The sequence below is a fragment of the Lolium perenne genome, chromosome 3 (genome assembly GCF_019359855.2).
Source record: "Lolium perenne isolate Kyuss_39 chromosome 3, Kyuss_2.0, whole genome shotgun sequence".
Taxonomy (NCBI): Eukaryota; Viridiplantae; Streptophyta; class Magnoliopsida; order Poales; family Poaceae; genus Lolium; species Lolium perenne.
In genome coordinates, this window is record NC_067246.2 from 112,111,810 (window position 1) to 112,183,898 (window position 72,089).

Below are 72,089 nucleotides of genomic sequence, written 5' to 3' on the forward strand. Positions count from 1 at the left end.
CATTAAGATGGGCTCAGCAGTTTTAATGATGCACTCGCAAGAAATAGTATTTGAAGCAAAAGAGAGCATCAAGAGGCAAATTGAAAACATATTTAAGCCTAACATGCTTCCTATGAAAGGGAATCTTGTAAATAAACAAGTTCAAGAAGCATAATGCAACAAGCATAGAAAGATAAAACAAGTATAGCTTCAAAAATTTCAGCACATAGAGAGGCGTTTTAGTAACATGAAAATTTCTACAACCATATTTTACTCTCTCATAATAACTTTCAGTAGCAACATGAGCAAACTCAACAATATAACCATCACATAAAGCATTCTTATCATGAGTCTCATGCATAAAATTATTACTCTCCACATAAGCATAATCAATTTTATTAGTACTAGTGGGAGCAAATTCAACAAAGTAGCTATCATTATTATTCTCATCAAGTGTAAGAGGCATAGTATAATCACAACAAAATTTACTCTCCATAGTAGGTGGCACCAAAAGACCACTATCATTATAATCATCATAAATAGGAGGCAAAGTATCATCAAAGAAAATTTTCTCCTCAATGCTTGGGGGACTAAAAAGATCATGAAAACCAGCTTCCCCAAGCTTAGAACTTTCTATATTATTATCAACAATGGTGTTCAAAGCGTTCATACTAATATTACTACCAGCATGCAAATAAGATTCCATAGGTTTTTTAATTTTCGCATCAAACAATCCATGTTTTAAATCAGGAAATAGAATAAGAAGATCATTCTTGTCCATTATGCCAAACTAGTGTAAACAAGAAACAAAAAGATGCAATTGCAGGATCTAAAGGAAATAGCTTTGAGTACTTACAATGCGGAAAATAGCTTGGTAGCCGAGATCCGGAGTGTGAGTACCTTTTTACCTTTCCTCCCCGGCAACGGCGCCAGAAAATAGCTTGATGTCTACGTTCCCCCTCCTTTCCTGTAGACAGTGTTGGGCCTCCAAGAGCAGAGGTTTGTAGAACAGCAGCAAGTTTTCCCTTAAGTGGATCACCCAAGGTTTATCGAACTCAGGGAGGAAGAGGTCAAAGATATCCCTCTCATGCAACCCTGCAACCACAAAGCAAGAAGTCTCTTGTGTCCCCAACACACCTAATAGGTGCACTAGTTCGGCGAAGAGATAGTGAAATACAGGTGGTATGAATAAGTATGAGCAGTAGCAACGGTGCCAGAAAATAGCTTGCTGGCGTGTAGTTGATGGTGGTAGTATTGTAGCAGTAGTAACGCAGTAAAACAGTAAACAAGCAGCGATAGCAGTATTTAGGAACAAGGCCTAGGGATTACACTTTCACTAGTGGACACTCTCAACATTGATCACATAACAGGATAGATAAATGCATACTCTACACTCTTGTTGGATGATGAACACATTGCGTAGGATTACACGAACCCTCAATGCCGGAGTTAACAAGCTCCACAATAATGTTCATGTTTTAGTAACCTTATAGTGTAAGATAGATCAAAAGACTAAACCAAGTACTAACATAGCATGCACACTGTCACCTTCATGCATATGTAGGAGGAATAGATCACATCAATATTATCATAGCAATAGTTAACTTCGCAATCTACAAGAGATCATGATCATAGCATAAACCAAGTACTAACACGGTGCACACACTGTCACCTTTACACACGTGCAGGAGGAATAAAACTACTTTAATAACTTTGCTAGAGTAGCACATAGATAGTAGTGATACAAAACTCATATGAATCTCAATCATGTAAAGCAGCTCATGAGATTATTGTATTGAGGTACATGGGAGAGAGATGAACCACATAGCTACAGCGAAGCCCTCAGCCTCGATGGAGAACTACTCCCTCCTCATGGGAGCAGCAGCGGTGATGAAGATGGCGGTGGAGATGGCAGCGGTGCCGATGGAGAAGCCTTCCGGGGGCACTTCCCCGCTCCGGCAGCGTGCCAGAACAGAGACTCCTGTCCCCCAGATCTTGGCCTCGCGATGGCGGCGGCTCTGGAAGGTTTCTGTGGTTTTCGTCAATCGTCTCAGGGTTTTCACGACGGAGGCTTTAAATAGGCGAAGAGGCGGCGCAGGAGGGCTGAAGGGGCGACGACACTATAGGGCGGCGCGGCCAGGGCCTGGGACGCGCCGGCCTATGGTCTGGGGGCCCAGTGCCCCCCCTCTGGTCCTTCTCGTGTGTTCTGGATGCTTCCGGTGAAAATAGGAACCTGGGCGTTGATTTCGTCCGATTCCGAGAATATTTCGTTACTAGGATTTCTGAAACCAAAAACAGCAGAAAACAGGAACTGGCACTTCGGCATCTTGTTAATAGGTTAGTTCCAGAAAATGCACGAATATGACATAAAGTGTGCATAAAACATGTAGATAACATCAATAATATGGCATGGAACATAAGAAATTATCGATACGTCGGAGACGTATCAGTGATCCTCAGATATGTACGCAACTTTCATTCAATTTGAGCATTTTCATTTGAGCAAGTCTGGTGCCTCGATAAAATTCGTCAATACGAACTGTTCTGTTTTTGACAGATTCTGCCTTTTATTTCGCATTGCCAGTTTTGATATGTTCGATGGATTTTTCGATTCCATTGACTTTCAGTAGCTTTGTGCAATGTCCAGAAGTGTTAAGAATGATTATGTCACCTCTGAACATGTATATTTTGATTGTGCACTAACCCCCTAATGAGTTGTTCTAAGTTTGGTGTGGAGGAAGTTTTCAAGGATCAAGAGAGGGAGATGATACAACATGATCAAGGAGAGTGAAAGCTCTAAGCTTGGGGATGCCCCGGTGGTTCACCCCTGCATATATCAATAAGACTCAAGCATCTAAGCTTGGGGATGCCCAAGGCATCCCCTTCTTCATCGACAACATTATCAGGTTCCTCCCCTGAAACTATATTTTTATTCCATCACATCTTATGCACTTTGCTTGGAGCGTCGGTTTGTTTTTGTTTTTGTTTTGTTTGAATAAAATGGATCCTAGCATTCACTGTGTGGGAGAGAGACACGCTCCGCTGTAGCATATGGACAAGTATGTCCTTAGGCTCTACTCATAATATTCATGGCGAAGTTTCTTCTTCGTTAAATTGTTATATGGTTGGAAATTTGCTAAAATGTCTTGGGTAATGTGATACTTGGCAATTGTTGTGCTCATGTTTAAGCTCTTGCATCATATACTTTGCACCCATTAATGAAGAAATACATAGAGCATGCTAAAATTTGGTTTGCATATTTGGTCTCTCTAAGGTCTAGATAATTTCTAGTATTGAGTTTGAACAACAAGGAAGACAGTGTAGAGTCTTATAATGTTTTCAATATGTCTTTTATGTGAGTTTTGCTGCACCACTTCATCCTTGTGTTTGTTTCAAATAGCCTTGCTAGCCTAAACCTTGTATCGAGAGGGAATACTTCTCATGCATCCAAAATACTTGAGCCAACCACTATGCCATTTGTGTCCACCATACCTACCTACTACATGGTATTTCTCCACCATTCCAAAGTAAATTGCTTGAGTGCTACCTTTAAATTTCTATCCTCTACCTTTACAATATATAGCTCATGGGAGAAATAGCTTAAAAACTATTGTGGTATTGAATATGTACTTATGCACTTTATCTCTTATTAAGTTGCTTGTTGTGCGATAACCATGTTCACCGGGGACGCCATCAACTACTCTTTGTTGAATATCATGTGAGTTGCTATGCATGTTCGTCTTGTCTGAAGTAAGAGCGATCTACCACCTTATGGTTAGAGCATGCATTTTGTTAGAGAAGAACATTGGGCCGCTAACTAAAGCCATGATCCATGGTGGAAGTTTCAGTTTTGGACAATATCCTCAATCTCAAATGAGAAAATTAATTGTTGCTACATGCTTATGCATAAAAGAGGAGTCCAATATCTGTTGTCTATGTTGTCCCGGTATGGATGTCTAAGTTGAGAATAATCAATAGCGAGAAATCCGATGCGAGCTTTCTCCTTAGACCTTTGTACAGGCGGCATAGAGGTACCCCTTTGTGACACTTGGTTAAAACATGTGCATTGCGATGATCCCGGTAGTCCAAGCTAATTAGGACAAGGTGCGGGCACTATTAGTACACTATGCATGAGGCTTGCAACTTGTAAGATATAATTTACATGATACATATGCTTTATTACTACCGTTGACAAAATTGTTTCTTGTTTTCAAAATCAAAGCTCTAGCACAAATATAGCAATCGATGCTTTTCCTCTTTGAAGGACCATTCTTTTACTTTTATGTTGAGTCAGTTCACCTATTTCTCTCCATCTCAAGAAGCAAACACTTGTGTGAACTGTGCATTGATTCCTACATACTTGCATATTGCACTTATTATATTACTCTATGTTGACAATATCCATGAGATATACATGTTACAAGTTGAAAGCAACCGCTGAAACTTAATATTCCTATGTGTTGCTTCAATGCCTTTACTTTGAATTATTGCTTTACGAGTTAACTCTTATGCAAGACTTACTGATGCTTGTCTTGAAGTACTATTCATGAAAAGTCTTTGCTATATGATTCACTTGTTTACTCATGTCATTTACATTGTTTTGATCGCTGCATTCACTACATATGCTTACAAATAGTATGATCAAGGTTATGATGGCATGTCACTCCAGAAATTATCTTTGTTTATCGTTCACCTGCTCGGGACGAGCAAGAACTAAGCTTGGGGATGCTGATACGTCTCCGACGTATCGATAATTTCTTATGTTCCATGCCACATTATTGATGATATCTACATGTTTTATGCACACTTTATGTCATATTCGTGCATTTTCTGGAACTAACCTATTAACAAGATACCGAAGTGCCAGTTGTTGTTTTCTGCTGTTTTTGGTTTCAGAAATCCTAGTAAGGAAATATTCTCGGAATTGGACGAAATCAACGCCCAGGGTCCTATTTTGCCACGAAGCTTCCAGAAGACCGAAGAGGAGACGAAGTGGGGCCACGAGGTGGCCAGACTATAGGGCGGCGCGGCCCAAGCCCTGGCCGCGCCGACCTGTAGTGTGGGCCCCTCGTGACGCCCCTTGACCTGCCCTTCCGCCTACAAATAGCCTTCGTCGCGAAACCCCCAGTACCGAGAGCCACGATACGGAAAACCTTCTAGAGACGCCGCCGCCGCCAATCCCATCTCGGGGGATTCAGGAGATCGCCTCCGGCACCCTGCCGGGGAGGGGAATCATCTCCCGGAGGACTCTACGCCGCCATGGTCGCCTCCGGAGTGATGTGTGAGTAGTCTACCCCTGGACTATGGGTCCATAGCAGTAGCTAGATGGTTGTCTTCTCCCCATTGTGCTTAATTGTCGGGTCTTGTGAGCTGCCGAACATGATCAAGATCATCTATCTGTAATTCTATATGTTGCGTTTGTTGGGATCCGATGAATAGAGAATACTTGTTATGTTGATTATCAAAGTTATGTCTATGTGTTGTTTATGATCTTGCATGCTCTCCGTTACTAGTAGATGCTCTGGCCAAGTAGATGCTTGTAACTCCAAGAGGGAGTATTTATGCTCGATAGTGGGTTCATGTCTCCGTGAATCTGGGGGAGTGACAGAAACCTCTAAGATTATGGATGTGTTGTTGCCACTAGGGATAAAACATTGGTGCTATGTTCGAGGATGTAGTTACTGATTATATTACGCGCAATACTTAATGCAATTGTCTGTTGTTAGCAACTTAATACTGGAGGGGGTTCGGATGATAACCTGAAGGTGGACTTTTTAGGCATAGATGCATGCTGGATAGCGGTCTATGTACTTTGTCGTAATGCCCAATTAAATCTCACAATACTCATCATAATATGTATGTGGATGGTCATGCCCTCTTTATTTGTCAATTGCCCAACTGTAATTTGTTCACCCAACATGCTGTTTATCTTATGGGAGAGACACCTCTAGTGAACTGTGGACCCCGGTCCAATTCTCTTTACTGAAATACAATCTCTTGCAATCTTGTTCTCTTGTTTCTGCAAACAATCATCATCCACACTATACATCTAATCCTTTGTTACAGCAAGCCGGTGAGATTGACAACCTCGCTGTTTCGTTGGGGCAAAGTACTTGGTTTGTGTTGTGCAGGTTCCACGTTGGCGCCGGAATCCCTGGTGTTGCGCCGCACTACATCTCGCCGCCATCAACCTTCAACGTGCTTCTTGACTCCTACTGGTTCGATAAACCTTGGTTTCTAACTGAGGGAAACTTACTGCTGTACGCATCACACCTTCCACTTGGGGTTCCCAACGGTCGCGTGCTGTACGCGTGTCATGCGCCCTGCCAATAGTCAGCTAGCAATGCCTTCAGAAGTCACGCCTTTATCCTACAGATCGATTAAACCTTGGTTTTCTTACTGAGGGAAAATTTGCTACTGTGCTCATCACACCTTCCTCTTGGGGTTCCCCAGCAACTGCACGCCATCAAGGAGCGGAAGTTATACCCCGAGAGCGAAGTAGTAAACAACAGATGATAGAATCAGTGGAACTATACAGAAGGGGGAACCAATCGCCAAACCCTAGAACCTATTAGTAGAATATTTCTTAGCAGCAATCGCTAGCCATGTAGTACACAAAATATTCTCGTCGTGGAGTAGTCGACGAATTGCTTCTTCTAGATCTTGGTTTGAATATGAACTTACCTAGCAAGTTCATTGTGAAATGGAGGTTCCTAAGATCTTATGTAAATGATCTTTTGAGATGAAATTCTATAGTTAGACAACTTTGGACCTGCGGTGTTTCTATTGTCCACTCTAATGGGTGTGATATTTGTGAAACGAGTGTTCGGTGAGTGTTATGCCAATGATTTCTGCACCACAATATGCAGTGGTGTGCGTGGTCACCATAGGGGTCATGCACCTAGGTAAAAATCGGTTGTGTTTGTGTTTGTATTGCTTGATCAAGGTTGTTGCACCTCGCGCACTCACCGAACAAATTTGAGGTGTTGGGCGTCCTAGGTGACCGCGTACGTTGACACGCGACAAAACCTGGCAGTTGAAGTGCCTTTTTAGAAGATAAACCAAAAATGTGGGGGAGGGAAAAGAGGAGAGGGAGGAAACCAATTCGGAGACCTACAAGATAATCCCCAAACAAAACATTTACATGTCTCATACACATATCATCAAACAAGTTGCTTACATACATTTCTCTATACCATATCACACACACAAAGAGAGAGAGAGAGAAACAGATAGAGAGATAGATGAGATAAATGAACGAGTAATAAGAAGAGAAGGAGGGGAATGTTGTATGGAGATGCATCCCGTTCTCTTCCTTCTCGCTGGAGGGTATATCGAGCTCAAGTTCTGCCGGTCGACATGCGTGGAGAAGATCAACTAGTGAGAAGGGAGGAGATTGTTGCCGTCATCATCCTCACACCTCTTCTCTCGCGGTGCAGCGACGACCATCCATGCTCCTTATGTCGGCATGGACGATCTACGTGAGGTGGAGGTAGAAGAGGGTCGGCTATAGGGTGGCAGCAGGGATGGGAATCAAGAGAGAGGAAGGAACGGGGCACTGGTAGAAAAAGGGGCTTTAGTCCCGGTTCGCAACTGCTATTAATCCCGGTTGCGCAACCAGGCAGAGCTACGCTAGACGCCTCTCACGAGGAGCACTCAAGGAAGAGGAGAAAGGAGGGGGAACGTGGCTAGGGTTTTCACCGGGTGCTGCCGGTTTTATATGACACAGTGAAAAAGTTGGACGGTCAAGATTCGCTCAGAGAGACCATCCAAGGACCCCAGATCCAAACCAGCTGTAAATTTGTAAAACCATGAATAAAAATGAAATACAATATAAAATAAGCTTGCACACTACCATCCAAAGTAGATATTTCCATTCTTTTCTATGCAAAACTTTTAATGTGCACAATCACTTCCCTAACACAGAAAATATTAACATGGAAATGAAATTTTTTCAAGGGGCAATTCCAGCTCATTCCTTATTTACTACGGAGTAGTAGACATACCTAGATCTGAAAAGTACTTGTTAGTACACAAACTGGAGGGAGGTTCTCTCGTCTTCTCCCCCAAATCAGAAGAGCAAAAGCCAGCCATGGGAGATGCGCCCAAGAGCAGCTCCGCCCGCCGCTCATGGCACACCCTCTTCCCCGATGATGCTCCCACACCCACCGCTCCCTCAAGCCCACCCCCAGCTCTCAGGACGCTCCCTCAGTCGCAGTCGGCCACCAATCTGATTTCATCCCCGCAGCTTATAAACAAGTCGCCGGGCCAGAAGATGGACGAGGCCAAAGCTTCTCAGCAGCCGCGCGCCGGTGATCCCTCCGCCAACGAAGTCGTACAGGAGGTGGAGGCCTCCGCCAATGACCGCGTCCAGGAAGAGAAGGAGGCGCCCAAGACCGATCTGCCCGCTTCTGGTCCGGAGAGCACCCCGCTGGATGTGGCTGCCGGTGACAAGAAAAAGGCCGTGGCAAAGGGGAAAGTGGCAGGCATTCGTGTTTGGTCCGTGGAAGACGAGTTTGGCATCCTCGAGTCCCTTGCTGCGTTCGTCAAAGCTTATGGGAAACCTCCAGGTCGCTCCCAGCTGTGTGAAGTCGTCCGCGGGCACGTTGTTGACAAGAAAGAGTTCACCAAGACACAGATTTACGAGAAGGTCCGTGGGCTGAGGAACAAGTACTATACTATGCGGACCACCGCTGCTGCTGCTGGAGCACCACCACCTGGAGATGCTGATGACCTGCGCAAGTATGATCTATCCAGTAAAATTTGGGGTGATTCCCTGATGTTGCCCAAGCGTGAGATAAAAGAGAACAGCTCTGGCCAGCCACTTCTCCGTAGGGAGTTTGAGGAACTCCGGGACATGTACCCTCACCTCACTCTAATGGTGGAGGAGATCGCTGGTGGTGACCGCTGCTTTCTGAAAAGGGCGTTCGAGTTTATTGATGACGGTACAGCCTGCCAGTTGGATGCCAAGTTGAAGAAACAACGGATTTTGAAAATGAAGATTCATCAGGACCGTACGAGTATCACGAGGGAGGTGCTTAGCACGCTTGTCGAATACATTGCATAATACGCTGAGTTGGTCAAATATATGATGACAAGGTGTGAAACTGCTTCCTTAGTTTCGTAGTAGTATGTCAAGAACTTCTGCATCGTCATGTGCCCTCAAGTTCTTTATCTATGTTAGCTCTGATGAACCTTGATGGACCGAGTAGTTTATGAAGTGAGCCTGTTCTCCATTCTGCTTTGGTGTCATCGATATTATGTATTATAGTATTAGGACTTACCTGTGATTTGTCCTGATGTTATTATATTAGCACTTATCTATGGTACTTTTAATACCTATGATTTAGTTTCTTGTTTCTACTCAATATTGGTTCGTCGCTCTAGTCATTACTTTCCTATTAACCGGGACTAGGACATTTGCCCGTGCGTTGCTACGGGGCTCAAAATATCTTTTTTTTCACACAATATATAAAAGATAATGTATGTCTAAAAGTAATGCATAATAAATATCTAGTAGAGTGCATGTGCAATGCACTTCTATACAAGATCTTCACAATAAATATTCTGTGTTTCATCATAATTTTGGAATGATCTAGTATAATCATTAAAAACTAAAGCCAATTTTAGGAACTTGAATTGTTAGGCTTCTAGGTTTAGGTAGAATTTTATGCACCAATTTTTTTATACTACCTTTGTCTACAAATAGATGTTAGAAGGCTGTTTAAATTTAGATGTATCCAGACATCTGTTAGTGCATAGATACATCCAAATTTAAACTAATCTTCGATGTCTTTCTATAGATAGAGGAAGTAGAATTTATTTTTCCATGTAGTTTTCAAACCATTATTAAAAATTATAAAGAACCCAATCAGATATATTAGGTAAACTGTAGGCACCACAAGAATAACTTACACTAAAAAGGCATCAAGTGTCCATACAAATTTTGATACAACACACTAACATGATATATCCTCCTGTAAAAGGAAGTTGTAGAATGTACATTTACATAGTTAGATCTTCTACTTTGAAAGTATGAACCAATTTTGATTGCTTCGCTGGACAAATGATACATCTTAATTTTTTTTAAACAAAGTACATCTTAAAACTGATTATTCAACAGGGAAAGAATAACTAACACTCTAGCCAAGTTGGAGCTGATGCACTGTCCAAGCTGTATTCCTGAAAATGAAAACATGTCTATTAGATTTTTGTAGAACCAACTCGCTGTGCTAAAAGTAACAATTCCTACTAATTTTTTTCAAGGAGTCGGCTTAGCAAATAACTCTCTCTAGACGTAAATAATAATAAAAATGATGAAAATAAGTCCCATCTAATTTCAATTGAAGACATCAGCCAGATGAAGAAGAACATCTTATAACCTGCTGGTAGCGAAGAAAAGATGCTATCTCCATGAGAATATATTTGTGATTATCCATTCTTAAGAAAATACATATGTAGACTGAAGATCAGATGATATGGCTGCGCTTAAAAATGCACAAGATGATTTACCGGTACAAGAATTTGTCAGTAAAAACATGCATGACATTTCATTCCATGTCCATCACCAAACCCTGAGCTGTAATCACTCAACTGTGAAATCTCATAAACTATTTCAAAACAGAACATATCCTAGAGACTGCCCGTCTTTCATGATATTGTAACAGACCAGTATTACACGAGCAAGTCCAAACAGGCATGGCCGTTAGATGTGGAGATACACTTGGTCAAATACAAACAGATGATGGAGTAAATGAAAAAACCAAGTGTGTACAAATCTGGAGAGCAAGACCACACTGATGTACCATCTTGGCGATCAAATCTGGAGGGCGGGTACAGTTGGAGACCAATATTAGTGATGAAGCCAAAGTTTTCGTAACTTGAATCATTCTCAGCATCATTCGGAGGCAACACCTTTGAATCAGCCATTTTACATGTCGGTGCCAGACAGCAGCAGAAGAAGAAATGCTCGTGCAAATGCTTTCATTGATGTCAAATAAAAACCACAAACAGCAGAAGAAGAAATCAAATCCATCCGTAAGATGTCGAACTGCTGAAACAGAGAGCGGATTCCAGGTTCTTACGCCCTGCGCCTAGCTACCCGAGCACCAGCACAAGCCTGGACCTGGACCCCTCCTCGTATCTCCCTGGGAAAATCACCAAAACAATCATAATTACAAACTTTAGTATTTCGAACACATCGTGATATTGTGAACAGACTCGAAGAAAAATATGCATATATTTATTTTAAAGTGTAATAGATATTCTGCTAGCTCTGCTCCAAATATACGATATTGCTCATGTTAAACAGCTGAAAAAAGGATCTCATTCAGAAATACCAACAAAAAAGAGAATAGGTTATCTCAGGAACTAATCAGAATACATGAAGACAAATACATCAGACTTTGAAGCAAGTGTGTATATATATATAATTAAACACCAATCTACCTAAGACATCTTTCTCGACTCAACCGACCACATTGCCATCCTTGATGTTTGACAAGACCAACACCTAGAAAGCAGATTGCAATGGACACATAATACTTCCATATTATTAGAATGAAATTTTTACGAACAAGCTTAATTAAACACTTTATTGTATGAGATTACTGTAGTAGGGGATAACCACATGAAATAGGATAAACTTACTCGTTCTAAGAGGGGGTTACCAGGCACACATTAAATCAACATAAGACTGCTCCACCTCGCGACAAAGCAGCAAAAATCATCAATATAAAAACCCTTTTACAGTCACAGTCACTGCTGCCACATTAGCCTTGACATGGGTCATGAGTGTTCAGGTGAAAATGTCCATAATCTACAAAAAAGACTTTGCAGACTCAATTTGACTGCTATACACCAAGCACCGCTAGGTTAACTTACCAAATTTAACAAATCAACTCCAATCCAAATTATAAATAAACGAAATCAAATCGAACTCAGAGAGGCGTTAGGCGTACCCGCAGGCGTGAGGACGGAGTGTATGTCGAAACACCCAGGCGAACAAATGTTGAAATCCAAGTAAATGTCGACACACTACATGGAATCAGGAAAAATAATCAAATGTACAGAGTAATCACAGGTTTCACAATCTGAAGCAATGACACACCTACAAAATTCAATCAAGTTTGGCAAGATGAAGCCCGCCGTTTTCAGTATTGATTCATGCACATGCTGAAATAATGTGTGGAAGGGAGAGAGGTTTCAGCCTTCATGGATGGATAAGCTCTATGCGGGTCCTATTCATGAATTGGTTCCTTCTCTTCTTTTCCTCTTCTAGGCAAAGAAACTGAAAAGGCTCCAAATCATGGCCGAACAAATATAGCGTGTATTTTTTCCTGCAAAACTGGAGGTTATGCTTGAGCCTTATGAAGCCTAGGTATCCAGTACAATCGACCGTGCATGTTAGTCAGCAAATGTGCATGCATACACAATGTCTTACTATCGAAATATTGATGTTTAATTGTGTAGAAATATCTTGATTCTCTTTAAAAAGAGCTAGCATTGATTGGAAACATTGTACAAAGCTTGTAGGACAATCTAAAATGCATGTAAAAAAAATACAACAGGTTTATGTATATTAAACTAAATAACCCGCATTAGGTTTATTAAAATAACAAAGCATAAAAAAAATTTAGATCCAAAACTAATCTGGTTGCCTGCATCCTATGTGCTGCTTTGCACTGCAGCAAGCAATCCACGCCACCAAAGGAATAAATCCAACATATAACTCACGCAAAATCTTCAACAGGAAAGAAATCGAATATGATAAGTTCTGCCTGTTTGAAGACGTTGTGCCGCACTTGGATTTAATTGAGAATCATCTGCAAATTTAGGTTTAAAACACAACAGACTTATCATGCATGCATTTCAAGAACGGGGACCAAACAATACCTAAATGGAGTTCCATGCCTCACAGTGGCCGGAGATTCATGCGGCTCAGGTAGTGGACGCCGGAGTTTGTGGTGCTGCCGCCGTGGTCCTCGTGGTGATTCTGGTCGCCGCCGCCAAACACCACATCCGGTAGAACCTAGATTCGAGCCCACCAAGGTCAGGCAAGTCTGGGGATGGGGATAGTGGTTCTGGCCACCGCCTCCATCAGATCTGGGTTGGGGATGGTGGTTCTGGCCACCGCCATGGCCGCGTGTGTGGCCGGGACTTCCCTAGTGTTTCCGTGAAGTGCGACGAGAGGGAAAGATAGGAGAGATTTCTGGCGCGGCCCACGGCCCATGTTAGCGCGGGTGGAAGGGCAGGACGACCAAATCGGTTGTCGAAGCGCGACGACGAAGCAACGACGAAACGTATTGGCAGAATAAGGAACCATTTTAGTCTTTTTAAGTAGTAGAGATAAGTATTCTTCTCTCTACTCCTTTCAAGAAGATTTTTTTTTCTGTTTTAGCTACTAGCTCAGTTGAATCAGATGTCTTGAGTGATCAAGCTATTTTCACTTTGTATTTAGAGAACCAAAGTTTATAGATTTTTTTAATGAAGTTATGATCTACAGCTGGATGCACGGGCTTTGGATAACAAACCAATAATAATGGTACCGGTTGCATAGTAGTTCATGAATAATGGATGACCTTTTTGTACTACAGCAAATCATACTCTTCTTATCTTTATTTATGATTTCAATGATAACAATAGCAATTACAGTAAATAAAAATACCGAATATCTCAGAAGCAATATCAGTCTGTTCTGAAATTTAATGACGTGCAAGCATGACCTGTTCCTTAGTCGTAGATGAAAGGCGAAGAGATAAAGGTGCAGAAGATTATCCATTTAATAAATAAAAAAGTTGCTTTCATGCCTTATATCCAATGAATGAATAATGGCTTTTCCTTGTGACCTTAATAATATGGAAAAGTAAAATTTACTCTTAGGAATTACGAAACCATGATTCAGATGTGCATCTATCTGTCTTTTTGTGTGTATTTGGTATTTGCAGTGCGGGAAACAAATATAATTCTTGTGTGAAGCTGTATGTTTTTCACAGAGAACGTCAGTCAAGTTCTCATGCTGCTCATGAATGAACTCCGGAAAAGAAAAGCACACAAGCAGCTCTCAGGTTTGTCACCACATGAAAAAGCATGCAGGCTCTTGCTTCACTGAAGTGAAGCTAAATGAATATACTAACCCCATCATTAATCACCTTTTTTTTGATTGGTTCTGTTATAGTGAAATGCTTCTCTTTAACCATAGTGCTATGCACATTCATCTGAACATATGTGCAAACAAAAGACAATGGAGGTAGGTAGAACACTGCACAATTTGGATCATGGCCAACAGCAAATGGCAAGACAAATCAGATGAATTTCTTGGGATATTTTGAGATAAAACCTTGGCTAAGTAACCTGTATCCAGTTGTCTGTTATTGTGTCTTGATCCAAATTGAGAATTTCAAAATGGTTTGAATTTTTTTAGTGTTATATGCATGCGTATCGAAGTTATTGTGTGCTCATGATGTGGCCTCCCAGGTCACGGTAATGACCAGCTCTGAGAGAGGACTTATGTCTTTTTGTACACGTGGCTGTGTTGGGCATTCCATAGGGTACGTGTGCTGCATTCTCTCTTATTCAGTTCACTTCAGCTGTGCCAGCAAAAATGCTTGGAACAGCTGTACAAGAATACAACTCGGAGTGTCATTGTTAATACTAGGTCGGTTATCTTTCTGATTCAGTTAAGTTCAGCACAGCGACAACGACAATGGGAGCGTTTCTTTTCTATTTTTGTCTCAGTCCTTGGTTTGAAAAGATGAAAGAGTAGTGCTGCCCTTCATGTTGCACTTCCTGTTAATCTTACACACAACACTTCTCTTCCCTTACCCTGCCATTGCCAAGATCGGGCACGATACAAGATCGCCGTGTCCAGCAGTAATGTCTGAAACAGCCACACAATGCAGGTCGGTCACTTGCTAGGATTAGTCCTTAATTTGCCTTCTTCGACGCTTTCTTGGTTTCCAGCAAGATTGTTGATTCTTTATCACTGGAACCTTCTTAGTCTTGGTGTTGTGTCTATTCTCCAATGCGTGTTAATGGATCCTTGAGTCTTTTCTTTTTTCTGCATTTTTGTGGATTGCAGGGGAAATGTGGGCGGCAGCGAGGCTGGTGGGTGGTGGCATGAGGATGGTGGAGTCCCTGAGACTGAGAGGGAGGCTGCTCGTGGAGAGGGTGGCGTCCAAGGCGGTCAAGGAGGATGCCGACTAGCTCGCCACCAGGGTACCTTCTCCTCTAAATATTTGTACTCAGGCGTCAAACTCCTCCAACCGCAACTGCCTTTTATCCAAGTTGTTGTGCAGTTGTCTGGTCACAGTTGTACGAACCAGTAAGAGATTGCCTATGTTTTTTTGTGCATTGGCTGTGCACTGATCAGCAAAAGCTCCACTCCCCGATCAGGAATGATGCCCCCCAAAAAGATAAATTCTTGGAACAGGACAGGTTCACTCTCTGTCCTGTAATCCTAATTGTTATACATTGATCCTCTCTTTATACTTAAACTGATACTTGCTGTCCAAACCATATGGTTTTAACGGTCCAAAATCTAGCCCAACCATTGTATCAAACCAACGGTCGTTGCCGCTCCATGATGCGCTCGCCTGCTGGTCCAGCTCTCCGATGGTACATCCATAGATACCCCCTAGTCCGCATGGTGGTGCTTGTACTATTGTAGTTATTCCCTAATCTGCTGCCCACGAAGCATCCCATCAACTCTCCCAAAATTTTCTTTGCTCTCGTAGCTTGAACTGGTGCAATGCTGTCTCAGTTTCACGTTATAGAAAACAAGATGTATATGTATGTATTTTATTATATGCAGTTTCTTGTCATTATTATATGCCTTGTTTTTTAAGCACCGAGTTCAGATTCTTTGATTGTAGATAACAAGACCGGGAGATTTTATTAAATGTAATTTTCTTTGTCATTTATCATCTACCTTGTTAAGCATCGAGTTCAGATTCTGTGATAACATTGTTTCTTTTATCATCATACATGTAAATTAAGGAAACAAGACTATGTAACCATGCTTTTAATTTCAGCTTGCAACTAAATGGGGAACTATCTGAATACGGTTGAGACAAAGCATGCATCCCATGATGAGCAAGGAAATTGACACCATACAGGTACATATGTATGTTCAAACAAAGCTACTGTACTATATTTTTTTTTTTTGATTTGCTGCTCCCAGGTTTAAAACAAAATGCATATGGTTGTTTCTCTTGGCTAGATTGGGAAAAGAGGCAGAGGTAAGGTTCAGTCTTACTAACCATATCACAACAGATATTGGTCACCACATGGCCATGAGAAAACCTATCTATCATTCCAACAAATTTATGCATGTAGCCTACGCTCCACTCTCTATGCACACATTCTATATATGTACATTACAGCACCAGCATATATCAAATCACAAGGCAAGGAAATAACTTCTACAATTGATTACAGAAATATCTAGTTTAGTTGCATGCATGTCAACTGGGAAGAGACAAAAGCAACAAGATAATCATCATATATTGAAAATAAATAAAAACCAGCATGCCTAATCAAAGCTGAATACGTATACAAGCTATTGCTGCTTTTTAAACTTATTGTTGGATCTAAAGAAAACTTAACTTAACCGTGCTATTGAACTGTGTAATGGTGTTAGATATTTTAAATTATATTACACATAACTAAATTTATTTGATGACTTCGTATCAAGTTTGCACATCGACTTAGATGAAATATAGGGTAAGTGCTTCCCCGTGAACGCATTTTGGCTTGGTCATTTGAAGCAATAAGTGAATGTAGGAACTATTAGTTAGCAAATTATCATTCCTTTTGAGTTTGTGTACAAGGAACATGATTGAGGAAGCAAGAAGGAATGCAAGGCTGCAAAATTTGAGCGGTTCAAGCAAGAATGTATCGAAAGGAGACAAAAAGGTATAGATTATTTTCTAGGCATGTGGTAACCGGTCTTCTCTAACACATATTTATTTCACGTTTGCAATGCATGGGTATTTAGTTAGTATATTTAGAAATTTGTGCAACTGTAAATTTAAAAACTAGAAATGCACAACTACCCACTTACATACTTCTACGGGTAATTAAAGAGTTCCGCCAATTTATTTTTCAACTCTAGGTTTCATGATATGGAGTTCCACCTTGCTCCACGTAAAAGTTTCATGGGCTTCAAGAAATGAGTGTGAGATAGAAAATCCATACTGTATGATTGGTGTCACCCTTTTAATGCACACTAGTGGTTGGGGCGCCCCTTGGGACGCCTCCTCGCTGGTGCTCTGCAACCCAATCCCAACGCCCAAATGACAAAATGTCACATGGGTCTTGTGCTGCTCAGCTTGCTCAGCCTGTATTTATGTATACCTTAGCACGTCGAAAAGCAATTGATTGATAGCTTGCGTGCTGAATTTTGAACCCTTCTTTGTTTACTTGGTCACATAAACCATAAAATAAACTCTGGAGCGGTGAAATTATGGCAGATCGTATTACAAAAGAATAAGTCCATTTTACATCTTGCAGCAATAGAGCACTCTCGAGAATAATTTTGTAAATGAACTCCCAATTTCATCATCTAGAGCACCCCCTGCTACACTGACAAATATCAAGGTAGCTGGGACGCCAAAGCACATAAGTATGGTAGAAACATAATTAAGGAATAGATAAGGCATCCAGTTGATCACCATCTAATACAATACATTATTAAGAAGTCAAATAAATTGATTCACGTAACCATGGAGAAACTACAATTGTACATTTATCATGAAACAAAGCCAGACAGACAATGTTATGTTTTTAGGCTATCGCTTCATAGGCCATGGTAGCTTCTGATATCACAACATACCCGTCTCCTCATCTTCTTTTGGCATAACAGAATAAAGCTTAGATAGTTCTGAATCTACATGTTCTGGCAAAGGAAAAACCATGTACTCGTCAATTTCCATTTTGTCATAAAAAGTAAAAAACTCAAACACCAAGAAATAATACAGACGGTGTAAAAGAAAATCCATGAGCAAAAATACCCATAGTTCCGATAAACATGCTCGATACCTCTGGGGCCACACGAGCAGAGTTTCTCATGGTAGTCCCATTAATAAACGGTTTACACAGTGTAAAAGAAAGCTTGTAACAGAAATATCAATATAAATTTGCAGCAAAAGAAAGAAAAGAAAACATCTGAGTAGGACAGACTGCTCCGTGCCAATCTATTCTGCAAGAGAAATGCTAATTCATAAAAATTCATGCCAAGACTACCTGCCAGAAAACAAAGGGGAAAGAACCTTGCGTCTATATTAAATTTCCATTGTTTCAGAAATAAGTAATACAGCTGCACATAGATAATCAAAACGCCATCATTGATTCAAACCTAAGAACAGCTATGCTCTCGAGTCACATCTGTGTTACAAATGTATTTTCACAACAAAAAATCTCCCCTATGAGTCTGCTTAAACTGATGATGGCAGATAATTCAGTTATTACCTAATAGCCAATAACGATGTAATGCAGATGCTAGAAATACTTGCAACGCCGCATTAGTTCAAATAAGAAATCCATTCAAGGTCAGATATCGGAGGGGTTGCTTCTCGCTGAAAATACGTGTAGACAAAGTTAATAAAAGCAAACATTCTGAAAATAACTTTGTTTTCAACAAAACCTGAGAGTATTGAATTGTCAAGAAAGCATACTTCAGAACACGTTTTCCACCGAAGGAAAAGTTTAAGGCACCATCCACCTAAGATAACAAGTTATAAGGATACATACCGAGATGATCTTCAACAAAAGTGACCACACAACACAAAAACAATGAGAAAAAAGATGAAATAAATACGCCAAGTAATAACTCCGTAAAAAAGATCTTTCTTAATTTTTAACCAAAGCAACATTCAATTTTTGTTTGCAGGCTGAATATTGAGCAATCTGAGAAACTAAAGAGAGAATGTAATAGAGCCTTGTTTAACCCGGTACTTCACTACACGGGTACACTCGATCCAGTATCCATCTATAGAGATAATTGAAGAGCATAAGCATGATTACTCCATTAACGACATTGTTCACTTAGTGCTGCTGCAACGCTATAAAATTTCTTTCATCTGATATATGTGAAAAAATAGTGCATGGAAGAAAACTAACTGAGCTTGGCCTTATTGTACACAAATAAATATAAGCAATAAACTGCATGGGCGATAGATCATTTTGCAGAGAATTTCAGGCTCACTCTGTAGATATAGTAGCTTGTTGCCCAATTGAGAATCCCAACAGTCAGATACAGTAGACAGATATATCCACTATGATGGCTTGTTTCTCAATCAATAAAATAGGAACCTTAGCAGTTCTCTGTAAACAATATAGATAAGGTACCCACAAAAAATGAAGCATGTAAGTCATGTAGAGTAAGAAACATTGGCGTTGCTAAAAAAGCCTACAAAGGGGGAAGTGGCTACTTACAAGCTGGGTGTTCTTGTTAACTGAACAATTACTCAAGGGGTCATTTATCTTGATTGTTCAAGGCATAGAGAATATCAATTTGAAGTGAACCACCTACATGTTAGCATTGCATATGGAAAGTAAGAAAACATATTCTGCAAAGCTGTTGTTCTGCTAAGTTGTTCAGTTAATATAAACAATGGTAGCTGGTAAAATTAGGAATATAAATTGCACATATATAATCCACCATTGCCCATAAAAAGACAACTGAGAAACAAGCATAAACATGAATCAGATTTAAAAACCCAAATAGATTATAAATGGGCTGAAGCTTGAACCATAGAGAGCAAGGAAACACATAAATATGGAAGCTTACCAGCGAGTTTGTTGCTTGCTAATGCACTCCTCAAAGAAATATTGTAACCAAAAATCCCTCTTTATAAGTAACATTGACATTGATGAGTAAACAAGAATGTATTAGTAATTTTTGGCATATGTACAAAGATGCACATACATAAACCGATAAAGGAAATTTGGAGAACATGGTAGGACAAATAATTGCCCAGTTTTTGCTGCTAAACTCAAATGGTACTCTCACTGCAATCATGGAGATTTCATCACAGTGAGACATCCAAGATAAAAGATAAACGAGCAGAGTTTTTTTTTTTAAGCACTCTTTGCTTATCCGAAGGACTTGAGTGCACACAATAGGTGAGATGGTGGAGCTGCTCATGGGGGATGAGTGGATGGCGCCAACTGCATCAGATGTGTTCATCATGGGATTCATGCATCCCCATTGGTATGTCCTGCTGGCGGCGACGTCCGATGATTCATCTCGCCATCGGATCAACAACTCAATAACCGCCTCTCTCAATTTCCTTGTACAAGACTGCTGCACAGAAGACACTAATTCTCAGATTTGTGCTTTGCAATAATTTATAGAGTTAGAAATATGCTAAAACTTGATCTCTTATGTTGTATGTCCACGCCATGTCGACTCCTATGTCAAATTTATAAGTAAAAAAATAAGGGAAATGTGTGGTGGAGCAGATGCACTCCACGCACCCACCCCTTTTTTGACCTTTTCTTTTTCATATCTTTCAAATTATATAATATTTTGATTAGATTTTTTGCAAGTCACTAAAACATAACAAATATAATGGGGAAAAAATAGTTTGGAATTTTTTTGCGCAAATTTAAAATTTAAATTATTTAAAATTCAAAATAAATTCCTGATATATTTATATACATAATGACATAAAAAATCCAAAATATTTTTCCCATAGTCTAGTTGTTATGTTTGAGTGATCTGCAAAATTTCAAGTTAAAAAATTGTGTGGTGTGACAGATATAAAAATGAGAAGATGTTTGAGAGGGGGAAAAGAGCTAGCACGAATCTTGATGCAGTGTAGACGGTGCAGCGGGTGCGCACCAAGCACTTGCTCTAAAAATCCACTCTCAAAAAATAAATGAACAAAGCAAGATGCTTGTCAGACAACCCTCTCTTCAAACCATCAAAAACATGACTGACTTGATGTTTCAGCATGTCATAATCCTGCAGGTGCGCATATTCTACTATATTTTAACAATTTATCTGCTTTCACAAACATGGATTTTATCTGCTGAAAACAGCTTAAAAACAATATCCATTCTACATACTTACTAAGCTGCACAGAATAGTAGATGAATTTCTTCTTGCTTGCTTAGTGAGAATCTCAGGAACTGAAAATCAACATAAATCTAGAATCTAGAAGGTCAGAAGCATATACCTACACATTTATCTATTGGGTTGTCGAAAATTGACGACTTCAATGTACCAAGGTAGAAACTAAAGGTGCAAAGCTAGGTCTGCATAAAGAAAATGCTTGACTAAGCTAAAATACCCGTTGCACACAAAAATGATAATAAGTGTAAACCACTGAACATAGGAAAGTATCTAACGGCATACATGAGCACAAGATAAAATCTCCTACTTCAAGAGAAGAATTTTTTTAGGGTCAGTACACATGCATCTGGCTACAAGAAAAATCCTTGCATACCAATGGAAACACAATCTGAACAATAGACATGAAAGATCACATGAATGAGCAGCAAATTTGAGCACAAGACCTCTAAATGAGAGAAGCAACCATCCATTCCCCTATTGTTTATTGATGCAAGCAGGAAACAGAATAATAGACTAAAACTTCATGATACACCTACAGGATGAAAATGTTGCCCAAAATGTTGCTACAAATCCATCTGGACCTTACTAATCTACAAAAGGGTAATTATGTAGTTCAAAACAGAAAATATTACAGTATTGCCATATATCACATATCAACAATTTCTCAGATGCGTTTAACTGTTTGCTCTATTTTCCCCAGACAAATTTTCAAATAACAGCCTATTCTTCCTATAAATGTTGCAAGACTACTCAGCCATCCAGGGGGTCTGAGAGGGGCAAAACAATCCTGGTCGCTCGTTTCTACTGCTACAGTGAATTTTACATCCCACTTTCTACCTCAGCCGTTAGATTCAGTAATTTCTTTCTCACCCTTCCCTGCTCATTCTGAGTTCGTGACGCCTGGGCCCGTGCGTGCTTGGGGCCACTCGTCTGGGACTGCGAGCGTTCCTGCTCGCGTCCGCGAGAAACCCAAAAACGGTGAAACCCTAGCCATCTGAGAGCCTCTCTCTCCTCTCCAATCCCGTGCCCACTCTTCTCCCCGAATCCCCGCTCCTCTCCTCCTCCCGAATCCGCCGCCTTCTCTCGCTTTCTCTCCCGCTGTGCTGGTCGTGGACGGTGAGCGGCGGGCGCGGGCGGCTTCCCGGAGGAGTCTAGCGGCGCGGGCGGCGAGGCGAGGAGACTGGCTCAGAGGTCGAGCTCGCGCCGTCTCACCCTCCCGGCCGCATATGCGGGCACAACGGCAGCGGCTGCCTCAGGAGAGGAGGATGCGGCGGCGGTCCTTGGTGCGGGACATCCGCTCGAACTGGCGCGGGGAGACTGGATGAACCGACGGCGGCGAGGCTCGAGATCCCCCGCCTCATCCTTCCCTGCCTCTGCACCCGACGATGACGGCCCAGCCATGTTATTTGGGCGAGGAGGCAACAGATCGGGAGATCTATCCTTCCCTGGTGCTTGCGACGGCGGCGGCAACCGGCGGTAACAGCCAGCAGGGCCCTGACAACCAGGTACAGCGCTCCTTTCTTTTACGAGCACAAACTGCGCCGCGTGACACACCCAGGTACTGATCTTCAACCAAAGGGCAGCGGTAACCGGCGACCGGCGGCCAGCGGCGACCGGCGACCACAACCAGGTACTGATCTTCTTTTTCCCCGGCCATATCGCTCGATTTTAGTCGCACGCTACAGGCGCTCGCTCTCTTCCCCGTCCTCAACCACATCCGCTCGTCCTCTCATCTCCCTTATGCACGATTGAAAGCATGATTGAACACGCATGGGGTTTGCAGCAAAATGGAAATGTTTGCCTCAACTTTATGGTTTGCTTCGTCAGACTGCAACGTGTATGTAGAGTTGCATTTTCGGTCAGACTGAAATTGCGAATTTTCCCCTTCAGATTCAAGATTATGTTTGCCCCAACTTTGTGGAATCATTTCTTTGTACCCCATGTTTACGTTGGTTATCTCTACCAGACTACAAAAATTCAGCATCTTGCTTCCTTGCCGTCCACACTTCCATGGTGCCACCTCGACCTCACGGATCTTGCCAATGGCTATGACGCCAAGGTGAGCGTCTCCCTCTATTCTCGGATCTGCCATGTCTGCTGGTTCACTACCCACGCCCCTTTCTTGTTCGTCAAAGTTTGATTTGTTCATACTTTCAGGTCCTGCATGTGAACTGTTTGATGAAATTCGTCTGTGCCAATTCTTTATTGCTGCTCATGAAGCAGCTGCCGGCCAAGCAGAGATATTTATAATGTGACGGACTGCTGCCGGAAGAAAAAGAAGACAACGGCATCGCTGCCACATGGGATCTCCTTCTATGACGCTGTCGTGCTGGGTTTTGTTAGGTCTGTGCTCAGCGCTGTTCATTTTCTCTAAAAAGACTTTGAGACACATCTTGTTGAATTTGTATAGCTTTCAGCTGGGAAGGACACCAACATGGTTATAGACTTATAGCTGTTGCTCTTGGACTTGGGATATGAATCGTTGGGTGTTAAAAGCACTTCATAGCAGCTTGGTCATACCATGGATTCTTTGGAAGCTCTTTTCAGAAGCAGAGAGAGTGTACTACACTGGAGGATTAAAAGATCTTCGCAATATTTGCTTTCTCAATGTTAACCTGTAGGTATCTCCTACTCTTCAATGAATCTGTATTATGGTGTTCTTTATGTGTAGTATCATCATCGGGTTTGAGTTCATACTAAATCAGATAATGTTTCCAGGCACCGCCAGCTGCAGCCATTTTGTGTCATCTTTAAATGATTTGCTTGGAAGTGATTGCTTGCTAGAATAGTCTGAAAATGCCTCTTATCTTTGCTTAGACCATGTGGCTCGGTTCAGATTTTTATTTTCTGTGCAATAATCACTTCCTTTTTCCATTTTGGAGTCCTTATAATGTGCGGAGGAAATTATTCAGCAGCAATGCAGTTGGGTAACATAGAAAGACTATTAAGTATGCTCGTGTTAATATTCTAATCGCTGTCAGCGAAGTGTTCCCTTCAAATCTATGAGGTCCCAAAACTGATGTGTTGTGTTGGTATATTTCCCCCTTCTCATCCCATGTACCTGTTCAAAAGTTTGCATTGTTGATTCACAGTGTTGGTGCTGATGCATCTTTTCTAGGATGTATCGGTTCTAATGCATGTATGAAAAATTCATTCCCCTTTCTCGCGTTGTGCATGTCAATTCGGTACTGGTAGAACTTCTTATCTTGCTCTTTATTATTATTCTTATTCTTGATATATAGTTACTGAAGTTCAGTTTTATGAATTTATGAATGTATACGAGAAATTAGGTTTCCTATCTTTTTCTACTTTACTCGCTTCGATGACTGGTTTACCTGCTAGAGCAGCATCCCATTGTTCAGTAGAAGGTGAAGTAAGGAAGACATTGGTCAGGTTCTTAATTCATTCATACATTGGTCAGGTTCTTAATTCGTTCATACATACTCTCTGATTTGAACTAGCACATAACAATGTTGCTTATTGTCTACAGCTAATGCCATGTCTCTCTAGAATGCAATATACTAATAACTTTTATCCCAAAATTTCCAGCGCCAGTTGGCCGCGCTGCAAGGTACGCTAAAGATATCTGAAGGATTGATTGGCACTGTCAGTGTCTAGGTACGTAGCCTATGATTCTTTACTTCTCGATGCTTATGTCAGGGAATATATTGCCATTAATATCTTTAGCTTGCACTTTCCCTTTTTGGATAACCAGCACCAAGGCCTTATTCATGGTAGGGTAAATGCCTCTGGTGAAACAAACATAAGCAGAGGTTCATATGCTATTATATTTATTAAAACATACAGACGGAGATTGAAACAAGCATGTAAAAAGAGTTCCATAATGAAGGAAGATAGGAGTGACCCATTTCATTCGACATGGTTCAGAAAAATCTTAATACACTAGGGCTTGCTATAAAAAGTAATCCCATAGAATCTGGTTGCTTTGTGTAGCATCTAAAATCAATTAAGACAAATATTTGTTTAGTTTCATGGCGAGTATGTTTGTTAAAGGGCCTCGATATAGTTATAATACTATTAATTTATAATATTTAAGATGATTTTATAGTTATAAGCTTTAAGTAGTACCTTGCCATGGCCATCCTAATGGTTTAGAGCACGCTATTGATTTTTTTTCTATTTGAAATGGCGTAGTATAAGTTATAAGCTTTAAGTAGTACCTTGCCAGTTGCCATGGCCATACTAATGGTTACAGTAGTACATGCTATTGATTTATTCTGTTTGAATTTCTGAGTAAAATGTTATCCAGATGCGAATGGTACTGTACACAGTTGTAAAAGCTCCCTACGAGTTTGTTACATTTAGTTGGTAATGTTTACTGTGGCAGCCACGCAACACTGTTAATTTAGTTGAAATGACATTCTTTCCCCGTGATCATTGTTGCATAGAGACCATCTTAATTAACTTTTCACTTCATGTAATTATATGTACTCCGTAACATATTTTTTTAAGTGACTGTTACACAAAGACATGAATTATGGCATTGCAGAAGCAAAGTGCCATTGTTATCATCACTGTTTTTTAGGATATAGACTCTATGCCTCTCAATCCATTGGGCTTCTGTGAGTGCCGAAGTGTTTCATGATGAATGGTACATATAATCTTGCGACGTTTTTGTATATGAACTTCAGGTCCCATTTATTTGAACACGTGTCTGGTATTATGGGTTTCAGGGAACGACCTATGATCTTGGAATTGTCCATTCGATGCTATGAAGGTAACAGGTGCTCAATTGGAGGTACAACAATACATTCATGTTTGTTTTCTTGATGTAGTTCTGCTCATTTCAGTTGTATGTTTTGCTTTCCTTATCCTTTTGTTTGGTACAAGATGCCATTTGTTTTTAGTTAATCTGTCTTAAATTAAAGTGGCTAGGAGCTTAGGAGATGCTAAACTTGAGCTTATTTGCCAAAACAATGTTACTTTTCTTATCTGCCTAAACACCATGTGAGCTCCTCCTAAATTGCAGTAGTGGGAAATTAGTTGTTTATAGTTATATTGAATTAGGTAGTTCGGTTATATTGAATTAGGTAGCTCGCCTCCTGTCTACAAATGCTAATTTCATCACTCAAGAAGTTTCCATGGATTCCTGAAAATATATGATATTCATGCTCTGTATTTAATTGTAGCTCACAATCTGGTTGAGTGAGGACGGTGGACCAAATTGCAGTAGTGGGAAATTAGTTGTTTATAGTTATATTGAATTAGGTAGTTCCGTTATATTGAATTAGGTAGTTCGCCTCCTGTCTACGAATGCTAATTTCATCACTCGAGAAGTTTCCATGGATTCCTGAAAATATATGATATTCATGCTCTGTATTTAATTGTAGCTCAAAATCTCGCATGTTCAAGATATATCATTACTCCTTGGTATTATGTTATATTAATTTAAGTGTGGTGTGCATTGTTCCAGGAGCCCCCCCCAAGTGTATGAAGCATGCAAAGAGGACAGTTCTGAGCGCAGACGATGTTGATAGTGCTCAGGAATGTTAAGGTGCGTTTCTTCCAACAACTAAAAATAGGATGATAAAAATGCAGAGTTGGTAGATAACTATACATAGTATGCCTTGTATATGTGACTTTTGTAGTTAAATTATCTTGGTACATTTTCCCTTGATTTTGTTCTGGAATCAAGTTCAGAAGTTTTCAAGCAGTCTAGCTGACGCCATATGCTTTATTGCTTTGCATTTTCACTCAGCCTGTATACGGATTTGCTTCTGGTGACCCCTTGCGGTTTAAAAGAGCTGTGTGCCATAATGATCTCTTCTATATCGATGACAGGGAGGTCGATTTCAAAGAGGCAAGGATATTATTGATAAATGAATCAGATAAATTTACACTTTCTTTATTTTGATAATGAATTGGACATATGTCTGCCGCATACATATTACTGAAGCTCCTCTACCCAAACTCTCGACACAGCATTTGTATCTCACTGGCTAACTATTGAGGGCGTCCTCCAGCCTGCAATTCTAGATAATCCTCCTATCGATGGTTAGCTCCTATATTAATCACAATGTCTTGTCCTCACTTCTAACATCTCCACATGTTCTGCTCATATTTTTGCTCATATTTTTATCTGCTATAAGGAATATATTCATTCTTTTCAACCTTTTTGCGAGAGGATGAGAGACGATCAGCTATGAAGTGGAAAAATCCATTTTACACACCTATCTATTAGGTGCCACTTTATACATGACGTGCCATCAAATTGATCCTAGCCGCAGTGGTGTCGAGATTCGTGCTGAGCACGTTAAATAGCACTTTTCTGCTTTTGGCATCAGGTGTACAAAAGGGTGGTATAGTGATCTTGGAAGCAAATGGGATCCATGGGCTTCGGATCATTTAGCTTCCCCTGGTTCCCATGTTCATTGGAAATTCCCTCTCTTGCTGGTATTAATTTTCTGTCAGCTTGCTCAGGTATCTGTACTCGGTGGAATTTACTATATTATATGAACTATCTTTTTTGTTCAATTTTTAAATTTGTTACCGCTCCTATGATCTTTCTGCAAGCAGCTATTTAATGGTGAAATACCACATAGTTTGGTAAAGTAGTGGGATGATTGGTTTCTGTATGACCTTTTATTGAATATTATCTTGTCCCACTTAAAGGTTTCTTAGCTACTGGGGTGGTCCTTTGTTGGTTCACTGTGAAAAGAAACAATGTATGATTTATGACATATCCAAAATAATGAGCTTAGTGAAGCATAATGAAGATCCTAACGGAAGGAAGGAAACTATGCACAAAGAAATTTTACCAAAATAAGTGTGTGAATTAAAATTTACTGATAGAGTGTGTTTTTTGGAACATATCAACTTTAGAAATTAACCCAAGTGCTATAGGTTTGTGAATTAGTAGTAGCTTATGCGGGTGGCTGCAGTTTGTTGATTGGGAACCAGAGCCTCAGTGTTAGTAATGTTGTTACTTAAGATAGGACATAATAGCTTTGAAATTATCCCAATCAATATATGTTTGTAAAGTAACATCAGCTTACACAGATAGCTGCAATGTGACAAGCTTGCAGATTATTGGTGTATTTTCGAATCTTCAGCCAACAATTACAAGCTAAATTTATAACAGAATGCATACATGGCTAAGAGGCCTACCAAAAGGTACAGCCTATATGCTTAATGCTAGAGATATCCTACAGAACACATCGATATTGTTTGCCCTGATTGTTCATGTCTTCATTTTTTGGTTGAAGCACTTTTGGCTGCATATAGATTGAAGCATGGTTTTAAAGGCGTCGCCTAGGCGGTCAAGGTGTCATGCTCGCCTTGGACTGCTGTCGAAGGCGTCCCAATTGAACCGCCTAGGCGTCCAGGTCGTCGCTTAGGCAAGGAAGGCCTCGCTCTGGGCGATTTTGGACGCCATGGCCTGGTCGAGCGGGAAACGGAGCAGCCCGAGTGGGAATCCAAAATTGGAGCAGGAATTGGAGAAATTGGCCGCGGTAATTGAGGGAAATAGAGAGAGAAGACAGGGAGGAACCAATTACTCACAATAATCGACTGATTGAGAGAGAAATTGGCGGGCTGGGAGGGAAATTGGGGGCGGGAGAGAAGAGAGAGGAGGGAGCAGGGAGGGAAATTGGTGCCAGGGACAAGGGAAAGAGAGGGAAGAGAGAGGGGAACAGACCAGGGGAATCAGGTTGGGAGAGAAGAGAGAGGAGGGAGCTCCTCTCAAGCTTCTGGCGACTCCTACCCCTGGCGCAGCCCTCTCAGAGGTGTCGCCTTGCAACCCGCCTTGAGCGCCTAGGCGTTGAGGCGCCTCCCAGCCTTGGGACACCTGGCCGCCTTTAAAACCATGGATTGAAGATTGTGAATCCAATCATTTGGAAAAAGCAGCTGGTCTTCTTAGCCCTGTTGGCTCTGATTTTAAGCTCTCCAAAGGTATGGCTCCTACTCAGGTTCTCTATTGTTGCTTATGATGCCATTCTACTGTCCAATAATTAACTAAAATGATCTGGTTCTAATACACCAAGTTCTTCCTGTATCCAGGTGGCTTTGAGAGTGTATAGAATCTATGTTGATGTATTAAGCCTTCCATCTTCACCGAGGGAAGCAATGGCTCTACGGGACAAAACGAAGGAGTTATTGAGGACATGGATCCTCTCCATTCTTATCTTAACCCTCTTTGTAACTTTAACAATTTTCTTATTTTATTTGATCTATATGTATGTACAGAATTTTGATTAAGATCCCTGTATTTGATCAATTTATGGAGTTATTGAGCTATATATTTATCTATGTTTTTTCCTCATGAAGTTCTTGATGAATTTCTTACAGGAGGTGTATTGGATTTATAGATAGAAACACAATCTGAAGCAGGAGGCTGCAATGGAACTTTTTACCATGGTGAGTGCTTGCTGCAATCAACCAAGAGTATTCCCAAATTTTAGTCGTATTTCTTGGTTTAACTTATACCAAAATCTGAACAAACTTTTGAGAAAGTAGTGGTTACTCTGTAGGCCTATATGTGATAGTTGTGCACGTCGTTGTGTTTAAAGCTGTTAAGAGGGGTTTCATATTCCTTCAAGTGAAGTAGTCGGTTCATGGGCTGGCGTGCAAGTCATAGTTTGTAATTTTTAGAATTTTGTAGGATAAACATTTGGAATAGGATGTTTTTGAAGAAAGAAGGCATACACTCTGGTTAAATGTGGTGCTTCAGATGTATATTATTAAGTTTCTTGTTAACATGTTTACCAAAGAAAAAGTTTCTATGCTTGAAAGGACTCCCAGTAAATTAGCTTATCTTCCAGCTGAGATCTTAAAGATTTCCGACTATTTCTCTAAATGTATAGTGTTAGGATTCTGAAATGAAAATATATTCTCTTAGGTTTCTGAAATGTTTAATTGGCTTTGTCCTCTATCAAGTTTGTTAGGTAAATCTTGGGGCGAGCAGTGGATGGCTGATGGCGTGGATGGCCACGACGGAGTACTTGGTCAGCGGATTACATGGAGTGGAGTCGATGAAGGGAGCTGTAGCAGATCAAGGCGAAGAGTTAGAGAGATAGGTTAAGAGATAGGTTAAGAGGAAGAAATTGTACCGTTAACGCAAATTGTGATGGGATAGACGGTATCAGCCAATAAATTGTTTACGCGGGGCAAACATTTGCAATAGTTTCTCGTTCCGTGGTACCAGTGGTATCAGTTAAGAGGCTCAAAATCTCGAACCAAACTTTTTCTATTTTGCCACTCACAATAAGCATAAACATTCTTCTTGGAATTAGTAATTATCCTTTTATGTTTCTTTAACCATGCTATCTCTTTCGATACAATAACCATAATTTGCCGCCGGAGCTTATACATAAGCATAAGAACTGCAAACAATGGTGTGAAATCATACTAAATTATCATATCTTACTGCAGCACCGATGTGTGCAAGATACTAAAGCAGTTAAATTTTGAGGTAATTCTTAATACCAAAATAAGCTAAAACTTATGGTTTAAATTCTAATTTGATTATGCCATTTGCGCGATAGCGCAACGGGTCATCTAGTAACCAATAATGAAGCTCAGAACCAATAGAAAACCACTATCAATCTGGATGCCTCAGTCACTATACGATGGAAAAAGGAAACAATCAAAGTATACCTTTAATCCAACGCTTTAATGGAGCTTCTAGTCTAGTCATCGTATCCCCACATCTACAGCTAGCAAATCTCCTTATCTGATGTAAATAGAGGGGAAAACTCCCAAGTAGCACACCCGTAAATGAGAAGATAAGAGGAACATGTGGCTGGAGGGGTTTGAAGAATTCTCACCAGCACAGGCCACAACAATGTCCGTGGAGACTTCCAGAGACACTGGACCAGGAGGAGGCGAGCAGTAGGCCGACGGAGAGGTGAACGGCCGGTTTGCATCCTCCTTTTGCTAGCCACACTCACCTAGCTAGAAGGTCCAGCCTCCAGCGTTATCGTCACATACCTCGTCGCAGTGGTATCCCGCCACAGACACCTCCTTGCGGTGGCCTGCCCCCGTCCTCCTCTACTGAAGATCCTCCTTTGGCTCGATCTGCCGCAGCAACACCTCATACACAGCCTCGCCGGAGCCCTAGCCGCGAGGCCCTCACTCACTAAAGCGACGGCGCCACTTGTTCTTGTCCTCCAAGTAGGCCGAGGCCGCAACTTCTGCGCCTCCTGATCACCAAGCCGCGATTGCGTGAACCACCGGCCAGACCGCTAGAGTCTAGAGGAGGGAAGAGGGAGATCTGGGGCGGCTGGAGGGCGACAGAGCAAGCAGGAATAGGGATTGGAAGCGGAGCGAGCGCGCTGGGTGTGACGGCTAGGGTTTCTATTGGGTGGTTTTGTTTCACGCTGCAACAGCCGAGATGCACGCGGAGCTCAGTCACAAATCGAACTGCTTGGAATGCTCTCGCTAATGCCCATCCCTTGAGCGGTATCGTGGAGCGCCCCTGCATAGGCCAACCATACACGCACTTGCTTGTTTTCAATTTGTTGTAGCAATAGTCAGTGATTGCAAATTTTAGATGTGTTTTCCCAAAAAAATATCATAGACGGTAGACGCCAAACCCTTCGTCCAATGTTCAAGAATCAAATTTATGAGAAGAAGTTGATGCATACAAAAGAAAAAAGATTCAGTAAATTACAGTTTTCAGGGTTACACAACGGATCCTAAAAGAAGTAACACCACAGAGAGATAAATCGACTTGTCATCGACTTGACCACCTTCCACTTCAAGGCAGGCACATGAAAAGTTTTATATTTTCTGTCCTATTTGTTTCTTCTCTTGCCTCCAAGAAGAGCTCTGCAAAGAGTCTCCTCAACGATGAGAAATAAACTATGGCCATTGTAAAGAATCTCAGAATTTTACTAGAAGTTGGTGCATAAAAGAAGGAGAGATTCAATGAATTAAATTCTCAGAGTAACCCAACGGATACTGAAAAAGGTAACATCCTGGAGAGAAAAACCGACTTGACTAGCTTCAAGGTAGGATCATTCAAGCCGGCACATGAAAAGTTTTGTGTTTGCTATCATAGCTAGTTCTTGCTCCTTGAAGCATTTTTCGTGCCATCCTTTTTAGTTCTCCACACAGGGTCATTCGAAACATTCTCCTCATCAATCTTGGCTGCTGTAAAACTGAAGATTTCCACTGATAAGCTATCTTTGTACTCTGGACTCTTGTCGAGAAAGTCCTGCATATCCGCTGTGCGCTTTGCATGCTTCCCATCTGGCAGGATATGGTGAATATCCATTTTTGCAAGATCACCTCTCATGATCACCAGCCTCTCAGTCTGGGGTGGAGGCTTGTCCACAACCGAAATGCGGCTGCTGTCGTACTCAATGTCTGCAGGGTCTTCACACGAGCAGCAGCCATGTCTTTACTGCAGAACCATGGGTCTTCAGTGAAGTTCTCACGCATTGTCTCAGATTCATCTTTGGTTGTAACCGTGCAGCATTTTTGACATCCACAACACTACTGCGCACAAGCCAATGGATTCCTCTGGACCTTGTTTATATACCTTGCCAAAATCAGAAGGTTTTTTCTTAGAATTTTGTTATATTAGGAGAACAGGCAAGCGATTCATCTGAACTAGGAATTTTCTACTGTCCATACTATTTGTAGGATGGTAGTTGGATAGTGAAAAAGGTACTGCAAACACATCTATATAGACACTTAAAATAGAATGCATGCTCAATGTATAAATCTGTTACATGAATATATTAATTAATTTTCCATGCTGCCAGTTGTCTTTGGCTCAACAATGTCATAACACATTCTTATAAATTTTGTCCTCAGCAGAGCTTCAAGAGGCAATTTCTCTAATAAATTGTTCCTTAATTCAAATTTTTTTCGAAATGGGAGCATCGCCCCAGCCTCTGCATTCAAAGGATGCACACAACTTTTCTTTATTAAATTATTTGTATAGCCTTACAAAGGAGATACAAAGATCAAACTCGAAGCCACCTTTCCAGCGATAACTCGCTATCCCTGCAAAAGCGATGAAGGAGGTGACCATGAACAGGACCATTACTCTGATAATACACCAACGCACATTATCTAAAAACCGAATGCCTACCAAAGCTGCCCATTGGTGGGTGAGAAGCACAACCAGTTAATCAGACCCTGAGCGTACGTCATTACACACGCCGCAGAAATCACTACCACCGTCTTCCTCGCACCCATCTTCAAGAGGGATCACCGCATTGATCTTGCCAGACCTGCCGTTGATGTCACCATGACGCTAGACAGCTCCACCATCCTGCACGCGTCCAGCAGTCCACGACCCTGCAGCTCCACGCCGCCGAGAATCATCGACGTCAACGTGGTAGGTGAACACCACTCCACCAAGATCCACCTCCATCCACCGAAAACCTCCATTGGCCTCTCTGACCATGCACAACTCCATGAATGATGCCCTTAGGAGGGAAAAGACTTGGTAGCGCCGCCATCATCTGATCCATGGATCTAGGGTTTCCCCCAGGGCGGCACGAGTGGGCAAACACGGGCTGCAATGGCGATGCCTTCAACAAGGTAACGACGCGTGAAATGCCGCCATCGCCCGCCGTGACCGGAGTTGGGGCTCGGTTTTCACCGTCATCCGCGCTTTCCCAACTCGCCTTGGAGACCAACCTGCCAACCACCTCCGGCGAAGGAGGAGGCCGCCACCACCATGCCCAGGGCAGCCGCCCATGGCGTCCTCGTGCCTCGGAACAGCCTAGAAACCTGCATGAATCTGGAGTCACACAGCAGGATGACCGCAGCCCCGAGCCCGTCAGGGCCCAGATCGGACACGAACCACCGCCGCCGCCCGCCAAACGCTGGATATTATCGGGGATATCTGGTCGCCACCGCTCCATGGCACCACCGTCGACCAGGCCGATGCGGATCACCGCCGCCGGCGGTGCGACACCGCGCCCCCATGCCTGTCGCGGTCGAGGAAGTCCGCCGCCGCCATGCCTCCAGGTCTTTGCCCGGCGGCGCCTCAGGCGGCGGCGGCAGGAGGAAGGCACCCAAGGGAGGGGGAGGAGGGGAGCAGCTAGGGGCCGCCCGGCGCGGCGCGGCGCCGCCGCGTGGGTGCGGGAGGGTTAGGTTAGTTCCTTAATTCAATTGATTGGGAATTATAAATTTACTAAAACTAGTTTTATTTTGGACCCATCACTCACAATTGTTAGTTACATAATGCATGGTCTATATTATATACATATATTGTGATGAAATCTTAAGAACTGGAAATAGGTGAAACAGATGAAAGGACAATTTGCACCCTCTTTCAATGGTGGTGCTTCGACTTGAACCGATGACCGAGCGAGCAGGAAGCGTCAAGCTGGACCGGTGAACAATAGACACAGACACAGGCAGCCGTGTGGTAGCCACTTTTCTAACGTACATTATCGCTCGATCAATATATATGGTGCATTATCGATCGGATGGGGGCGGAAATCAAGGGAGAAAAATCAATCAATCACAGGGGGTTTATGCGTTTAAGAAAAACTAGAGTATGGTACGTCGTCTTTGATTGATGATGATTTTTTTCCTTTTTGCATTCTTTCCCTCCAATCTCTGCTATCAGTTTTGGTAAAACTTGATCTGCTCACGATCGCCTCCAATCTCTTCTCCATTTAAAGGACGGACAGCATCCATCGGAATCCCAACGCCAACACCAACGCGAAGGCCGTTTCCATGGCCCCAAGTCCCAGCCGCTCCGCCTCCTCCGAGTATGACACCACTTCCGGCAGCTCCGACCACAGCGAGGTTGAGCAGCAGCCTCAGCACCTCCCGGAGCAACAGAACTCTGGCTCCGACCACGACGGCCGCGACAGCTACGAAGAAGAATCTGACGAGGAGATGGGGGTAATGGGGCGGCGCCAAAGCCACCACCGTCAGCCTCCAACGATGTGCTCACGGATTCAGAGTCCGAGGACGACGAGGTGCTTTCCAAGGAGGCTCCCAGCCCTTCCGCCCTTCAGTCTTCATCTGAGGAAGACACATCTTCCGGCAGCTCCAACCATGATGAGGTGAAGCAGCAGCCTTCACCGCTTGCTGAGAAACAGAACGTCGGCTCCTATGATGATGGCGGCGACAGCGACGAGGAAGAATCCGATGAGGATAATGTGGTGGCGCAAAAGCCATCACTGTCAGACTCCAACGATATGGTCCCAGATACACAGTGCGACGATGGCGTGGTGCCTCCCAAGACCTACAGGAAGGCCACCAGCCCCTCCGCCCCTCAGTCCTCATCTGAGGAAGGCCATGATTCCACCGGCTCCGGAGACGAGGAAGAAGAATCAGACGAGAAGGATCAAGTCCCAGATACTGAATCCAACCCCAACGAGGCGCTGCCGCCCAAGCCAACGCCCCTTTCAGAGGAGAGTCTGCCCATAGCCATTGATCCCACCGAGAAGCCCGAGCCCAAGAGGAAGCTCTCGCCGACGGCCCCATTGCCTCAGCTGAAGAGGATCCAGCCGGCTGAGGTTACCCAAGATGATATGGCTAGGAGGGATTTGGAAAAGCTTTTTAAGGAAAAGTGTAGTTCTTACAAGCACCTCGGCCCCAGGATGCTGGCGCTGGAGAAGGAGTATACGGGCATCGAGGTTCCATTCTTGATGATGGATGACAACAAGGCTCGAGAACTCGAAGGTAATCTACACAAGCTGGAGAACTTTGTGACCAATGCATTAATCAAGTCGCTTAAGAGGTCAGTTGACTAATCATCTACAACTCTACTACCATGTGCTTACATATGTTTCGTTTCACACTACACTGCCTGGATAGTTACTTTATTATGACCTCCCAAAGCTGAATTAAATCAACATGGCCAAGATAATTTCAAATTGACTTTGTTATATAGTACAAAATTATCCTTTATCTATTTCAGTGCAAATCTATGTTAGAATATATAGGACGGTCATGTATATCAGATTTGTACTTGATGTATAATAGATGATTGCATTTGATGGGGGTTAGCACATGGCGTAAGAACTGTTGCATTCACTGGCGGCAAAAAGGATTCTGCTTGCATAACACACAATTAACTTACAAGTTGTTGAAGTTCATTGTTAGATTTTAAATCTTTAATCATGCTTCACCATTATCAAGTTTGTTTGTATGTAGTTCAGGTTCTAGGAAGTGTAGCCTGGTATGGTGCATGGTGAGATGCTTGTGCCCTTCGGGGCGGCATATATGCCAGAAGCCGAGTGCTGTATGAAGTAGCCGCACAAAACTAGTCGACACAACATGCATAAATTATTTAGTGCATGGCCAATTGTTTCCGTCAAATAGATTGGTGCATGCAGGTCGTTCTAGTGGAGAGATTCCAGGACTGAATTAGCTAGTTACATGCATCTTAGACATCCAAGAGTTAGAAATGGTCATGGTTAGTTAGTGGATTAGTGCATGGGTTAGTGGCACGGTTAGTGTGTGAGTGCATGGAGTTAGTGGTTAGTGGAGGAGTGGCATGAGTGTTTGCCTCTTGTATGTATATATAGGTAAATTAACTGGTGCTCCATGGTGCCCGGGCACCATACGTAGATACGCGTATTTTTGTTTTGTAGTACACATACCTGAGGGTATACATACCTAAGTTACATATACCTAAGGTATACATACCTAAGATATGCATACTCAAGTGATACATACCTAAGGTATTGCATACCTAAGGTGTACGTACACTGATACGTGTATATATATGTTAGGTATGTGTAACTTGCATGTGTGTATGTTAAGTATGTAAATGTTAGGTATGTGTAACTTGTATGTGTATATGTTACGTATGTAAACCTTAGGTATGTGTAATTTAGACACGTATAATCCAGATATGTACGAAATACACGTTTGGTGCCCGGGCACCATGGTGCCCCAAGTGTTTGCCTCTTGTGTGCGTATATATATATATACTTTTGATGAAGTAACTACGGCGGCAGAAACAAATATGGCATATTTTTCGTCGAAGGGAAATGCCTCTCAGCAAAGCAAGTTGTGCTTCTCCATCGATTGTGTGTGCGTGTGGTCTACATATAAGAAGATATAAGAGAGGGGCGGGGGGGGGTTCATGAGAAGCAGAAGAGAAGAAAACAGAGCCGAGAGATTCAGACAAATGCAATGTCCCATTTCATCATCAATTTGAAGTGCTTACATATGTTCACCAATCAGTTTATACCATTTTATTCGTACCTATTATCTGGTTTATATTTTATTACAGAGTATTATAAATAAGGCGTGTTTTATTATCCCAGTATATGATTCCTTTCCATAATAATTTTTTTTTGAGTTTGGATATCCAATGTAGTAAATATTGAGTAGTTAAAACATCCAGTTGATTTGTATGCAGTATCACGATTCTTATGTATGTGCTTGAAATTTATCTTATTCTCCTGCTCCTGCTCATTGACTGATTGTTCTATACATTTGTTCTTTATATATAATCACACTTCTGATAGTAGCAATCTAGCAATGAAATGGCTCTGACTTTGACTTGCCAATTTGTTGTAGCCCTGGAGTGTGAAGCAACTGTGGACTCTATGGACCAACATGACGAATAAACTCGAAGTGGGTCAACATTAGACTATGTCGGAATTTTGTTATTCAGTTTTTATGCTGCTCAGTATCTATAAATACTCTATGGAGGTATTAGCGTTACCAAGGTTTTGTCTAGGGCGGACATGTCTGAACTACAGATTTAAAGCTCTAAGGATTTGGATCTCAGAACTGGGTCATATTTTGCCGAAATTATATATGCAACCGAAGTTTATCTATTGCGTTATGCTGTTGTTGATGTGAGCCAGGTCATTGTGTGACTTGTGTGCTGAGTGCATTGTGCATGGAAGCAACCACAACGCATCGCTCTTCTGTTTCAAAATGTATTTTTTTAGAAAGCTTGTTTAGCTTTCTGAAAAGTCTTATAGTTTTGAACGAAGGCAGTACTTCCTTAAATTGTTGTTGTGCAACTTGGCCAGGGAGTGCATCGCTCGCGACACGTGGTCATGTGGTAGTTCAATTCACCGAGTACCGAAGCTGGAGCACGAGACGGTAGATCGGCGTCCTACAGGTGTGGCTTGGGAAGTTGTGGCTTGGGAAGTCGCCTCGAACTGGAAATATCCATGCTCTTTCCCAATTGTCCTCCTCTCTTTAGCTAAGCGATTCAACCATTTTTCAGCCCTGGGTCTGGACTCTAGACTAGAGGCGTCTATACCCAGGAATAGGATGGTGTGGATTGCAACATTGGAGCTCCGACGCCTTCGCCCCAACACCATGGATGGATATGCTACTACAGGTCTATTGGCATTCCCCTATTCTCATTGTCTCTTGGGTCGTTGGTTGCTATGTAGGCTTATTTGTGTTGCCCTCTCCCTCTCCGTAGTTGCCTCCGACACGCCTCGCCAAGAGCTCCCATCGCAGCCCTCCTTACACCCTCACGACCAAGGAACACGACCAACACCGCCACCACGTGGTGCGCCGCATAGCCGTTGTGCATCCGCCATCCAGAGCTGCCGCTCCAACATCTGTGTAAGCCAACCTCACTCGCCGCAACGACGAGCCACAAGTGCACATCTAGCCACCCCTCCTGCCGCACCCATGCTTCACTGCCACCAGAAGCGTCATGCCTCCGCCGACGACGAACTACCAAACCCTAGGGGACGACACAGATATGAACCATGAGGTACCACATGATCGATGGATTTTCGGTGATAAAACTACTAGACGCATAAGCCGAGCCGGAAGCCATGGCCATGGAAGACCGAGAACCTACCCCGATCTGCAGCCACACATGTACAGACTGCGCCAACGGAACGTCAAACAGAGCGCGATTCCTGCCCTTGCGTGTGAGATGCGCACCCGAGCACATATGCGGCCTCCAACGCAGACGCCGGCACCCCCCAACCGCTATCGACCCAATCCATGAAAACCACCGCCATGATTAGGAGCCAAAGAGCACGAGAAAGGAACATGTGAAGTAGGAGGAAGGAATGGGATGGGGCATCGCTGCCGCGGCAAGCAGGCTGGCCAGCAGCCGCTTGTGACAACAACAGGGAGCAAAGCGCTAGGAATGACAAGTTTTCTGTTCCGTTACCATTTATTGGTGAATTTTCATTCTCATGCTACACACCTCTCATTTCTTCCTAGAAATTCTACCTTGATGGTTTCTACATCTTAATTCTTTTGGAAATCTGATAAACCTGCATCTTGTTGTAAACCTTGGTCTCCTAGCTGCTTCATCTTTGTCCTAATTAAAATATGTATTGCCCCAAATACTTTCATATTCTTGTACCTTGGTGCTACGTGGTCAAATGGTGCTATGCGTCTCTTTTATAGGCTTGAGTATGCTCTAATAGCATGCCACATTGCCACCGGTGACTCCTCATTTCCCTGAATGACTAAACTACTTATTGTCAAGCTCTCACACATAGGCATGACTAGGGGTTCATGTCATTGGAGATATTTACTAGCGGGTAACTATCCCATGTGGCATGATCATTATCCTAGTATGGTATTTATTTTAGGACATGACACTACATGGGCTTTGGGCTGATTTTGGTAATGCAAGTAGGGCATTTTGAAATCCTTGTACTACCTTGTTACTCTCAATATTTTTGAAATACCTTTTAAATGATTTTGATCTCAAAATTTGACATAGCCTTAGGTAGTGATACAAACTACTTTCACAAAAGTCCTAACCTATAAAACGACACTTGTTCCACAAGCACACCCCTCTGATCTTTCAGCCACCATCCACACTTTTGCTAAGTAAAGGGTGATTTATTACTAACTTAATTCTTGTGATCATCAATCTCCACCCCTATCTCTTTCACCTTAACCTTTTCTTGCTCCATCAAAACCCCACAGGAACTCCACCACCATCTCTTGGTTGATCTGCATGGTCACTTAATCCACTATGGCCACATCTGAGCCGGCCATGCAAACCCCTCTCTCCCTTCTCACTCTCTCCCTTTTAATTTATTTGATTATCACCCCCACCACATGATCCCTCCACCATCCACTCTCTCCCCTTCCATATTTCGGGTAAGCCACTCAACATTACCTGCACCTTGATCTCTCTCTCTACTTTAGACATCCATGCACTGCTACAGTGTCATTTTTGTTGGTTTTTTGGTTGGAAGGGAGGAGGACCGGCCATGTCATGGCATAGCCATGTGCCCCCTTATTTTCTATTCCTTCTCTCTCTCTGTTGCCAACCCCGTCAGCACCCAGTGCCTGCACCCCTACCCTGTCCCTCAAGCCAACCCTAGCCCTCTCTCATGTCCCCTCTCTCCTTGGGAACCCGCACGGGAGACCACTCCATCTCTTTCTCATGTTGGTCTTGCATGCCATGCCAGTGTCCTTTGAAGCCTCTCTGCACTTCCCTTCCCCTCATTGACAAGGTTTTTTGAGCTCCCTCTCACTACCCCGCTCGGCAACCCTGATGATCGTGGTGCACGCCGCGCCGGACACGTCGACGTTGGAAACCACACGACCCCTCTCAGTTGAGTTTGACCGTGCACACTGGAGCAACACCGACCCAAACTCCCTCCCGTGCGAGGCCAGCCTTCTCTTTTCCTCTATGCACCATGCTAGACGTCGCCCTCGACGTGTTGTTTCGTCGAACACTTGGCAGGCGAACGGGATGGATCGCCGACCTCGGTCTCCCATGCCGAGCCAGGACATCAGCTTCACTCCAAAACCACCCCCGCACTTTTCTGACACCACACCGCCGCGCGCCCATCTTGCCCAGTAGGGATTTGTCGCGCCTTCCCCATGTCTGTGCATGCGCCGGGTTCACCATGGACTCATCGCGGTAGATAAAATGACTCGGCCCCTCTTGAGTGCTACATCTTCGCCACCAGAACCCTCTCCCACTCCTCCGATATTCCCCAAGCAAGGAGAGCCCATCTCTGCCCCTAACGCTCGTGCTCGCCGTCGAGCACCTCCGCTGGCGGTGATGGTTGCCATCGTCTCCGCCACCCATTCTCCTCCCTCTCTGCACCTTAGCATTCGCCTTCACGGGCTCTCTCTTATGGTGTTCTTACTTTTTTCCTAGGGACTACCGTCGACATCACTGTCGTCTCGTCCCGGTCGCGGGCATGCCCGCCAACCTCGTCAGAGCCATTACCGGGAAGCGTCTTGGCAGCATCTGCGAGTTCCCATCAACGTCTGAGATACTAGCGACACTGACCCTCGCCAGCTTCTCCTCGAGCGCACCCCGTCGCCGTCGATGCGACTCTACCCGCTTGCCATCCTCGACGTGGGGTTTGCCTCCATCGCACGACGACCGGGAGCCCTCGCGCGCGCTCAAAGACACCTAGACGAACCTCCGCGTCGACCACTTCTTCGCCGAGGACCTCCCGGTCAGCTCTTTGTCCATCACCGCCATCTTGGGCACGGGCTCCACCCTATTTCTATCATCGGCGACCAGGTCCAGGTGGATGGCCGGTATGGCCGTCCTGTGCCGTCGGATCTTGATCCAAGGGGCGCATGTGGCCTGACCTTGCATGGCTGCAGGCCGATAGGCCCCGCCTCGGGCCATTTAAACGCCAGCCGTATCCCACGTGGCTGCATCAGATTTGGGCCGGATCTGGCCAACTGATGACCCACAAGTATAGGGGATCGCAACAGTCTTCGAGGGAAGTAAAACCCAATTTATTGATTCGACACAAGGGGAGCCAAAGAATATTTGTAAGCCTTAATAGCGGAGTTGTCAATTCAGCTGCACCTGGAAACAGACTTGCTCGCAAGAGTTTATCAATAGCAACAGTTTTATAGCAGTAGCAGTAGTGAAATATAAGAAGCAGTGTAATAAAGACATCAGTAGTGATTATAGTAAATATCATGATTAAAATACTGTAGGCACAGGGATGGATGAACGGGCGCTGCATGGATAAGAGAACTCATGTAACAATCAAGGCAAGGCATTTGCAGATAATAATAAAACAGTATCCAAGTACTAAATAACCATAGGCAGGTGTTCCGTATATAGCCGTACGTGCTCGCAATGAGAAACTTGCACAACATCTTTTGTCCTACCAGCCGGTGGCAGCCGTGCCTCTAGGGAAACTACTGGTAATTAAGGTACTCCTTTTAATAGAGTACCGGAGCAAAGCATTAACGCTCCGTGAACACATGTGATCCTCATATCACAGCCTTGCCCTCCGGTTGTCCCAATTTCTGTCACTTTGGGGCCTCGGATTCCGGACAGAATATGTGTATAGAACTTGCAGGTAAGATCATAAAACAATGAATATCATCATGAATCAATAACATGTTCAGGCCTGAAATCATGGCACTCGGGCCCTAGTGACAAGCATTAAGCATAACAAGTTGCAGCAATATCATAAAAGTACCAACAACGGATACTAGGCACTATGCCCTAACAATCTTATGCTATTACATGAACAATCTCATCCAATCCCTACCATCCCCTACAGCCTACAGTGGGGATTTACTCACACATGGATGGGGGAAACATGGATGGTCGATGGAGAGGCGTCGGTGGTGATGATGGTGATGATCTCCTCCAAATTCCCCGTCCCGGCAGGGTGCCAGAACGGAGTTTCTGGATGTCTTCTCGCAATTTCGTCGAACCCCCGTGCGTTTTTAGGTCAAAGGCTTTAAGTAGTCTAGAGGGGAGCGTCGGGGGCTGGCCGAGGCGACGCCACCATAGGGCGGCGCGGCCCAGGGGCCCACCGCGCCGCCAGGTGGTGTGGGCGCCTCGTGGCCCCCATCCGTCTCGTCTTCTGGCTCCGTAAGTCTTCTGTGAAAATAGGCCCATTGCAATTATTTCCGGGGATTTTCCTGAAAGTTGATTTTCTGCACAAAAACGGGACACCAGGGCAATTCTGCCGAAAACAGCGTTAGTCCGTGTTAGTTGTATCCAAAATACACAAATTAGAGGCAAAACAATAGCAAAAGTGTTCGGGAAAGTAGATACGTTTTGGACGTATCAACTCCCCCCAAGCTTAGCTTATTGCTTGTCCTCAAGCAATTCAGTTAACAACTGAGTGCGATAAAAGAACTTTCACGAACACATTTGTTCATATGATGTAAATATTCTCATGATATGGACGAGTACTTAGGAAATTCACAATAAGATACATGCAAATAAAGTCATCTAATAGTTATGTCAATCATGAAAAAGATACCAACCAACTAATAATAAGCATCATGAATCATTTCTATTAGCAGGATTGCAATATTCACAAAAAGATGTGATGAAGTGGTATCTCGCTTGCACGTATTTGTACAGCAAAACATAAATGCCCAGGCACCTCTGAATTCCATGGAAAGACTAGAAGTAGAGATTATCAAAGGTAAAAGCATCAAAGTTATACCACAGTTAATCATATTCTGGGACAAGCATATTATACTAAGAATGACAATTATGCTCTCAAGAAGGTGCTCAAAGAAAGGATGGTGACTCAACATAAAAGTAAAAGATTGACCCTTCGCAAAGGGAAGCAGGGATTAACATGTGCTAGAGCTTTTCATTTTTAAAACAAAAGTAAAATTGTTTTGAGAAGTGTTTGTTGTTGTCAACGAATGGTAGTGGGCACTCTAACTACCTCGTCAACCCGACTTTTATGAGCGGCTCCCATGAAGGACATTATCTCTACCAGCAAGGTAAATCATCCCTCTTCTCTTTTGTTTACACATGTATTTTAGTTTCATTATGGATGACACTCCCCCCAACCTTTGCTTTCACAAGCCATGGCTAACCAAATCCTAGGGTGCCTTCCAACATTCACATACCCTGGAGGAGTGTCTATTTGCAAATTAAGTTGCTTACTGATAAATCAGGACAAAACATGTGAAGAGAATTATTAATGAAAGTTAATTAATTGGGGCTGGTACCCCGTTGCCAGCTCTTTTTGCAAAATTATTGGATAAGCGGATGTGCCACTAGTCCATTGGTGAAAGTCTATCAGGAGTAAATGACAAGGTTGAAAGATAAAACACCACATACTTCCTCATGAGCTATAAAACATTGACACAAATTGAGAAGTACTTTGAAGGTTTTAAAGGTAGCACATGAAAATTTACTTGGAATGGTTTGAAATGCCATGCATAGGTATTTATGGTGGACACTTTGGAATAACTTAGTTTTCAGGGGTTTGGAAGCACGAGCAGCATTCCCGCTCAGTACAAGTGAAGGCTAGCAATAGACTGGGAAGCGACAATCAAGAGAGCAATAACTGTCATAATCATGCTTGCGACAAAATAAAATTAACGGAGGCATAAAGGTGATACAAGAACTCTGAAGCAAAGTAAATCATCGAGGCTTAATTGACTTTTGTTTTTCAGTCATATGCATGCGTGAGCATGTGCCAAGTAAATTCAAATGAATTATTCAGAGGAGGATACCACAATGTCATACCTATCTATGAATAAAACAATGCAAGCAAATATTTATGCCATGCTACTCATTATTAATAATTGGAGCTAAACATGAGAGATCATGAACTACTAGACTTTCATTAAATGACATATACCTCACATGAACCAACTAAGCATGCTCACATGGATGAGTATATGTACAAAAATGAAAACAAATAGAGTTCATACCAGCCTCTCACCACAGTCGAGTTGTCGTAGATCGTCATTATTGCCTTTCACTTGTGTGGCTTGAATAATATGAAATGAAAACCAAGCTCCAACCACTGGAGACCGCTGAACTCCATAGTAAACTTTACAAAACCGAAGAAGAACAACAAATATTTTTGGTGTTTTCGAATTGGAAACAAAAACGAAAGGAAACAGGCAAACAAAGCAAAATCTTTTTGGATTTTCTCATAGCAAACTAGCAATAGTAAATAAAGCAAAATAGGAACAAGAAACCAAATAAACAAATGGTAAAGAGAAACAACAGAAATATTTTTGGTTTTTTTGTGTTTTAGGAAAGAAACAAAGCAAAACCAAGAGAATGAAAGCTAAAAGAGTCACATAAACACAAAGTAGCAGAAATCCGTCAAACTTGATAGCAGTACAGTAATCATTTTTTTTAGAAAATCTTCCGCTGTTCAACTCGAAAAGTGATCAACTAATGAAAGTTAGATAATAATCTGGGGAACATGCACAAAAATTGGCTTCTCAAAATAACGTTCTGCCTATTTTTAGGATTTTTTTTAGTGTCAGTCCAGAATCTGTTTTTTAGACAGCACTTCCCCAAATATCATCTTCCTCATATTAGAGGCAACCATTAGAAGCGAAACAAGTATGTACAAATATCCAGCAATTGTAATATGCAATGAATGAGTGATGCCGGCATACCTCCCCCCAAGCTTAGGCTTTTGTCCTAAGTGGAGATCAATGCCACGGTGCCCATGAGGTGGCACCTCCGTAGTATGATGAAGAAGGATCCTGTCCTTGGTACGTGCTGGAAGACGCACCAGGATACGTGACAGTGTATCCATCGAAGGGCTCGGCATCCTCAGAGTCATGCTGCTGGTGGAAACCACGTATCCTCAGCTGCTCATCCACCTCCTCCTTGGAGCGCGACCACGACTTCCTGCGAACACTGAACAAATCGGTCTTCGGCAAAGGGATTTCCCTCTCATCCCCGTCAATAAACAACATTCTATAGACAATATTTTCTAAATTAGAGTTAGTTGTGATAAATTGGTGACTCTTTATAGGAGCAATATCAAGCTTAATAGGAGTTAGTTTCTCATCACTAGGATCAATAGAAAAACCTAGATACGCAACAATACGTGAGGCAATAATTCCTCCATAAATAGGTCCCTTACTATCTAAGCGACGAGCAATAAGAGCACCAAGATGATAAGGTGTACTTCCAGTAAGTGCAGCAACCAGTAAAGCAAGATGATAACTAGAAATGTTGCTAGTGTTGTCCCTACCAAGAATGCTAGTAACAAGATAGTAAGTGAAATATCTAATGGCAGGGAGTTGAATGTTCCTTATCTTGCCGCGCTGAATGGTGCGGCTATCATCGTTGGTAACTTCTCGATAGAGTTCCGTAAAAGCTTTGGGGCGGTTCTCGATCTTCTTCGCTGTACCTATAGGAGTAATATCCAATGCAGCACAAAAATCCTTCAACTTCATAGTAATAGGCATGTCATAAATCCTAAATTTAACTGATGGTGAGAAGGCTGAGTTGCTGAATTTAAAGCTTTCAACAAAGATTTTAGTTAGCCTATAAAATTGATCACTCTCATCTTCCATATAAGTAGATAAGCCCACACTATTGATGAGAAACAAGAAGTCATCAAGTAGCCCTGCATTACGCAAAAAGTCAAAGCATGGAAAGGATGAAGCATTAGGAACCCCATTATCCTCTTCAGCTTCAAAGCTAGGTGCAATGACATCCTCATCATAGGATCGCCTAACTCGAGTGGCTGCCCTTGAAGGCCTTGCCGCTCTTGTCATATCCCTCTCGAACACTTCTCCAAAGGTGTGGTTATGCATTTTCCTTTTCTGAAATTTTTCAATAATCATTATAAAAGTTGATTTCGAGACATATAAGTGAGGGAATCTATTATAGGAACTTGGTAGAGTACTAAACATGCATCAAAACTAATTTTTACAACATAGAACAAGCATGCAAACTCACTTAACATGTCACCTACAGCAGCAAAATACTCAAGATATACTCAACCAAACAAAATTCTATTTGGATAGTCGGAGGAGTCACATACCGGAGGACAAATGCCCCAAATTTCAGCAGCAAAGATGGGCTGAGCAAGGAGATCGAAAATCTGGAGCAAGAATAGCAAGAAACTCGGGTTTGAACAATGGTGGTGTGTTTTCCCGTGAAAGAGAGTGGAGTGGTAGGCGGATGAGTGAGTGGAGGGCCAGGTGGGGCCCTCACCACAGGGTGGCGCGCCCCCCTTGCTGGCCGCGCCGGCACATGGGGTGCAGCCCTGGGGTACCCCACTGGTCAGCCCCAGGCACTTCCAGGTTGCATTTTGAAAAATAGGACCAGCGGTATAATTTTTTTAAATTTTTGAAAACTTTGAAAAATGCACATTTCTGGGTGTTAAAATAACTATTACAGGGCAGAAAAAGATTTTCAAACTTCTAAACAACTAAAGCGCCTTGCAAAACAAATAGTACTACAGAAAGTAAACAAGTGTGGAGAAAGAAAGAAATGTTGTTTAGCTCTTCCATGCATATAAAATGTACTTGTTAACAAGGTTGATCAAGTCTTGCCACCAAATAAATTTTACATGACATAAGAAGAAATAAACCTCAAATCAATCATGTTACCTAATTTTTTTTTGAGGGTAAAACAGTGGGGTTAACCCACTGCAATTTTTATTAATATAAATAAAAGTATACAAGTAAATAGATTACAAAGAGAGTGAGAAACTCTCAGGAGACAAGAGAAAAACAAAGATCTAGTCTATACGAAGGTTTGAAGCCATTCTTTATAAGAATTTGCATGCTTTTTCTTCATCCCGTGTTCTAACATTTTTAACTCTTGGTAAAAATAGCTTTCCAGGATCTGAAAGTTGCAGTTTGATTATTAAAGAGCTTATTATTCCTGATAATCCATATTCCCCAGGCTGCCAGAATTAACAAATCCATTGCAAAAGGTAATCTTAGTAATGTCCTCATTTCCTCAAAGGCTTCCATAATTGATAGTCTTCTGTCTCTCTGGGGACATATAAAATTCCAGCATTGTTCTGCCAAAGGACATCTCCAGAATAAATGAACAAGTGTCTCTTCTACATGACACTCCATTGCGACACATTGATAGTTTTGAAGCTGAAAATTCTTTCTTCTTAGTAAATTCCTTGTATTTAGTCTATCATGTAAGAGTAGCCAAAAGAAGAATTTATGTTTAGCTTGACAAGAAGTCTTCCAAATCCCTGTGAAAATTTTGGGGTTGGGATTATGCCCAATCATAGCTCTGTATGCTCTTTGTGATGAGAATTCACTATTTCCCCAAATATAATTCCACCTATCACTATTACCTTCTTGTATTCTTGTGAAAGTTCTTTGGCAAATCACTTCTAGATTCTGAAACTCTTCATAAGCCTGCTGTGAGAGTGGTAGATGAAATAGATCTTCCAGAAATTCAGTATTTATTACCTTCTCCACATTCCAATCTGTATGTTTAGCAAAGGTAAAAAGATGAGGAAATCTTTGATATAAACAATTTTGCTCCCATAAATCTGTCCAGAAGTTCACAGTCTTTCCATTGCCAACAATACATTTAGCCATTCCCTTGTAAATGTCAAGAAGCTTGAGGTGATATTTCCACCAGAAAGATCCCTCCAAAATATTTATAGGTAATTCTCCACTATTGTAGTATGTGTCTCTGATCAAATGCACCCAGGGTATGTCAATATTATTGAAGAACTTGTGCAGGTTTTTTAGCATGAGTGCCTTATTCTGCACATCCAAGTTGAGAACTCCCAATCCTCCTTGCTCTTTAGGTTTGCAAATTTTTTTCCAGGCTACAAGAGCAGATCCTTTAGCTTGCACCTCTGTGTGCTTTTTCCTCCATAAGCAATGTCTCATATATTTTACCACTTGTTCTTTTATTGATACAGGAACATCAAAGCAGCACATGAAGAAGATTGGCATGGACGACAGTACAGATTTAACAAGTTGAAGTTTTCCTCCATAATTAAGGAAGTCTGCAATCCCACCAAGTCTAGCTTGAGTTCTCTGTAAAATTGGCAAAAAATGTTCCATACTAGGCTTGACAATACACAGAGGGAGACCAAGGTAAGTAAAGGGAAGAGAGCCTTTTTTGCAATTGATTGTTGCAGCAAAATGGTTGAGCCTTTCTTCACTTAAGTTGATAGGAATCATACTTGATTTATTATAATTCACTCTCAGTCCAGTTGATTCAGCAAAAGTTTGAAGCAGAGCTTTTAAACAGATTAAATTTATTGCATCTGCTTTCATAATTACCAAAGTGTCATCATCATACTGAATTATGGGGAAGTATGGGCAGGCTCTGCAAGGAATTGGCCTTTCAATCAGATTTTGAAACATGGCTTTATTCAATATAGATTGAAGAAGGTCTGCTGCTAACACAAACAGTAATGGTGACAGAGGATCCCCTTGTCTTACACCTCTCTTACAGTAAATTTTTTTCCCAGGTGTGCCATTAAGAAGGATTGCTGAAGTACCAGAACCCAGAATCGTATTAATCCATTTAATCCATCTTTCTCCAAAACCTCATGCTCTGAGAATTTCTAGGATTGTGTTATGCTCAATCTTATCAAAAGCTTTTTCAAAATCAAGCTAAAGAATAACAATTTCCTCTTTGGATTTGTGACATTGAAACAGATATTCAAAAGCCCATCCTAGGCAGTCCTGTATTGATCTTTGCTTTAGAAAGCCATATTGATTCTTATGGACAAGTTGAAGAATTATTTTCTGTAATCTGTTGGCCAGCAGTTTGGTGATAACCTTGAGAACAGTATTGAGCAAGGAAATAGGTCTAAAGTCACTTGGATGTAAAGGATTACCAACCTTTGCGATGAGAGTTATAAAGGAGGAATTAATACTTTCCAAGTTTAAATTTCCATCATAGAATTGTTTTATCAAGTCTCTGACATCATTTCCAATAATCTGCCAACAATTTTTGAAGAATTCATTATTAAAACAATCAGGGCCTGGTGACTTGTCATTTGGTAGGTCTTTTATGACATCTTCAATTTCTTTATTAGTGAAAGGTTCCTCTAGCTGTGCACTAGTTGTAGGGTCCATGCCTTCTCCAAAAAAATCTTGCAAATTGAATTGCATGTTTGGCTTGTCTGTTTGCCCAATTCTTTCTTTAAATGATTTCCATAAGATTTCAGCTTTTCCCTCATGATCTGTAATTTCTGATAAGCTTTCATCCCTCAGCATATAAATGAAATTGTGTCTGTAATTGATTGTTGCTTTGTTGTGAAAGAATCTTGTATTTGCATCTCCAAGCTTCACCCATTTAATTTTACCTCTTTGCTTCCAGTAAGTTTTTTGATTCTGAAGAGGAGTGATAACATGGCTCTTTAGAATGTCTCTGAGGTTCCATTCCTGAAGTGAAAGGGTTCTGAGCTCTTCAAAGTATCCAGGAGATCAATAACAGAGTTCACTTTATCAATTAATTTTTTGAGACATGCCAGATTTTTGGTCCAGGTTTTGATGCTTTTCCTTAGATTCTTCAGTTTGGCATTAATTCTCTTAGCATGATCAGTGTGTCCAACTGGAACTTTCCAACTATTTTCCACAATATGCTTGAAATCACTATATTATAACCAGTAATTTTCAAACCTGAAAACTCTTGCTTTGGGGATGCTAGTTCCAATAGATATGACATAGGGTACATGGTCAGAAGTGGGCTTGACCAAAGGGAACATTAAAGTTGAAGGGTAAGAGCTAGTCCAAGAAGAAGAAGTAAAAAAAACCAGTCTAGTCTTTCAAGCAAGGGAGTTTTTTGCATGTTGCTCCAAGTATATTTTCTTCCTTTCAGGGGTAATTCCACTAGTCCCAAATTATTGATTGCCTCATTAAAAAGAAGCATTCCATTAATATCTCCACCTGGTTTATTTATGTTTGATAGTTGTCTGATGAAATTAAAGTCTCCCAAGATTAGCCAATCCATACCTTCAGGCATGTCAATGTTGGTAAACCACTCAATAAAATCAGCTTTCCTGTCTGCCTGACTGGGCCCATAAACATTTGTTAAAATCAATGAATACCTTGAAAGATTGCAGGTGAAAGACACTGAGATGGAGAAATCATTTTGGAAGGCAAGAGTACGAGTGAAAAGATAGCTATTCCAAATAATAATTATGCCACCTGAAGCACCTACTGAAGGCAAGAATTCAAATTTATTTAATTTTTTTGGGTAGAACTTTTTAATGTATTCCAAATCAAATGATTCTCTTTTTGTCTCCTGTAAGCAGATGATATCACAATTTGATTCCTCAATTTTGCTAGCTAGAGCAAGCTATTTCTTTTCTGAATTAATTCCTCTGAGATTCCAATTCAAAATTTTCCATAATCTTTTGTGATCCATAAGAAACAATAGGTGTTTATGATATTCTCACGGAGGCAGCAAGTGCTCCATGCAAATTTGAACTGAGAGCTGATAAAGAAACATGGGCAAAACCTGTGGTAATAGCACAAGGACCAGCACAGGCCATAACTTATACAAATCTGTATTACATAGTTCCACTGCATCCATAATTCCCACAAAAGCAACCCAAGCAAGAGATTATAGAGTTTCAAACAGTACAGGCAACTGAGGGAAAATTCCCCCTTCCCACAAAAGCTATTATTCTGACTAACATTGTGAAACCCTATTTTGTTGGCCTTTTCTTGGCCTGTGGTGCCACTCCACCAGCACCACTTGTTCCCTTGTCCTTGTTAGCTCCAGTAGCATTAGACTGAGCCTTTCCTTTTTTTGCCTTGTTTACTGCTGCACCAGTGTCAACAGTTGCCCCAGGAGCATTCTTGCTTGCCTCTAACTTATTTTTCTTCAGCAACCTTTTCTCCAGTCCTTCTTCCTCCACCTTACAGAAAGATGCAGCCAAATTTTTTACAACTTTATTATGAATCAAAGGGGGAGCAGCATGGCAAACTAGACAATTTTTATCAACACAATTGTCATGATTTTTGTATCCATCATTCAGAAGAGTCAATCTAGGACTTCTTCTTACCTCTGATTCCACCAGTGGAACTTTTCCATCTCTTCTCTTTCTTTTAGGGGAAGGTGTGAACTGTGCATCTTCCTCAGCAATACTTTGAGATTCATCAATTAATTTGCAAACAGGAGCCTGGTTCACACAGCACTTATCAGGAATAACAAAGGAAATAGTCTGTTCTTCACCAATAAGTTCCTTTATAAAATCCCATAATTGAGAAGACAAAAAACCTCTAGCCCAATCAAATTTATCAGGTGTCATAAGCATGAGGGTGACAAAGTTGAACCAACTTACAGGAATTTCACAAGTAGAAGAGCTTCCTGATGTGTTATGCTGATGTGGAGCAAAGAACTTTTCCCAAATTTGCATCCCTTGCTTGGAGAATCTCTTAGTCAGATCATGTTCTTCAGGTATAGCAAATAAATGTGTTTCCACTTTTCCTATGACAAGGTGAGCCTCCTGAGGGGGAGCCATATTCACATCTTCCAGAAGATGAAAACCATTGATGTTGTTATTTTCCACTTGTGCCTCCTCTTGAAACTGCTGATCATTATTGTCCAGAACATCATTGTCAACCATTTCTTCCTCTTCCTCATCAAGATAAGCTTGTGCAATATTCAGAAGCCCTTCTCCAATCTGGTCCACATGCAGCAAATTGATTGCAAGACCCTCATGCACCACTAAGTGAAGATTTGCAGCAGAATCTGATGAATTGGAAATTGAGCTGCCAGAGGAGTAAGTTATCTCACTATTTGAATCAGCAGGAGGTGGGTTATCCAGTTGCATCTCTTCAGCTTGAATTGCATCAAGCAGCCCTTGAAAAGCAGCATTGGGGGCCAGATCAACTACCATCTCATTATTGTCATGTTCTTGCAAATTTCCACCCATAGCCCAGTGTCCCCATCCATCAAGGTCCTCATTTTCCTCTTCAATAGCAGGTAGCACAGGTGGAAAAAGAGCAACAGGTGGAGCCTCATCATTGGGAAAAGGGTGTGGGTCAACACCATCAGCTGGAAGTGGGTCCTCATCAGGTGGGCCCCCTCCAAGCAAATTATGTTGAAGAATTTCAACTGAAAAGGTCCAAGACTCAGCATCTGGCCTGCTGCCTTCAGTAAATCTAATGCTTTTTGGAATTTCCTCCAAGTCAGTGACTCTAACCTTAGCCACCACCCTGCCCTTTTTATTTGGATCTCTTTCCCAAAGAAGAAAGGTTCCAATATCATGAAAACATGCATTAAGATCTTCTGTGTTCATATGATCCAAAGGTGGACCAACCATCAGCACCCAAGCATCCCTATTAAAATTAGTGGCCCTCCGGTTGGAACCTTCATCATTCTTACAGAAAGATATGTTGACATCCCCAAAAGCATTAGGACTAGAGTGAATTAACCTTTCTCTATCACTGACATTAGTAAACTGAACATAAGCAGCTCCAAAAGGACACTCCTAGATGCTCTGGAATCCTACTTCAGCAACTTCATTCAAATATTCCTCTGGCACCTCTCGAACATTACCAAAGTGTACCTGACCTTGAGGGAAGGGAGCAATGGTGGCGATGGCGTACTGTTCATGAAGCCGCGGCTTGCGAGCGACGACAACGCGCTTGACTCCAACCATGCCAGCAATGTGTTGAATCTCGAAACAATGTGGCACAAATGGATGAGGATCAATGGGTATGTTCGCCATTGTCGCCGACGAGGTCGCCGACAACCCTGGAGCAGAGCTTTGCAGAGGGTTTTTACTGAAGAGAGAGAGGGACGGTGAAGCCGAGGAGGCGATGAGAGAGGAGCTCTCTGCCACCTGTGACTGGAAAAAGGAGAACTCGCCAAAAGAGGAAACCAACTAAATTTGGGGCGCCGGCCTGTGGGCCTTGAACCAAGAAAGGTAAGTCTTGTCGGGCCAGTCCAAAAGAGGGAAATTAGGGAACTTAAAAGAGGAAAGAAAGCCCGGAAAATTGCCGCCCAAATGCAGCTCAGACGGATGATTAAAGGACCAGTGATTATTCCTTTGACCACCTGATGAATACCCATTAACCTGGTCATTAAAGCCACCCTTGATTGCGTCATAATGCTGTCGAGGTGAGGAGACCGTTGAAGCAGCCTGAGCATACGTTAATCTTTCAAAAACCGAAACCCTTGGATTAAAATCTGCCACCTTTTGAGGATGAGAAATTCTTGAGAAAACAGAATTATCTTTTGAAGATTTAAACTTCACTTCAGTCCATTCTGCCTTTTGCTCTTTATAAAATTTCTTTTCTTCAGCAATCCAATTAGGTCCACCTTGACCCCAAAGATGAAAGAAGACCTTGAAAGAAGACTGAGATCTTACACTCAAGTTGTAAATTTGAAAACCAATTGAACTTGAGGAAACAGAAAACCTGAAACTTCTGTCTCTGAGGTGTTTGACATTGTACAGAGCTGCATTGCCTCCAAAACAAGCTTGTAATGCAAGGGCCACAGTATGAACATCCAATCTAAAGCATGCACGACCAAATGAGCAAACCAGAAAGAAAGGCTTCCTAGTAGAGAATTTATCCAGATTCACTCCATGACCAAATTTAGCACGACATTCCAAAGAAAAATCCAGCCCTTGCTTGAAATCTAAACCTTCAAAGACATCACCTTGCATAACAGAACCATCAACATTCATTGGAGTAGAATTATTTACCACTTCCACAAAGGATTTAGCAGCAGAAGAACTTTTATCCATTTGTAAGGCTTGAATAATGGAGTCAGAAACAACACGATCCCCTACTAGGGCAGAGAACACAGTAAGATTTATGAGCTGACCAGGTTGAATTTTCTCATTCATAAGCAAGAACCGGGCATCCAACACTTGCTCTTTTGAGTCCAAAAGAACAATTCTCTTAGCATGAGGCTTAAGAATGAGGAAAGCAGATCTGTTGAATGCAGGCTTGGAATCCTTATTATTAGGAGAAGTAACAAGATCAGCATACGTTACTCTCCATCTAACAGGTGGCACCTCGGGAAAAGAGGAAAACCCAGGTGGGGAAAGCAAACAAGCTTCAACAAAGACAACATGGGACTGCAATTTAACAGTGGAACCAGAGTAAAACACCTCTCCATCTTCAAGATGTTTACCAACCAAAGGTGAGTCTTTGTGATTGACCAGGGCCAACCAATTCCTCGGCCAAAGCAGCAAAAAACCAGGGGAGGACTTACTTTTACCAGAGACGAGCAGAGATTCAAAAGAAACCTTCCAACGACCAAGGGGAGAAGGGGCCATTTGGTATCACCTTGAAGGGGAGAAGACGCCGGAGATGAAGATCGGATCAGAAAGGGAAGATCACCAGAGATCAAGAAGATCTCCGGTGAGGAAGCTGTCTAGGGCTCGGGGGTGGTGGGTGAGGGGGGAGCCATCTCTCCGAGACTTACCCCACGTTTTTTTCCTGGTTGTTACCTTATATTGTATTGATATGGGTCCAATCATAATATTTTGATATCCTTGTTTAGGCTCATATATAGGACAATCAATAACTCCCACTTTGATAGTTCTCAAATTAGAAATTGTATTAACTCCATATACTTTATCAATCCTCTTGGGAAAATAAACAGTATGCTCCTTGTCATTAACATTGAAAGTAACTTTTCCTTTATTGCAATCAATAACATCCCCTGCAGTGTTAATAAAAGGTCTTCCAAGAATAATAGACATATTATCATCTTCAGGCATTTCCAACACAACAAAATCAGTTAATATTAAGCAATTATTAGTAACTTGAACAGGAACATCCTCGCATATACCAACAGGAATAGTAGTAGATTTATCAGCCATTTTCAAAGATATATCAGTTGGTATCAACTTATCTAAATAAAGTCTCTTGTAAAGAGAAAAAGGCATAACACTAACTCCTGCTCCCAAATCACATAGAGCAGTTCTAACATAATTATTCTTGATGGAACAAGGGATAGTTGGTATACCTGAGTCTCCTAGCTTCTTTGGAACCATGCCATTGAAAGAGTAATTAGCAAGCATAGTGGAAATCTCCTCATTAGGAATTTTCCTTTTGTTAGAGACAATATCTTTCATATACTTTGAATAAGGAGGCAATTTAATAGCATCAGTCAAAGGGATTTGCAAGAACAAAGGTTTCATCCAATCACAAAATTTATTATAGTGTTCTTCCTCCTTTGATTTTAGTTTCTTAACAGGAAAAAGCATTTGCTTTTGAACCCAAGGTTCTCTTTCATTACCATGTTTCTTAGCAATAAAATCTTCTTTAGTATACTTTTTATTTTTAGCATGCTTTTCAGGTTCATCTTCAACCTCTTCTTTATCAGAAACAACATTCTTATCATTATCTTTATCATGTTCATTACCACTTTCAGTTTCAGCGTCAGAAATAGAAATACTATTATGATCATTAACAGGCTCAGAGGATTCTACAACAGTTTTATGTTTCTTCTTCTTTTTCTTAGAAGGAGCACTAATTTCTTTAGTTCGTTGAGAATCTTGTTCAACTCTTTTGGGATGCCCCTCAGGATAAAGAGGATCCTGAGTAGAAACACCACCTCTAGTTGTTACTTCATAAGCATGTTTTTCTTTAGAAGTATTTTTTGACAACTCATTTTGAACTTTAGTGAGTTGATAAATTTGAGTTTGAACCATATGAAAATGTTTAACAAGCATCTTAACATCATTGGAGGTTCTCTCCACAATATCATGCAATTTACTAATAGCTTGAGAATTTTCCATTAAATGATTCTCTACTCTCATATTAAAATTATCTTGCTTAACAACATAATTATCAAACTCATCTAAACATTGATCAGGAGGTTTTGAGTAAGGAATATCTCTTTTATCAAAGCGTTGAAGAGAATGTACCTCAATCGTGGATGAAGGGGGAGTTATCTTACATAAATCTTCTATGGGGGGTAAATTCTTCACATCTTTAGATTTAATACCTTTCTTCTTAAGAGATTTCTTGGCTTCCCTCATATCTTCATCATTTAATTTAATCATACCCCTCTTCTTCAATATTGGTGTTGGGGTTGGTTTAGGTGTAGTCCAATCATCATGATTTTGGCCTATTCTAGCCAATAATTCTTCAGCTTCGTCTGGAGTTCTTTTCCTGAAAACACAACCAGCACAACTATCCAGGTATGCCCTAGACTCAATGGTTAGTCCACTATAAAATATATCAAGTAAGTCATGCTTTTCCAAATCATGTCCAGGCCGAGCTCTAAGAAGAGAGCAAAACCTTGCCCAAGCTTCAGGAAATTTCTCTCCATCTTCCTGGTCAAAACTATAAATTTTCTGCAAAGCAATATGTTGAGCACTAGCAGGAAAATATTTTCGAAAGAACACATCAAGAAAACTACTTGGACTATCAATAGAATCAGGAGGCAAACTATTATACCAAGTTTTAGCATCATCCTTTAATGAGAAAGGAAAAAATTTAGCAACAAAATAAGTACGCTTCTTGGTATCATCAGAAAACAAGCTACTCAGAGTAGAAAGCTCAATCATGTGTTCTACAACACTTTCTTTTTCAGTACCACAAAAAGGTGTTTTCTCAACAATAGATATATGAGATAAATCAAGAGAAAAATCATAATCCTTATCCTTACTGTTTATAAGAGATGTGGCAAATTTAGGATCAGGAGACAGTTTATATCTAACAGCATGTTGTGCAAGAAGTTTTTTAATGTTACTTGCATCAGTAGTAGCATTACATTTATCAATAAAGTCATCATCAAGTTCCACATAATCTTCATCAAGATCATCACTAGAGTGTTCAACAGACTCAGGTGAATTAACAGGTGTAACAGTATTTTCATTAGGAATTTCAGTATTTTCAATTTGTCTAGACCTAGAAATTGTAGCATCTAGAAAAGGACCTAATGAACCATTATCATCAAGCACAGTAGAAGCATCATCAAAATTATCAAAGCAATTTTCAGATTCAGCAGAAGTACCAACACATGAAGCTTGTGGTGGTGAAACAAGTTGACTTATCACAGATGGTGAATCAAGAGCAGCAGAGGTACTCAGAGTTGTAACTTTTCTTGTAGTGGATGGTAATATGGCGACTTTAGCATCGCGAGGTTTACCCATGATGGAGGATTTGCAGCGAATAATATCAATTCAGGTGAACTTGCAAATAAAGCTAAGCTCCCCGGCAACGGCGCCAGAAAATAGTCTTGATGACCCACAAGTATAGGGGATCGCAACAGTCTTTGAGGGAAGTAAAACCCAATTTATTGATTCGACACAAGGGGAGCCAAAGAATATTTGTAAGCCTTAATAGCGGAGTTGTCAATTCAGCTGCACCTGGAAACAGACTTGCTCGCAAGAGTTTATCAGTAGCTACAGTTTTATAGCAGTAGCAGTAGTGAAATATAAGCAGCAGTGTAATAAAGACAGCAGTAGTGATTATAGTAAACAGCAGGATTAAAATACTGTAGGCACAGGGATGGATGAACGGGCGCTGCATGGATAAGAGAACTCATGTAACAATCAAGGCAACACTACAAGAAAAGTTCTGATAGACAACGTCCCAAAATCGTCCGCTAAGGGGTATTTTTCGTCGCCTATGGGCCTTACCCGACGATATGGGTTTTGTTGTCGAAACTGCGCCAAGCAAAGTCCTACCACGTTTTTTTTGGTCCATCGCGCTTGGGCGCCCTTCCGCCATGGAAAATCGGACCGTTGCAGAAGTGTTTCCGGGAGCCCGTTGACTGCTGACGTCATGCAAACTGACACGTGGCAGACGCCGTTAACTGGCAGTTAACGGCGTTAACCGGCTATACCCCGTGGTAGATGGTAGGCCCACACGAGGCCTGCCACGTCTTAAGCGGGCCGGCCCATTAAGTTTGCGGGCCGGGCCAGCTGACTTAGTTTGACCGATCAACTATATAGCTGGGCTGGTCCATTAGTTACGTGGGCCGGGCCTAACCTCTCAGGTTGACTGGTCAAAACTTTAATGGGCCGGCCCACTAAGCATGTGGGCCGGGCCGAATGCACTCGTTTGACCGGTCAACAGGCAAAAGGGCCGGCCCACAAGACATGTGGGACCCACTTTCCTGTTATAGGGCCGGCCCATTTACAAAGTGGGGTCCACCTTAAAGCAAGTGGGCCAGCCCAAGAAGTTGTTGGGCCAGCCCAATTAGCTTGTGGGTCTCACTTTCCTGCTATTGGGCCGACCCATTTAGTACGTGGGGTCCACAATAGATCAAATGGGCTGGCCCAACAAACCAGTGGGCCGGGACAAAAACACAGGTGGGTCCCACTTTCCTGTTAAAAGCCTGGCCCATTTAGTATGTGGGGTCTACCATGTGGCAAGTGGGCCAGCCCAAGAAGATAGTGGGCCGGGCCAAAAACACAGGTGGGTCCCACTTTCCTGTCAAAGGGCCGGCCCATTTAGTATGTGGGGTCCACCATATAGCAAGTGGGCCGGCCCAACAAGATAGTGAGCCGGGCCAAAAACACAGGTGGGTCCCACTTTCCTGTTAAAGGGCCGGCCCATTTAGTATGTGGGGTCCACCATATAGCAAGTGGGCCGGCCCAACAAGATGGTGGGCCGGGCCAAAAAGGCAGGTGGGTCCCACTATCCTGTTGAAGGGCCGGCCCATTTAGTGTGTGGGGTCCACCACAAAAGCTTTTGGGCTGGCCCAACAAGTTAGTGGGCCGGCCCAATTAGTTTGTGGGGTCCACGGTAAATCAGGTGGGCTGGCCCGACGAGTTAGCGGGCCGGCCCAATAAGCTTGTGGGGCCCACTTTTCTGTTACTGGGCCGGCCCAGTAGTGGGTGGGGTCCACCTTAAAGCAAGTGGGCTGGCCCAATAAGTAAGTGGGCCAACCCATTTAGTTGGTGTTCATATGCCGGCATAATAGGCGCTTTAGGATTTTGCGGGCCGGCACATATGTGATTTCACTTAATTGGGCCATTTAAGTGATGGGAATTTGTGATTTAGATACTGAGAATATTTACGCAGCACATGATTTCTGTCGGATAGCCTCACTTACCACAAGCACCAAAGAAAAAATGCGCGAAAGAACTATAAAAACTAACTAAATATTACATCAGCTGCAAGGCTTTGAAAAAATATTACAGAACCCAGAGAAATTGAATGGTAATTAAACCTAGCAATACAATGAAGCGATCCGACACTCTTTTAAGTTGTCCATGCAGCACCTATATTGTTTGCTGAAACAAAGACATTACAAGTTAAGACAGCAACAATGGAAAGGCAAAGACACTACAATATTGTTTGCCAAAGAATTTGGAACTCATCATTTCGTCGTTATAACAAGATCATTGTAATACGCACAATAAGCAAACAAAGAGTGTATGCCGCATATCAACAGCCAATATAACAGAGCACGTTAGAATGAAACAACAAACTTACTACTGTCGAGTCCCATGCAAACCAACATGTTCAGGGAGTACAAAATTGGCATGAACAACATAGTAGCAGGCTATAAATTTTGTAACAACGACTGAGCAAGATGAAGTTATGATGGCTACATCTACAGAGCAGGGAATGTAAACCAAAAATAGAAGTTACGATGGCAAAAGCTAAAGAGGAGGGAATGTGAACCAACATGTGCCAAGTGCAATTACTTCAAATTGATAGTGAACTAAATAATACTCCTGAACTTATAGTGAAGGGGATGCAAATCAAGATGTTTCCGGATATAAACTTGTAATGAGCAACACATAGAGGATAGTTAATGCTGGAGCTTAGGATGGACCAGATACAGAATATAGTGGGATCACCTGTGAACTTGTATAAGAGGGAATGCAAACCAATATGTTCAGCATTCCATATGTGAGCGTCATGCCAAGCCAGAGAAACAAGTCAATAATGCAGCTTTTGAAGAACAAGATGGCACGCAAAATTATTACCTAGTAGTATGACAAGTTTATTTGTACTATAGGCTAGATAGCAGAGTGATAGCATGCCAAACTAAGTCCTTACTTTGTTAGCTTACAATGAACTAGATACAAAACAATGGCATCACCTATAGTACAGGGAATGCAAGCCAACATGTTCGTGGAGTAAAAAATTGGCACAAACAACATAGTAGCAGGCCATAATTTTTGTAACAACGACTGAGAAAGATAAAGTTATGATGGCTAGATCTACAGAGCAGGAAATGTAAACCAAATATAGAAGTTACGATGCCAAAAGCTATAGAGCAGGGAATGTGAACCAACATGTGCAATTATTTAAAATTGGCCATGAACTAAATAATAGCAGGATGTTACTATAATAGCTAGGAATAAAACAGATAGGAGTTATAATGGCATCACTCATAAACTTGTAGATAAGGGAAACAAATCAATTTGTTTCGGGATATAAAGTTGTAATGAGCAACACATATAGGATAGTTAATGCTACGGCTTAGGATGGACCAGAAACGGAATATAGTGGGATCACCTGTGAACTTGTAGAAGAGGGAATGCACACCAATATGTTCACCATTCTATATGTGAGCGCCATGCCAATTAAGAGAAACAAGTTAATATTGAAGCTTTCAAAGAATCAGATGGCAGACAAAATTATGATGGAAGTAGCTGATGTGACGAGTTCAAACAAATTTGTACTGCAGGATGGCAGAGCGATAGCATGCAGGAACTAATAGCAGGTAGTTACTTTGTTAGCTTACGATGAAGTAGATAGAAATAACAATGGCATCACCTATAGTACAGGGAATGCAAACCAACATGTTCAGGGAGAACAATATTGGCATGAACAAAATAGTAGCAGCCTATAATTTTTTTAACAACGACTGAGCAAGATAGAAGTTATGATGGCTACATCTACAGAGCAGGGAATGCATACCAAAATGTTCAATCTCTTAAAGTTAGCAATGAACTAGAAAATAGCAAGGTGTTATGGTCATAGCTAGGAATGAACTAAAAGAGCTTCAGACAAACAAGCATCTGAACCCTGAACATGGCGCTAAAACAAGGGACTTACATTAGGAGAAGCACTCTGTGGGATTCACAGCAGATCTTCCTGGGGTTGATAGATCCGGTGATGAAGTACGCTACATGTGCTACTTGGGGTTGGAGAGATGGCCTTTACAATTCATGGTTACTCATCTCATCTGCAAAAACGTAACGGCGCGTCATTAGCACAAACAGGTTCCCCCAAGATTAAACAAGAACTTGCAAGCAAGCAATAGAAAAGCGACAGTAGAAGAGTTTAGATTATGCACGGCGCCAGTGAAGCAGATCCGGTTCATGCACAGCGGTGTCGGTGAGCAAGATCCGATGCGGTGGACGACGGATCCGGCGAAGCGGCTCCGGTGGGGTGGACGATACCGCAGCTGAAGCGACTGCGGTAGACTGCTGGACGAGCATATGGTTTCAAAGTTCGGCGGGGATGATCCGGTCCGGTTGATGAAGGCGTCGATGAAGCGGCTCTGGCAGGCAGCCGGATGACGAGGATCGCGAGGCCTCGGGTATGCCAGGGAAGTCCGGCGGGGAAGTTCCGGTGCGGTGGTCGTGGAGGTGGGAGAGAGAGGGACTTGGGAAGTTCCGGTGGGTGGTCTGAGGGAAATGATTTTTTTTTGGGAGGGTTTCCGGGCTAGGGAGGTGGTGATCGAAAAAATGATGGGCATACCCCCCACCAACTGACTTTTCTATCATCTCCACATGGGTAGAATGGGAATTTGGAAGCGTGTGAATTTTTTGTATTTTGTGGGCGGGAAGTTTTGCCGCTATGAGATTTTGAATTTGGCTAAGGTCCAACTATAATGATAAAAAATTGTGAGACCGTACTAGTACCTCTGTTCAAGGCCGAGTGCAAAATCAAATCATCATCACATTAAATACCGGTTACTACCATGATCATCACCTATCTCTGAAATTGGCTCATCCGCTAGATCTTGCAAATTATAATGATAAAAAATTGTGAGAACTAGTATTTCAGTTGAAGGCCGAGTGCAACATCAAACCATCATCATGTTGAAAATTTATTACCATGATCATGATCTATCTCTGAAATTGGTGCATCCGTTGCAAAGTATAATGCTAAAATTTTGAGTGACCGTACTAGTACTTCTGTTCAAGCCCGAGTGCAACATCAAATCATCATCATGTTGAAAATTTGTTACCATGATCATGATCTATGTCTGAATTTGGCGCATCTGCAAAATTTTGCAAAGTATAATGATTAAAAAAATTGTGAGACCGTACTAGTACTTATGTTCAACGTCGAGTGCAACATCAAATCATCATCACGTTGACGATTTTTTCTGTTACCATGATCATGATCAATCTATAAGAGCATCTCCACCGGCACAACATCCTCTATTTGGGGACGCTGCTCCCACACCGGCGGCCCCAAAACGGCAGCCCCGATAGATTTTAAAATTTAAATTGACATCTAAAAACCCAAATTCATACGAAATTTATACCAAAGTAGTTCGAATTTAAACATAACTAAACATAAACTTAATCCTGGTCTACTGGCCGTCGGTTGGGGTGCTCGACGGCCCTGCCTCGTCGTTGTTCTTCGCCATTGCCGCCTTCGTCCGTGCCCGCTTCTCCTCCGTTGCTTCGCACATCTGGCGGTGGAGCATGGCGTCCGGCATCGCAGGGGCTTGCCGGCGGCGCTGTCCCTGCGCTTCCAGCCTTTCCCGAGAAGCTTCGATCTCTGCGCGCCTCGCCTGCTGGTGAGCGAACGCGTCGTAGTGGCGATGAGCGTTGAGCTCTGCGAGCTTCTGTCGCTCCGCCTCCATGAGGCGGCGTCCCGCCTCCTCCGTGGCCGCTCGCTGGCGCGATATCTCGAGGACGTGCTCGAGGTTCGCATCGTTGACGAACTCGCGCTCCTCCTCCCTCAACCGCTGGTATCGTTGTGCGTTCAACGACGCAAGGATCGCCGCCTGCTCCGGGTCGGCGGGGGCCTGCGGCGGCTCGCCCGACTGCGCTTCCTCCTCCGCCACCTCTGCTTCCGCTTCTGCTACGTAGACATCGTGCCACGCCTCGAACCGTGGGGCCTCGTCCTCGTCGAAGCTGTGCTCGTCGTCGGCCTGCGGCTCCGGCTCCGGCTACGGCTCCGGTGGTGGTGGAGGCAGCGCGCGGCCGTTGAGGCCAAGCATCGAGTAGGTGGTCTTCAGACGGCGGGCATCTTGATGTGGAGAGTAGAGAATGGAGCGGCGGTGGTGGACGGCATACGTCTTATCTAGCGGTAGCAACTGCCCACATTTAAGGCGACAGGACGCCGCATGGCTAGTCGCTGCCCTCGTGGCTAGTCGCTGCCTCGGTTTCCACGCGGGAGACCATTAGGGTATGTACATTGATTTAAACGGATGTTGTCTGTAATACTACTCCATGTCATCTATAGACAATGCTATAGACAGTGTATACAATAGTCTATCTGTAAGTTATCTATTTTTAGTCATAGCTATATATGAGTATAAGTTATAGACACCCTTCATACAACAAATGGTGTCTGTAAGCTGTCTGTAAGAAGCCTACAGACTGTCTGTAACTTTAGACCATGCACTATGTGTATCAAAAGCGAACCAAAACGTCCATTGAATCGGTTCCGCGCATAACAGAGCATCGATGCATAGGTTCTGGCAGGAAAAGCGAACCAACAATTTGGTTCGACTCATCTGTGATGGAAATCGATAATTTAATGTGCATGGCTTGGTGAAGTGGGCCACTTGCTTTAGGATACCCTGTTCACACAACAATGGAGTAAATAAAATATGCATGTCATATTTCTTCTGGGTCCCTTGATCCGGTTTCTTTGAATCGGCACCACATAGTCCTTCTCTCTCCTCATTCTTTTTCCTCCACATCACCAAAATCACATATAACTACCTCTTACATGACCTTAAACGCCGACGACCAACCTTTCCGCGTCGCGGCCGATGCGAACCGTCGCGTCCTCTCGCGGACAAGGCGCCCCCACCAGAGAAAACCGTCGTTCCGCGAGGCAACCGGGGTGCCCGATTCGCGCCCTTGTCGAAGGGTACGGCATGGGATGACGGCGATTCTATTGGGCTCGACAAATGGCCGGCACCGTTGGGAGCGCACCGGCCGCTAATTCTTGCGAAGTATAATGATAAAAAATTGTGAGACCATACTAGTAGTTCTATTTAAGGCCGAGTGCAAGATCAAATAATCATTACATTGAAAATTTGTTACAATGATTGCGAACTATAGCAATAACAGGAAAAAAGCTCAAGATCAAATAATCATTACATTGAAAATTTGTTACAATTATTGCAAACTATAGCAATAATAGGAAAAAAGCTCAAGTGTTACAATAACAGGAAAAATTCTCAAATACCACAACAAGTCGAAATAACTCAAATGATACAAGCCATACAAATGGCATCATCGGGAAAACTGCATTTCTTTTAGGTAGAATTCATCGGAGTGCAAGTCACAGCTGGCTTTCCATTAGATCTGCAGAGTAGATTATTAAGGCTATGCTCAATCCAAGCTTGCCTATTTTTCATTTCATGTATCTCATTGACTGTTATGTTGATTTTTGAATCTCTTTCATCTCTTTGCTGCTGAATTATATCAATTGATTCATGTGCAAAGGCAGCGATTGTTTGCGCTGGAATGGCTGGGACATTAGATATCATCTCACAATCAGATGAATTGGCATTGTCACGGCTGTGCTGTGGAAAGACCTGGACACTTGATGTACATGCCCTGCCATCTGCCTTCCTTGCTCTATTCAGGGGCTGAAAACAAGATAGTGCAGGTTACAGAACCATACAATTTGAGAAAACAACCATATTAGTTGTCACAGATTTTTGCAAAGCATCAAAACAGATGGCAGATTTTCACAAAACATAAGGCATAATATAACAAAGCAAGCTATCAACCCCATTGCAACAGGCAGAGCAACCGGATGGCAAATATGAACAAAATAAATCAAGTAACTAGACAGTCTGTGCCTAATAAAATAAGCCAGGAAACTGCATAACAGAAGTCTGTCAATTAAAATTAACACTTGGAAGGGGTGCTTCAGATCCCTTAAGTTCCACAAAAGTGGTCATGTGGACAAAACTAGCCAGACATGTGCAGTTGGAGAATCTCCAACCCCCTAAATTTCGTTATTTTAATCATCGGCCAGCCATGGGAATGCCTCAGATAAACAAGAAATATATCCATTTGGTGCCAAATATAAACGAGCAGGACCAATTAAGACATATTAGACAGCAACCATTCTGGGATTCATATAAACTGACATATTATTTCAATGTTTAACCCATGAGCCCAATATAAGGGAAGGGGAAACAAACAAATGAACCATTTTGTGCCTAAAAATAAAAGATGGGTCAGCCAAAAAGAAACAACATATCTTATTTATGATACCCACTGAAGGTGGATTTCCTACTACAGAAGGTGGCATTGGATTAATCAACAACGAAATCAGAAAAAATCTTACAAAAAACAAATATGCTCATTATATCCCACAACAAGCATGCCAGAAAGTGGCAAGGTTTATATGTTTTAATCATCAGTCAACTCAATGAATCAAGGACTAATAACCAATTGAATCATCATCTGACTCATATTCACCAAGCAAAACATTCTTATCATGTATGGATGAAATCCAGAAGACATAACGGTATGAGGAAGTGCATGAGCAATCAAACATTATGTGGCTGGAATAAAATGCCAAATCATTTAAGTTAAGCAGAACAATTAAATTGGTTTAATCACGATCAAACAAAAAAAAGATTAGACAGGCAATAGAACAAGTTTGAGAAGCTAGCAGGAAAATGAACGAAGACGTGCAGTCATATAAATAGCATGATTTATTTCAAACCAGTTATCCTATCTATATGGAGAGTAAATGTGTTTAACACAAACTGGTTCCCAGCACGATAAGCATATCAATACAAAAATGAAAGGCACTTACTGGATTATAGGGGTGATTCACTCCACGATTTGCTGTGTTCCATGTGATAGTGCAACATGAAATTACAGCAAATAGTTAGGGTTGCAGCTCTTGAAGAACAAAAACAATGAAGAATTTAAATGTACTAGAGCAATGAGTTCACACATGTACTACAGGATGGCAAAAGGATAGCAGAAAGGAAATAGTAATTGGCATTTACCGTCATTGTTTACAACAAAACAGATGGAAATTATAATGTAAAACCTTGTGAACACAGAAGAGCACAGAATGGTGGAATATAAAACAACATTTTGCACCGAACAAAATAGACAGCGGCTATGGTCCCAGCACACAACCTGTCACCTGAGCATAAGAAAAGCAAACAAACATGTAGGTTTCCTAACAAAAATAGATGAATTACATAGCATGCAATTGCAGTTCTAACATTAGGACGAACTAGACAAATATTATAGGGGTGTTTCTTGAGAGTTTATAGAGCAGGGAACGCTTTGCTAGTATTAGTATGAACAAGATAAAAATTAATACTATTTTTTGCAACACACAGTACAATCATAGATGCTCACATGTACATGCATACACTCATCACTCACGCACACACACTCTACCCCTTCGAGCACATCCAGGAAACTACATCCAAGAAACTGATCCGACGAGTATTGAGATTGACGAAGCCACCACTATCACCACAATGTCATCGGGAACGCCGCATCCCACACAAGAATTTCCTCCATTTTTAAGACACCAAAGCGTCAAATCTGGGGGTGCCACTGCCCTCCTAACCATCCAACCACAGGTTGGTTCTCAGTGATTTGGTACTTGACATGTACTACATGATATCTAATATGAAGTCGGTGTGAGGCTAACAAGCAGGGTGCGGCGTCGTTGCTTGACGTGAGTCGGTGTGGCCACATGGTCCTCATTTTTCTTTACAATATGTGGTACGTCAGTCTTATACAATGTGCATTATTTTTTGTCACCACAGAGACAACTCTGATGCTCGATCGAGCGATCCGAGTTGATCAATCGACCGATCTAATTGACATGTTTGAACAAACGATCAAATAATTCATAGTATTTATTGAATGATACTCCGTCCGTGCAAAAAATAAGGCGTCTAAGGATTAGTTAAAAGTCAATGTTTTTAAAATTTGACCAAGTTTATACAAAAAATATAAATATTTACAATACTAAATCATTATCAATAGATTCATCCTAAAGTATATTTTCTTAATATGTCAATTTGATATTGTAGATGTAAATATTTTTTAAAATATTTGGTCAAAGTTTGTAAGGTTTGACTTTTGACCAATCCTTAGACGCCTTACATTTTGGGACGGAGGGAGTATATCGTAAAAGGTGCCCTTTTACACCATCTTTCTTTACAAAACACGGTACAATATAAATACTCACTAAGTACATACACTCGCTTCTATGAACACACAAATGCACATGCTACCTCTATGAACACCTTCGAGATACTTTGTCTGAGAAACTGATTCGTCGAGAACACACGTCAAAACGTGGCCCCAACTGAACAGATATTTCTCTTTACTAATCAGATATTTCTCTTTATTAATGAAACACCCACGCGTGAAACATGGTTTTTTTCGCGAGAATGTCACTGCGCTCCTAAACATGTGGTTGATTCTTGTCACTAACCTCTTAAAAGTTGCAGGGTATGAAAGTTTTGTTTTTAAAGGATTTTTAGTTGCATAAGTGTTGAGATTTGTATGTCCTATGAATTTTAAAGGGAAAATGCATGCATGTGCAAAAATTAGGAACAGAAACCTAGAGTCATATAGGTTGTCACTGTATGTTTGCGAATTAAAGAAAAGTTAGAAAATTTAAAGTCGCACGGCAAAGAAGCCTAATCAATGGGTCTTTTTTGGCTTTTTTCTTTTTTGCCGATCGTGCCGATCTAACCGGGATTGTCGAACACGCGTTGATGAACCACGACAGAGGAGAAAGGACAGATCACCTGCCAATATAAAGATTGACCGGTACAAAAGCCATCTCCATCAATCTACGCTCGTTAAGGAGAGGGTTCCTTAGAGAATAAAAATGGGAGCGAACGAAAAAGATGTGTGGCTGAACCGATCTATGCTTGTTTTACCGATTAGAATTAGGAAAGGGATGCTGATTTTGCTACCTAGTGCTACGGATTGGATTTTGGTCGTGACCTAACTAATCCTGATAAGAAATCCTCATGGAGCCGGTCACGCTGACCTTACTTTTTATGTTCGGGTGAGTTGTATACACGTTTGACGTACCATCACCAACCACCGCGGCCTGTTTTAAATTTAATACGTAGTAAAGATAGTTTATATGACAAGATTATGGGGGAGATTGTTAGTAGTAATCTTATCAATGTGGTTGGCTAGTTAAGGAGCTAGCTTAGTCATGAAGTATCCAAGGTATGTAGAGAGAATTCTAGAATGGGGAATGTTCTAGAGTAAGATATTTACGAGTAGTATGAAATATCTAGAGTTTGTAGACTATTCTAGAAGTACGGTATAGGGTTTGGATTCTGGCACATGGCAACAATCTAAAGGGTCATGTACAAGCTTCCTAGTATTATAAGCCCTGTGTGAAGCACATCAAGGTGTGTGAAGCACATCAAGATAGAGAGCTCGAGGAGTGGCATGGGTTAATGCGCAGGTTTCTGCCATCTGCCATGCGCAATGAGAGGAGGGCGGAGCTGGATCTATGGGCCTTCTCTGTCGATGTTTTTTTAGACGGACGAATCAGTATTAACTCGCGGGGGGGGGGGGCATAGGTGTAATTTTCGGAAATTTATGGGTAGTTTGAAGTTGGACGAAAATTTTGCCTTAGTTTCTTTATTATTATATATTATTATGTATAGTTATAGATTGACACGAGTTTAACTAGGTTGGATTGCATGACAGTAAACCAATTCTAGATACTTACATGCTAATATAAATCTCGGTTATGACTAGATTCAGATGTATATAGACACATACTAGTTGACCAAGACATGCTTGAACCTTCTATGGTAACAGCCCAAAACATATAGGGGGGAGGGGGTCTGGTTACCTCGACGGCAGCTTCGTGTAGTCATACTCGGCATCCTTGCGGGTCACGTCGACGACGGCGGGGGTGCTGCGGTTGCGGTGGGCGTCGGGGTTGAGGAAGCAGATCTGGGGCGGTCGATGATGGTTTCGGGGAAGCAGATCTGAAACGAGGGAGTCGGTGAAGCAGATCCGGTGCAGTGCACGGCGTCGTTGGTGAAGCGGATCAGGTACGGCAGACGAGGGAGTCGGTGAACTCAGATAGTGCAGTGCACGGCGGCGTTGGTGAAGCGGATCTGGTACTGCGGACGAAGCAGTCGGTGAAGCAGATCTGAAGCAGTACACGGCGGCGTTGGTGGAGCGGATCTGGTGTTGCGGACGAGGGAGTCGGTAACCAAAGGTAGGTGAGGTGGTAGGCCGGCTAAGTACGGCTGGGATATTCCGGTGCGGTGGTCCGGCAGGTGAGAGATGATGGGCCTGGAGTATTGCGACAGATTTTTGGCGGAAATGGGGAAGACGAAAGGAAGGCGGTAGACTATATATATCAGAGGGGATGTGTAAATTACGAACGAGACCCCAACCCACGCCGGCTTCACTTGTCTGCCATTGCGTCATTGGTAATAGGGGTCGAATGGGAATTCGAAATATGTGTATGGAGGCGGGAGTTTTGGCGCTCAGCTCGTATTTTGAATCTCCCTGGTGTATAAGCAGTACAGTATACTAGATATTGAATCATAGACCAGGGAAGACAAGTACAGTAGTACAATAATACTGTAATGTCTACATTGCATGATGCTGATCTACCTTGCGTTAGTGTTTGTAGTGGTAGCTAAGTAGTGCAAGGAAGACATATTTGTAATTTCTACAACTAAGATATATCTATATACATTCGTATTAGACAAAACTAAGACACCTCCTTTTAGACGAAGGTAATATTACTTTTTAATCTCTTTGTACTAATGCTGATGATTTTTAATAGATCTTGAGAGTTTCGTAGTAGAAAAAAACTAGGCTCCTCTTGAGAAACAAATAAGCATCCAATTAATTAAGTACGTGGGCGGTTATTATTATTTTAACAGGGAAACTGCATTCGTGCCCTATGGCCCGTCATCTTCAAAACCGTCCAAATGCATGCATCTAGCGGTTTCCAGGCCCTGGCGTGGCGGTTAACATTCGTCTTCCTCATTTCGTCTTCTCCCTGACACTCTCGGATGTGCCCCTCTCGCTACCCTCCATGGAAGCGTTCTACCACGGGCACACTTTCCCCGCTCATGGAAAAACCACCATTACGGCGAACTATACCAATATGGCGTCTAAGGTGGAGGAACACATCAACAAAATCGAGTCGATCTTGGAGAAAGAAGACTCGTACAAAATTGTTGGCCTAGACGTAGAGTACACCTATGGGCCTGAACAGAGGGCTACCCTCATACAGTTGTGCATGGGCACAGACTGCCTCCTGTACCAGATTTCCTCGGCCGACCAGCCATGCCCCAAACTCGCTGACTTTCTTGGCAGGCCTGACGTAACATTTGCAGGTGTTGACATCGGCAACGACATTACCAGGCTTGGGCGTTGCAACCTCTCAGTGGCGAACTTCGTGGACATCCAGAAAAGGTGGAAGCCTGCCGATTCCACTAGTAACAATAAGGATTCGTTGGCTGACTATGCTGCGGCCATTATAGATAGCTAGTACAAATCTATCATGAAAAAACTTACGCATGAGGAACACAAGCTGTGGAAGCAGGTGCCCTTGTCCATGAAGCATATCATGTATGCAAGAATCGACGCATACGCGACATATGAGGTATACAGGCGAATAGTGAACTTTGAGAAGGGTCAACAAAAATTGGCGGAATTCCAGGATAGCGTGAGTAAGAAGAAGAAGAAGAGCAGCATGGTACAGGCTGTGGAAGCTGAAGAGGAAGACCACTGAAAAGGATAGCCTAGTGTTAAAAGTAGTACAGTACTAGTATGTATACGATCGTGTGTGTATGCACCCAGTGATAAGTAGTTCTGTACATCCAGCTATATTTTATCTTGCAAGTAGTGTTAAAAGTAGTACAGTACTACTGTAGTATGTACGATCGTGTGTGTATGCTCCCAGTGTCGTGAGTACATAACTGAGTACATAACTGATAAGTATAAAATAAGATTCGCAAAAAAAGTATATAATAATAATATGTATGGTAGATCTTTTTTTTATCTTGCATACTCCCTACGATCCATAATAAGTGTGCCGTTTCACTCTAACAGCATGCACTGTGTTGTCCACAACAGCTATCCTCATCCACAAGCAATAAGTGTAGTCCATGCCCATATATATAGTGGACACGTACAAGCTTTTGGTTGCCCATAAGTAAATAGTAATTATTTTACTATATGCTCTGTCTTGCATGTGTGTACTTCTAACAAATATGTGCGTCCCAGCGTGTGCCAAAGTTAACCTTATACTGATTATACTGTATTGTATTACTCCCTCCGATCCACATTACTTGATGCTACAATATGTCTAGATACATCTACATTAGCGTCAAGTAATGTACTCC

General features: G+C 42.2%; 2 protein-coding genes and 3 long non-coding RNA genes across 29 annotated transcripts; 3 read left to right on the forward strand and 2 right to left on the reverse strand.

Moving 5' to 3' along the window:
• Positions 1–8,017: 8,017 nt before the first annotated feature.
• On the forward strand, positions 8,018–9,347 carry LOC127342182 (uncharacterized). Its single transcript, XM_051368137.1, has one exon. It carries the CDS (start codon positions 8,072–8,074, stop codon positions 9,044–9,046), a length of 975 nt encoding a protein of 324 aa, XP_051224097.1. The 5' UTR covers positions 8,018–8,071; the 3' UTR covers positions 9,047–9,347.
• A 549-nt stretch (positions 9,348–9,896) lies between these two features.
• On the reverse strand, positions 9,897–13,108 carry LOC127342183 (uncharacterized). 6 transcript variants are annotated; one of them, XR_011755234.1, is made up of 6 exons: positions 12,874–13,108; positions 12,089–12,317; positions 11,940–12,015; positions 11,649–11,797; positions 10,362–11,126; positions 9,897–10,161 (listed from the first exon to the last, which is right to left on the reverse strand). It is a non-coding gene; the product is annotated as an uncharacterized lncRNA (long non-coding RNA). The 6 variants fall into 6 exon arrangements; XR_011755235.1 differs by having other exon boundaries at positions 12,089–12,803; XR_011755233.1 differs by adding an exon at positions 11,428–11,491 and having other exon boundaries at positions 12,089–13,108.
• A 1,692-nt stretch (positions 13,109–14,800) lies between these two features.
• Positions 14,801–19,511, forward strand: LOC127342186 (uncharacterized). Of its 2 annotated transcripts, none has more exons than XR_007876324.2 (4): positions 14,801–14,879; positions 15,059–15,195; positions 16,011–16,893; positions 18,869–19,511. It is a non-coding gene; the product is annotated as an uncharacterized lncRNA (long non-coding RNA). The 2 variants fall into 2 exon arrangements; XR_007876323.1 differs by lacking the exon at positions 18,869–19,511 and adding an exon at positions 17,093–17,378.
• Positions 19,512–21,785: 2,274 nt separating this feature from the next.
• Positions 21,786–30,199, forward strand: LOC127342184 (uncharacterized). Of its 19 annotated transcripts, none has more exons than XR_011755250.1 (10): positions 21,786–22,688; positions 23,025–23,117; positions 23,216–23,675; positions 24,608–25,817; positions 26,493–26,573; positions 26,778–27,499; positions 28,105–28,192; positions 28,285–28,969; positions 29,078–29,434; positions 29,954–30,199. It is a non-coding gene; the product is annotated as an uncharacterized lncRNA (long non-coding RNA). The 19 variants fall into 19 exon arrangements; XR_011755249.1 differs by having other exon boundaries at positions 26,778–26,879; positions 27,002–27,073; positions 27,364–28,969; XR_011755251.1 differs by having other exon boundaries at positions 26,778–28,969; positions 29,078–29,253; positions 29,366–29,434.
• A 1,879-nt stretch (positions 30,200–32,078) lies between these two features.
• On the reverse strand, positions 32,079–33,355 carry LOC127339552 (methyl-CpG-binding domain-containing protein 4-like). The gene is made up of 2 exons (XM_071827302.1): positions 33,262–33,355; positions 32,079–32,395 (listed from the first exon to the last, which is right to left on the reverse strand). Exons 1-2 carry the CDS (start codon positions 33,353–33,355, stop codon positions 32,079–32,081), a joined length of 411 nt encoding a protein of 136 aa, XP_071683403.1.
• Between the last annotated feature and the right edge of the window lie 38,734 nt (positions 33,356–72,089).

What these genes read in the sequence shown, in the direction of transcription:
- LOC127342182 (XM_051368137.1), top strand. Translation starts at nt 8,072, where the DNA reads ATGGGAGATGCGCCCAAGAGCAGCTCCGCCCGCCGCTCATGGCACACC.
- LOC127339552 (XM_071827302.1), bottom strand. Translation starts at nt 33,355, where the DNA reads ATGATTCTCGGCGGCGTGGAGCTGCAGGGTCGTGGACTGCTGGACGCG. An exon ending in CATGGTGACATCAACGGCAG is followed by an intron (nt 32,396 to 33,261) that starts GTCTGGCAAGAT and finishes GCTCGTGTGAAG; the next exon opens with ACCCTGCAGACATTGAGTAC.